The 70,694-nt window shown below is 37.1% G+C and overlaps 2 protein-coding genes across 10 annotated transcripts; one reads left to right on the top strand and one right to left on the bottom strand.

Moving 5' to 3' along the window:
- Positions 1–24,055: 24,055 nt before the first annotated feature.
- On the bottom strand, positions 24,056–28,926 carry SOWAHC (sosondowah ankyrin repeat domain family member C). The gene has a single exon (XM_034419329.3). It carries the CDS (start codon positions 28,924–28,926, stop codon positions 27,211–27,213), a length of 1,716 nt encoding a protein of 571 aa, XP_034275220.2. The 3' UTR covers positions 24,056–27,210.
- A 384-nt stretch (positions 28,927–29,310) lies between these two features.
- On the top strand, positions 29,311–70,486 carry SEPTIN10 (septin 10). Of its 9 annotated transcripts, none has more exons than XM_087895384.1 (12): positions 29,311–29,604; positions 40,493–40,561; positions 43,525–43,636; positions 45,455–45,650; positions 47,464–47,650; positions 51,040–51,201; positions 53,448–53,544; positions 55,706–55,874; positions 60,112–60,147; positions 63,604–63,736; positions 67,116–67,306; positions 67,447–67,650. In XM_087895384.1, the coding sequence occupies exons 1-12, from the start codon at positions 29,575–29,577 to the stop codon at positions 67,574–67,576; spliced, it is 1,512 nt and encodes a 503-aa protein (XP_087751510.1). In that variant the 5' UTR covers positions 29,311–29,574; the 3' UTR covers positions 67,577–67,650. The 9 variants fall into 9 exon arrangements, with proteins under 9 accessions (XP_087751510.1, XP_034275251.1, XP_087751514.1 ...); XM_034419360.3 differs by lacking the exon at positions 67,447–67,650 and adding an exon at positions 69,196–70,486 and having other exon boundaries at positions 29,362–29,604; XM_087895385.1 differs by lacking the exon at positions 29,311–29,604 and adding an exon at positions 29,607–29,693 and having other exon boundaries at positions 67,447–67,651.
- Positions 70,487–70,694: the final 208 nt, after the last annotated feature.

Raw genomic sequence — 70,694 nt, 5'->3', positions numbered from 1 at the left:
CTAAATGTTAAAGCCTAAAGATTATGTAAGAGCTCTACTTGCACCTAGAGATACTTAGGTAACAGCATCACTATGCTTTGAACAATAATTGGATTAAAAAAAATGCAGAAGTAATCTTAGCTTTTATAGCATTACCATATTTGTTCCCATGATTTTTGCCTAGAACTTGCAAATATTTTAAACTAAAAACCATTTCAGTAATCTGTCATGTTTCACTGAGTTAAGATATGAAAGAAATTGGATTTAGGATTTACACAATGAGAATAAAGTAATGTGTACCAATTCTCAATGTCTAAAACATGTCTTAAAAAGCCATTGATTGGCTTTTAAGAATTATATTTGTGAAGGAGTTTGGCTCAGACCCACTACATCAGATGGACAGCAAAAAAAATTAATAAATTATATATATGAATTATATAAAAAGTGATAATTTACTTGTAATGCTTGCTACAATTATCTTTAATTTATTCTGCTAGAGATCCATGATATATAGTTTCTGGCTTGCACCACAGCTAAGTGGTTTGTTTCCTAATTAGTACAAAATAGAAAAATACTTAAAATACCTAAATTTTAAAATATTTAAAAATACTTAGATATCTGACACACTGACTAAATAATGTCATTTGTTTGGTTTTGATTTAGTGTATTGTGGAACTTTACCACTGCAATTTGTAAACCACATGCAGTGTATTAGCTGTTGTATGTAACTGATTTACTTTGACTCTTCCAATAACAATTATCGTTTGTTCTGTTAATAGTGTTTTGTATTTAACAGTTGGGTGGATCCACATTGTACTATTTTATAAATAGTTTACAAATCACAATAGCTGAATTAATATAATAAACAAGCCCAAACTAACTACACTATGGCTTATTACCAATACAACCAATTAATCATGATTTATTGCAATGAGTGAAACTATTTATAACGACCAGAAAATAGAGCAAGCCAGCTACACAAAATAATGGCTGCACTGTGGTTATTTAATTGTTTTCCCAAGAAAAAAGGTTTCCCATGTAATGTTTGCTGTTGTAGTAATTCTGTAATAACAATTTAGGAATACAATGAAACATTCAGATATCTGAATCTTAACACACTTGCTAAAAACTTATTTACAATATTAAGAACATTCAACCAGAGGGTATGACCAAGTCAAAACTTCTTTCAACATAGAAGGCCAATCCTTTTAAATATTTGCTGAGGAGTCCAATGTCACCCCAAATTAGTTTCATCTTAAGATAATACGAAACATTTTTAAAAGTCTGAGGCTGTTGACTTAGAATCAGGTATCCTAAGTATTCCAAATTTCATGTACATTATTAACTTATAAAAGCCTTCATTTGTTAAAATTAAATTGTTAATTTAGCTTCTAAAAACCTTTAACAGAATCCGGAATTTCTGTGACCACCAACAGAGCATACGTATGTTAAAATAGCATAGAATTCTTTATTGACCAAGTGTGATTGGACACACAAGGAATTTGTCTTTGGTGCTTATGCTCTCAGGTACATAAAAGGAAAAAGAAAGAAAATACATTAATCAAGAATCATAAGATAGAACACTTAGTGATAGTCATAGGTTACTAATAAGCAATCAAATCATATTTGGAAACAAGCAGAACAATATAAATCGTAAAAATACAAGCAACATGGTTATAGTCATAAGTAGGAGGAGATAGGTAATATGAAGGAAGAGAAGAATAATAGTAATAGTCTTAGTAAATAGTTTGACAGTGTTGTGGGAATTGTCTCAGTTCAAAAAGGGCCTAACGATTTCATAAAAACTCTCAATAGCTTGTTAAGTTTGTCTAAAATATCTAAATTCAAATTGCATAACTGAAAAAAATATACCAACTGTGAAGCTATATTTGTTTTCTCATTTATTCTCCATAAGCTCATGAATATTTTCAGTCATCAGTTAATAGGCTTTATATACACTACAGTAGTTTAAAATTTATTACCAATTATTTTAGAAAATCTAAACAATTAGAATTTTTTATATTTATACACACAGTGCATAGGCACCAAGCATTTTATACACACACACACAAAATTCTTGGAATCTGTTGGAATCTACAAAAACTTAACAGAAGCCTTTGACATCTAACATACTGCTATAAAATCACCTTGGTTGAATAAATAAGTTTTAGTGCTACAATTCATATATAGCACATCAGTTCTCTATTTGGCATTTAATAGTTTTATCTGTGAACAGAATCCAAAAGACTTATCAGAATGTCGAATTTTGTTGCAAAGGAATGCGTAGGCAGGCAATGCCAGAACACTTAAGAATGTTCACTACTGGCCACTTCTGTTTGTAGAAGTATTCTCAAAAGCACTCAGAGATCCTTTATTCTAAATAAGATTGGCTTCAATTTTGTGGAACAGTAAGTGCTTCTAAACAATGAATATAAATGGAATGTTTTAATATTTAGCTACTGAGCAAGCTATGTAACTTTTACTTTCAGCCCATATGTTGTTTGCAATGGAGCATTAATTCAGATGTAATGATGTTTCTTCCTATGACTGACTATATATAACACTACTACTCATTTTTTACTATGACTAAACATGTGGCTTTAGGAAAAGATTGGAGTTTGCCAAACAGAAGGAGTGGATGGCCTTAGTCTCTTGTATATCTCCTATTTTTATCGGCAGATTAAACCTGGATTTCAGGACATTGTGGGGAAAGCAAAATATTTCTTGATACCAAATTACTCAAAAGCACCGATTGGCACCTGCCTATGCAGAGTGTTTTAATGGAAAGGTCTGCTACAGTGGTGGATTCCTCCCGGTTCAGCCCAGTTCGGCTGAGCCGGTAGCGGTGACAATATGACATCACCGAACCAGTTCTCTTTGTCTGGGAGTTGGCCCTCCCGCCTGCCCCCGCGTTATTCCTACCTTATATTTTTTTATTTTTAGCCCAGCTGATAGGTGCGGCAGAGTGGATTGCCGCACCTCAGCTGGGAATATTGCTAACGCGCTTGCCCAAAGCATGCGCACAAAGAGAACTGGTAGTAAAGCCAGTTAGAACCCACCACTGGTCTGCTACATTTTTAATAGCTATACAATAAGCAAGTTCTCTGCCTATTACAGGTAGTTCTCAACTTACAAGTGAGATCAGAATTTCTTTTTGTTAAGCAAGATGGTTGTTAAGTGAGTTGCACCCAATTTTGTGACCTTTTTGCCATGGTTGTTAAGTGAATCACTGCATTTGTTAAGTGTGCCCTGCGGTCTTCAAGCAAATCCCGCTTTCACAATTAATTTTGCTTGCAAAAGGAGCTGATTGCAAAGGTTGTTAATAGCCGCATACCCCAGGATGCTACAGCCATTGTAAATACATACTGAATGCAAGCAACTAAATTTTGATCATGTGACTATTGCATTGGTTGTGTGAGGACTGGTTGTAAGTCACATTTTTCAGTGCCGTTGTAACATTGAATGGTCATTAAATAAATGGTTGTAAGTCAAGAACTACCTGTAACATACTTTAGAAGGTATATGGATAACCATATATAAAACACTTCTAGTTCTTTCAATGGCAGAATTATTTTAAGACTGTTCACATATTAAAATCTAAACATTTAAAATAAAAATAAGATACAAATTCATAGTAAAAATTTCAAAATTTGCTGAGAATTGGCAAGAAGATTGTAATCTTCCTTTAATAGCCACAGTCAATCTCAATTAAACTAAAAGCTATTCTAAAGAACCAATTTTAAGAATCTAATTTAGAAGAGTCATAGGTGTAGGCGTATTTCCAACAAGAGTGTTTTATAATACTGGGATCAACAAAGAAAAAGTCCTATTTCTTGCTCTTGACATAAGATGATTTTTTTCAAGACTCCAGGGGTTCATATAGTAGATCATTCTGTGAATGACCCTGTTTCAGGTATTACATGTTTACAAATAGTAATACTTTTCTTTCATAGAACTGCATCACTGGGAGATAGAGATTATGATGATTCCCCTCTGCCATAAATTTTCTCTTTCTTTCTTTCTTTCTTTCTTTCTTTCTTTCTTTCTTTCTTTCTTTCTTTCTTTCTTTCTTTCTTTCTTTCATTATATCTCATATTTAATCCTGCCTTTATTTTTTATAAATAACTCAAGCTGAGAAACGTACATAATATTTCCTATTTTCCCTACAAGAGCCCTGCAAAGTGAGGAGGGGGGGGGGGAGAGAGAGAGAAAATATTACCAATATTTTAAAGGACAAAAGTTCACCTACTATTGCATTGCTGGACAGTTATTTAAAATAATTTTTTAAATTGTTTTAAACTAAAATGTAGAATTCAAATACCTATTTTACAATTTTCAGCAAACCCTTGGAGCCTATTCATGATGTTATTTTCAGTTGTTTCTAAAGAGAATATATTAACACTTCCAAAACAATAGGCTTAGCTATCATCGAAAAATCTTGAGCGTTACTCATTCAAAAACTTAAAGAATTTTCTTTAAGATGGAAAATTATTATTTATTATTTATTTATTTATTTTGTCGCATTTCTATGCCGCCCAACTCCCAAGGGACTCTTTTATAAATAAATAAATTATAAATACATTCAGAAATTGTCATGCCAAAAATAATTGACAATAATGAGTATGAAGGTCCATTGGAAATAATGAATAGGTGACTTTTGAATACAAAATCTGTAATGGAAAGTGGTGCACATGTATTCACCTATTTTTGTCTTTGGCCAATTATTACTATTCATAGAACACAGCAGTTGTAGCTCAGTGTATTGGTCATATATTTTTATACTGAGATTGCTGGTACTAGCTTTTGAAGTGAGCAAGATTAAATATACTAGTTACTTATGCCATAAGCATCTATATTATGGAAAGCTTGCAGACATTTAACAATAACTCCCTACTTAGGAACTGGGGTTAGTCAGTTTAAAGAAACCAGGGCAAATGAAAAAGAAATTTCATTCCATGCCCCAATATTTTTCTATTAATTTATCCCAAAAAATTTACCTCAGATATTTTACTGAAATCCTTTCTATCTCCACACTTTAATTCTCAGATTGCTATTATAGAGTGCCTTTCTTCTTGCATTTATCACAAATCTTCCACAGTTTCATTTGCACCCAGTGTTTAAAAGCATGCTGTGCAAGAGAATCATACCTAAAGGACCAACAACAGCTTATGAAGATCATAATACAGCTATAATCATGCTATGCTTTCTGGCTAGTTTAAAGCTTATTGTGGCTATTATTCTTTTATTATTTCAATTAAAAAATAGCAACAGCAACAGCAGTTAGACTTATATACCACTTCATATAGTCTACTACCGTGATGGCAAACCTATGGCACGCCTGCCACAGGTGGCACGCGGAACCATATGGGTGGGCACCCGAGCTCAGCTCCACTTGATTTTCGGGCCTTCTGAGCCCACCAGAAGTAGGGAAACAGGCTGTTTCCTGCCTCCAGAGAGCCTGGGAGGGGGGGAGGCCGTTTTCACCCTCCCCAGGCTCCTAGAGAGGCTCTGGAGTCTGAGGACAGCAAAAAAACGGGCCTTCCGGTCCCACTGGAAGTTGGTAAACGGGCAGTTTCCGGCCTCCAGAGGGCTTCCGGGGGGGTGAGGAAGGCCATTTTTGCCCTCCCCAGGCTCCTAGAGAGGCTCTAGGGAGAGCAAAAAACGGAAGTGTGGGAGGAGCAGGGGATGAGTGTGCACATGTGCGGGGGCGGGGCGCATATAATTATGGGTGTTGGCATGCTCACGCGCGACCTCCCACACATCCCCCCCGCACTCCCCCCGCTTTTGGCACACAATGGCAAAAAGGTTAGCCATCACTGGTCTACTATATGCTGCGCCTTGGTGGCGCAGCAGACTAAAGCACTGTTAAGTAACACCAGCCTGCCTGCAATTACTGCAAGTTCAAATCTCACCAGACTCAGGGTTGACTCAGCCTTCCATCTTTTCGAGGTAGGTAAAATGAGGACCCAGTTTATGGGGGCAATAAGCTGATTTTGTATAAAAAAGAACACCGCTTGGGGGCGGGCTGAAAGCCCTACTAAGCAGGTATATACAAAAGTATGAAGGCTATTGCTTAACGCATTGTAAACCGCCCTGAGTCTCCGGAAAAGGGCGGCATATAAATCGAACCAATAAATAAATAAATAAATAGAGCTTTACAGCCCTCTCTAGGTGGTTTTCACTTTACACATCCAGCATATTGCCCCAACAATCTGGGTCACATTTTCGGTGCACAGCAAACCAGTAGTAAAATTATGTGAAAAACACCTCTGTTTGGTAAGTTTTGATTATATCTCCTTTTTTATTGTGGCATTGCACTTGGATTGGATTCAAACTGTTCTGCTAGGATAATTAGAACTGCAGAAAAAAACAATTGCTACCAACCTGCCTTCCATTGAGGACCTGTATACTTCACGAGTCAAAAAAAGGGCTGCGAAAATATTTACAGACCCCTCATATCCTGGACATAAACTGTTTCAACTCCTACCCTCAAAATGACGCTATAGAGCACTGCACACTAGAACAACTAGACACAAGAACAGTTTTTTCCCAAACGCCATCACTCTGCTGAACAAATAATTCCCTCAACACTGCCAAACTAGTTACTAAGTCGGCATTACTATTAATCTTCTCATCGTTCCTGTCACCTATCTCCTCCCACTTATGACTGTATGACCTATAACCTTGTTGCTGGTATCCTTACAATTTATATTGACTGTTTCCTAATATGATTTGATTGCCTATTTGTTCCCTATGACTATCATTAAGTGTTGTACCTTATGATTCTTGATGAATGTATCTTTTCTTTTATGTACACTGAGAGTGTATGCACCAAGACAAATTCCTTGTGTGTCCAATCACACTTGGCCAATAAAGAATTCTATTCTATTCTATTCTATTCTATTCTATTCTATTCTATTCTATTCTATTCTATTCTATTCTATTCTATTCTATTCTATTCTATTCTATTCTACGCGATTCAATTTGATTCAATTCAATTTGATTCTATTCTATTCTATTCTATTCTATTCTATTCTATTCCTATGAACATCTGAGCAGAGTTGTGCTGTGCCTCTCTGCGAGCCCTCCCTTGTGTTCCCAAATGCCCGCTCCAAAGAGTTAGCAAAGCAGGTGGCCAGAACAGTGGAAGAACTTCAAGAAGAATGACAAATCGGCAAAAATGACATTCTTCTGCCAGTGGAATCCCTTCTTTTTTTTTTTTTTAAGTTTTATTAACATAAACAAACATAAAACACAAATACATGTAAACACTTATACATTAACAAAGAGTCAATCAACTAACTTCTAGAAAACCTTCGCATCGGTGATTAATGTCCATTTAACCAATTTTCCTTAATCATACTATTTACAAACTCACTTGCTTATACCTTGATATATTCATTGAAGTTCAGCAGTATCTTTCTACAAACATATTAACCATTTATTTATACAATCCTACGGCTCATCTCATGTATCTATTTCTACAATTCTTGAGTTATGTTCTCCTAATGTCCTATGTTGTTGGCCCTATCCTTCTTTCTAACCATGTGTACCATTTTTGCCAAACTAAATAAAAGTCAGTGTTCTCTTTATCTTGGAGCTCTTTTGTGAGCTTATCCATCTCTGCGCATTCATTTATTTTTGTTATTATTTTTTCTTCTGTTGGTATTATCTCGGATTTCCAATTCTGAGCGTACACTATACGTGCCGCTGTCAATATGTGGATGGTAAGATATTTTATCTCCTTGGTACACTGTGGTGTAGTCATTCCAAATAGAAAGAATTCTGGTTTCATTTCTACACTTTGCCTCGTTGTTTCTTCGATTATTCTCTTAATCTCTTGCCAGTAGCGTTGTGCCTTCCTGCAAGACCACCAGAGATGGTAATATGTCCCCATTTGTGTCTTGCACTTCCAACAAATTGGTGATGTGTTTGGAAACATTTTAGCCAAACGTGCCGGCCAGTGGAATCCCTTCAATGAACAGGAGAAACCCCATTTGCAATAAGTCCAAGTTCAGATTCATCCTATAATAATTGATTGTATTTTTATTATTTTTTTGGGTGGGTTTTAAAGTTACTTTTAACCTGTGAATTACCCCAGAACTTTATTTTGATGGATAAACTATAAACAAACAAAATGAAACGAATCAACGAAATAAATTAAAAAATGGTAGCAAGTGGGACTGGAAGGGGAGTATAGGCCTTTATTCAAAATGGTTGATGTACAGTTGTATAATGTAGGTGTCATGTAGATCTTTTCTCAGCTTCAGTGATATGACAATTTCTTGTGTTGAAATGCTGGCTTGGAAGTTGCAATGAAAGAGGCAAAAGGATTTCAAAAGAGGGGATTGTATTTGATTCAGCGCAGGGATTTAACCAGGCTTTCTCCCATGGCAACTGAGCTAAGAATAATCAGTACTCTGTAAACAGAGCAGCTCTAATTTCTGGGCCTTAGAACAGAGAATTCAGATTGTTAACTGGCTCCAGATCAAAATATTCAAGTTATTGAAAAAATGTAAATGATGTTTTAAAGTAAACACTGAATTTTCAGATGTACAATTTCGAAATTAGAACATAAGCAATTAATCTGATTGCTCAGCAAGTCTTCATATTATTTTAGATTATTTTTTAGATTTATATAATCACATCTTTATGTATTGCTTTTTTCTTTTAGCTTGCTACAAATAAAAATAAAATTTGTATTGTGTATATAAACACACGTACACAAACCCTTTCTAATCTAGCAGAGCTGGGAGTGGCTAACAAAGTTAGCTGATTAGAATACTATGAATTCTTACCTAAAATGTATTTCAATTTTTATATGTTTATAGACTGCCTGACTCCATCATGGAGCTGGGGGTATACAATTTGAACCAGTTTAAATACAGAACCAAACATCAGGGAAAATAATACCAATATTATAAACGCAAACATCCGACAGGTGTGTATCACCCATGCTAGCCTGAAATCTGGGGGAGCAGCAAGAGTTGTAAGAGCTTGTGTGAAGAGGTGGAAACCATCTGAATCTCTGGGGGTACATCATTCCAGAAGACAGTAATGTGACAGAGAAGGCCTGCTGATGGGTCCCATAGGGGGACTTTAATTCTTTTATATTATTACTGTTGCTGTTAATTCACTCTGATTCAAGCTAAATAGCCCTCCTGGATGATGGCTGCCAGCTGTGTTTGCTCAGATCAAAATTGCAGTCTTAGAGATCTAATATAAGCCATGAGAATGTCATGTGTGTAATGATGTTGCAACACAAATTATGCAATTTATGAACTCACTTATCGTTCCATGGACTCCCTCGATTAGTAAATTGCCTGTTGCAAGAGGATGACATTGAAAAAAAAAGTTTTGGCTGTCCTGCCTTTTTATGGGTTTTGCATTTGGGTGAGCAAAGAAACAGATGGAATATAAAACAATAAACCAAATGAATGAATACAAGTAAACGGGCACTCTATTTTTATGGGCATTTAGTGGACCATTATAAAGGATGATTATATTGCTTTTAATTAAAATTTCTTAGATTTTAGTCCTGTATGGACTCAGTTTTTATCCTGTCCTGACTCCTTTTTAGAGAATCCTCATATCTTAGAGCCTGAATAAAGTTATACTCATTCCAGCATATTTAAAGGATCAAGTTATTGGCCTCATTTCAATGTAAACAAGCTAAAATTCTGTTTGCAGGAAAACAGGAACAAGGAGCAAAACAAGTAGTGTATTGTGTTAACCAGTTCAAATTATCCCTTGTATGTATAGACTGCCTTGGACTGGATTCTAACAATTATATTAATTCATAAATTCTTGATAGCCTTTTCAGAGATAGAAAAATCTCACCTCTGCACTGTCCCTATAGTATAAACCTTGGTACAGTAGGGAGTTTCAAATCAGAAACCATTAACAATACATCAGTGGGGATCTCTTACAAAAGAATAAGCCAAAGAGGCAGATTTTGTAGTAATCCAAGGAACTACCTAAAATTGGTCTTTAAATTAATTATTTATTCCATATTCTTTGTGGGCCTTCAAAAGACGTCAGATTAACAAAGGATTAAAAAGACAGCAGTTAAACAAAGTTGGGTTTAAAAGCTGAATTAATATTTGAATCTGTAACTGAGTAAAATGAAATTATAACTAAAATATATTTTCTATTTTGAGAAAGATAAAATTAAGCAGCGCTTAATATTAAATCCCACTCACATACCAGTAGAATCTTTGAGCTGTCTATGAACTTTTCTATTTATGCATTTGGCCAATATATGGAAGCAGCACAAAACCGAATGAGGAAATGTGTCAGTTAGAAATGCAATCTCTAGAGCAAGAACATTATTAACTATTAGTGCACACTTCTTGCAATAAATGGGACATTCATTTTTTTTAGTACATAATGTCAAGATAATCATTTCAGATCATAAAGGTAACAACCAACGCTGGTGGACATCTCTTTTGAGCGCTTTCCAAAATTCTGTATAATACCATTCAATTGTTTTTATTCAGCTTCTTAAGAAGCAATCTGTAAATACACTTACCTAAGCTGCATGGAATTTTGGACCTTATGTAAAGTTGAGTGGCAGAGTGAACCACCCCCTTGAATAATGCTAAGATTATAATAAAGCCTCTGGAAATGGGTACATAGAAAACTCATTGTATGACAGACCCTCTAATGAGAATTGGCTTCATTAACTGGTAGAGAGCTTTCAGTTTCAGGTAGGAGGGAGGTCTCAGTCCTGCTATGGATACCAGGATTGAACATGGGACATTTGGCATGCAGAATAAATCTTCTGTCTTCTGGGTTGTATTTTTCCAATTTATCAGATTTATTAATAGAGGATTTTTCTACAATAATAGCAGTTGAATTGTACTATACATTTTCATGCACCTGAGCAATAAAACAACTTTAAGACACATTATAAATACCTGAATCAAAACAAGTATCTTGTTTCAGTGAACTGGAATCCCTGAGCTTTCAATGAAGAAATATTAGCCAAGAATTAACAATGGACTATTTGTGGGAACCGTTTTTATTTCCCTCCACAGAAATAACTACAATGTGCTTTCTTTGGCTTGGGTTTATTGAGTTATACAAGATTGATTTTGTATATAAGGTTTTTTTTTTCTTAACAAGAGTCATAACAGGTGAAGTGACAAACAAGAGGAACCTGGAAAACTGCTGCAGAAAACTAGGGATACTTAACTTTCCCTTGCATGGAAATGTAAGAAATGCAAACATTGCAAACATACAAATATTGCAAACATCCCTTTCCCAAGAAAGAAAACTCAAAATCGATGAGTGTTAGGAGACGCAAAGCCTTTTTCACTGAATAGGAAATTGATGCAGCCCAGAGTAATTGGGGAGTTCTAAATTATGTGTATAGGGGAATAAGTTGCTAAACTAAATAGAATTCAATTCATAGGGATTAATTCAATTTAAGAAATACATTAAAGATCAAAGAGAGTGAACTCATTTGCTCTTGCCTTTTAAATATGCCATTCTTCACTTTATTTACAAATGAAGATAAATATTAATACTGTGTGTTATTTTATTTATTTGCTGGCATGGCAGCTGGTTATTATGTGCTTCAATTTCAATATATTCTCCCAGAATGGAATTTCTACCATGACGGCTTCCATCTGCTATGCAAAAACAAGCAGAGCCTTGCTTTCTTGGGTAGGGCTTCATATTAGGCTGCAGGCAGGAAAATTGAGGCCAACTCTGAAAAAAATATCACATGAGTTTTTCTCAGTACAAATATAAAAACCAAGGAAAGTTGTTTTCAAATATAATTCTCTGTACATTTTATAAAGAATTGAGGTTAACGTATTTTTCATTTTACTCTGTAGCAAGACTTAGATGCTGATACAGTGTGTTTTATAAATTATTATACTTACAAATTCAAATGCAGTTCTAAGTATATCAACTTTGAATAAATTACCTAGGGTGCCCGGACATAATTTATGTATGTATTTCATCAATTTATATAGTCATCAATCTTATATTTGCAACTCTGGGTGGGGCACAGCACGAGATTAAAGCCAAAAACCAGAATACAATAAAACATTTCACTGATCAAAGTCTAAGAGTTACAATTTCATTGTTCCTCAATCATTGTAAAAGTAGGGTTGGCAGTAGCTGAATGCCTGCATTAATTTCACTGAAAAAATTAGATTTTAGAAATTATGGAAAAGAGATTCCTTAGTGTTACAGCTACAATTGTTCATATATGCGAACAATCATACATGCTGCATCTTTCAAGTTATTCACTAGTAACAAAGAGATTAAATCAAATGTTTGTTTGATTAGTTAGATCAGGTTAGTTAGGTTAGATCAGGGGTCAGCAATCCACAGCTCCAGAGCCGCATGTGGCTCTTTTAACCCTCTGCTGTGGCTCCCTCCTTTCATCCCTCCGCTGCGGAGAGAAGCGGCTGCTGCTGCTGCTGTTGCCGCCTCTGTGGCCTGCCCGCTGCTCTTGCAGAGCCTTGCACAGCACAATGAAATTTAACACACTTCATAATGGGGGAGATGGGGACTCCTCCTCCTCCTCCTAGAGCCCATTACGACATGGAGCCACAATGCAACACTGCCCCACTCGCGCCTGGCAACAGCAGAGGCATTGGCTGTGGCGTGGGCCAGGCCAGTGTCTCAGAGCGGAGAGCAGGTCACGCGTCTCCCTGAGCGACTGAGATGCATCCAGCACCAACAAAGGCCTGTAGTAGCCACCCACTGATTCCTGCTGCAGTCTGTCGGGGAGAGAGAGAGAGAGAGACAGACAGACAGACATAGAGACAGAGACAGAGAGACAGAGAAAGACAGAAACAGAGAGAGAGAGACAGAGACACAGAGACAGAGACAGAGAGAAAAAGGTGAACAACTCACCCGAGGCCGGGTGTGGCAAGAGGTGGCTGGGAAGGGAGGGGTGAGGTGGAGCCAGGTGGGGCAAATAATTTAACAACCGGTTCTCTGCCCTAGTGACCGGCTGAATAGGCATGGGTGTGTGTGTGTGTCATGTGATTGGGTGGGAGTGAGTGACATCGAGTTAGCCATGCCCACCCAGTCACACTGGTTATTAAATTATTGGCTTCCGGTGTTTTATTTTCTGTGGGAAACGGGTCCAAATGGCTCTTTGAGTGTTGCAGACCCCTGGGTTAGATCAACAATCTTCCCAATTTCCAAGATACTGTATTCTGTTTGATGTAGTCTGAATACATACTGTACAATAAGAAACAGGCTGGAAAAGACCAGAACAACTGAAAAGCAGCAATATAGGAATCCAAATACTTTTAGGAAACTGTATTTCAGAGAGCCCAGCAATGACTCAGCAAAGCAAAATTAAGCTGAACAAGCTTTCCTGAAAACTTGCTGTCTCCTCCCATGATTCCCTGTCTAAGCATTGCAGGAAAATGGCATTGGATAAGCTCTGGTTATCCTGTGACTTAATGTTTTACCAGGCAATTCAGTATAACTTTGTAAACCAGCATATCTCAACCTGACATCTTCCACTCATGTTGGCACTATAAGTACCAAAAATCCTGATCTGTTAACCAGAAATTGTCAGGATTTTAGTTCCAACATAGCTGAAGAAACCAGATTGGGCAAGGCTTATGAAGATGAAAGACACCTCCACTGTTTCCATTCCCCAACCTATCAAAAGTAGTTTGAAGCTGATCTATCTTCAGTGCAGCTAATAACCTTTCCTAGAACAAGGAACAAAGAATCACTATGCTGGGGAAGCCAAATTCCGCCATTCCAATTCCATGAAAAAGAGAAGTAAAATATATTGTTTGATCTTGCCCATCAACCCTCACTCTACCCACAACCTTACTTCATGTTGTGCATATTTGCCTGAGTACATTCAAACAAAACCAAGCAGTTCCTATATAGTGGAACAGCAGCTGCAAAGCTTTCAGGACATATTTTCTCTTGAAGGACTTATTGAAACCAGGGGGGCAAGGCAAGGCATTCTAGAAAACAGGGAAATGGATTATCTGCAGGGCAGATAATGTTTCAAATATTAAGTGCCAAACTTTGGAAGGACACCTGTTCCTAAATATAGCATTAAGCAACTTACCATATTCTGCAGTGCTCAGTTCCATTCCCTCTTTCTAAACGGTATTTTTGGCATCAAACATCAAGCCAATGAAACCACTCCTCAATGGCCTCTCTTGAGTTTCCCCCTTCATTTTTCCCCAGTTTCCCAAACTGCTAGGTATGCCTTCCCTGGGCAGGTGCAGGTAGGATCCAGGGAAGAAGGGAAGAACCTTAGTTATATTGTTACAATTAATCCATATTTCCCAAAATTTCATTGTATTATTTCTATTGTTTGTTTCTGTTCGTTTTGGTGTTTAGATTTTTAAGGGAGTGTTCTATATTAAAAGTATACTAAAGGATGTTTAATGGCAAAGGTGTTGAACTTCTCCTAAGCAGTAGGATAGGAAATATGATACTCATTCCACTCCATTAATGAGCTTGCACTTTGATAATATTCACATACATGATATACTTAAATATAATGAAATAGTGATCAAAGAAAACATTTATCAGGATTTGAGATACAAAGTGGAATATTTTTTCACCATTCGCTATGCAATAAAAGAACCTTCCATTCAGAGATGAATACACAAAGAGGAGGAATGCACAGCCTTTACAAAGCAATGCAGACTGCAAAAAGGGACTTTTCTTGCCCTTTAAACCACTATGAACTAGTTCGGTTTCTGAAATTGCTTCATTGTTTGCACAACTAAGAGTGATAAAGAAAGCTGGGGATTTTACTATGCAATCATTTGCTTTAAATTATTGAAATGCAAGGTGACACTACCCTGAAAATATCACTCTGTTGCATTAAATAAAGTTCTACATAGGATTGTAACATGTATATAATTTAAATGTGTACTTCCATTTTCTACCGTTTCATCAGCAAACTCAAATACCTCATACATTTTTGAGTTTTAAGAATGTCTTCCCAGTGGCGTTTGACCAGCTGTTTCCCTTCAAAAGTACATGAGCTTCAGGAATGTGTTTCAAAAGCTAATTTATAATTTAAGTTGTCTCCCTAGATTGGTTATCTTTACTTTGAAAAAGATTATCTATAGTTTTAGCTTATCTTAAACCCTAAGGCAAAGGCCAGCAACCTTTCAGGGAACAAAAGGTGTACTTTCTTTTTTTATATATTTTTTATCCTCCAAGAAGCAGAAAAAGCAGGATTGAAATGAATATATTAAACCTAAGATCCCAATTCACTTCATTAATTTCTTTTGTCTTGGAAGAACAACAAGATGAAAAAACAACAACAACCAGCCGTCTTAATTTGTTGCTCCAATCTTTATTTGTTTTTGATGAAGATGATCTCTGACTTTCTCAGCCTTTCTTTACTGTATCAAAGGATACTGACAATTTAAATCTAGATCTGGGCAACGCAAGGCCCATCAGTCTTGATACAAGCATGATTCACCAATCCCAGCCAAGGTAAGTAAGAAGCTTATTAGATTATGATGGATTATCATACATGGCTGATGGCCTGCATTTGCCTTTGGGGATCACAAATTAGTTACTTCTGGCTTAATATAAACAGGATTTTTCCTGAATCAGGAGATAATGACAATTATGATATTATTATGATTGATTTAATTGATATACTGCTGTTCATTAGAAAATTATCCAGCGGGCTGCAAACACATCCTAAATTACAAGCCAGCTACCTTTAAAAGCAATAACAAAAACCCAGATATTCTGTATCAATGGCATTAAAATGTATCGAATATATTCAGTGATTCCCTAATTCCTAAAATGAAAGAGGAGTATGCTTTTGTTTGCCAAGCAGCCATAGATGCTAACAAGGTTACAAATCCTTTCTTTCTTCTAGAAATAACATTCAGTACTAGTCAGTTTTCTTGGGACTGAGATCTTTAAAACAAAACAGGATTCTTAAAAATCAACTCTATCTCTACCTATCAGATCAGCAGCTAATATCTATCATATTGTGTGACAAAATGTGAGTCTGTATTATTGAAAGATAAAGATGGATCCTTTTCCTCAATAAATCAATGAAGTGTAAAGTTTTTCAGATTTGTTTAATTGAGTTCTCTTTATCTAGTTTTAGGATTCGGGTGGCCAAAAATACTGAAAATCCAAACGGGTTCACAAACCTTTGAGCACTACAATAGAGACAAACCTGTTATAAATATAGCAGAGACAAATTTCTCACATCCATCTGAATGAAGCAGATGGTGACTTAGCTTTTTAGATAAAACATAGGAAGAGCCCATGAATTCAGTGGGTAAACATTGGGATCTCAGCAGCCCTTTCCATTTTCAGCAAGAATTTGATATAGCCCAGAAAATATGCTTGCTTGATGGAGGATGTCTGAAACGGAATGGAAAATAAAACAGAGGGAAAAGCAGAACTGATACAAATGGAATCAGTTGAATTAATGGCTTATTTTCTGCGTTGTTCAATGTAATCCTATAAAGACTACAAACGCTTGTGCCTTTTCTGTCTTGAAACTGAATTATTCCTGCTTTTATGGCCAACCTGCAATGCAAAAATCTTGGGGACCACTAGATGTCAGTAGAGAGATTTATGCAAAGCCCTGAGTATTTGCTGCCATTTAGCATTTATCTGGAATTTTCAGCTCAGCTCTGGTAAATCTAACCAAATTTGGCCAGTCAGCTATGTAAGTTGGGCTATCCTATATATTTTTAGCTAATTGTTTTTAAAATGTGAGTTGGTGGTGAGACCACATTAATGATTTCACAGAAAGAATATATCTCTAAATATATTAACACATATAATAAAAGGGTGCTGGTTGCTAAATATTTAGTATTGAACTCTTTAAAGCCTTGTTCTCTTGTTGCCAAAACACATTCCACTCCTTTCTATGCCCATAACCATCAACATGTTTCTTTCTACAGACAATAGATATGTTCATATGTTCCTGAAAGTAGATAAGAATGACTGAATTTAATAAAGTTCTCTTTCATTGTTTATAGACTTTGTAGTGAGTCCTTCCTTTAATGATATGCATTGGCACTTTCAGATACAAATCGGAGCTATAGGAAGAAAGCATGTTTTCCAAACACTACTGTACTAGGGAATAGCCAAAAATCCCAATATTGTCTGATTTTTCTGTACGTTCAGAAGTTGTTTTTTTTTCTTACTTTCAAATGTAGGAAGCCAAGTTTGCTTTTGAAAGACACATGTTTTGGTGCAGTACAGATTTTTTCTGCTTTGAAAGTTCACTAACAATGCAGTTTCCAAATTGATACAGAGATAATCTCCTGCTGCTGTATTCTTTCATTTTAACTACGCAATGTTTTGAAATAGCAGTAATGACCTCATAATGGGAGAGATAGTTATTCTATGTGCGCATTTAACCCCATGCATTTATCTTCACAAGACAGGTGTTTTATTTATACTGGAAATTTGGAAAGATATGTGAGTCACACAAATTGTCTAATTTGTCTTGCTTAACAAGGAAGCTATTCTGTTCTTCGCTAAAGAGATGAGCAAGAAAGTAGAAACTGAGAAAGATTTAATGTAAGATTTTTCTCTCTTTGTAAATATAAAAATAACAAGGTTATTCTAATACATTATTTAAATTGCACATTCAAAATCACTATGTATTTTTAACATTTCCCCATGTATAAATTGTTCATATTCTAAGAACGGTATTTCATATTTTGTGCATGTTCAATGTATTTTTTTTCAGAAAAAAAAATGGAGTTAAACACAAGGAGCAGGATTTTAGAAGCATTGAGCTTTCTTATGTGACAAATAGAATCACCTTTAATATATAAACCAAATAATTTATCCCTTAAATAATTAGCATGAAAATTCATTTAGAGAACATCTTCTCCATGGTTCAGATCATGTGATTCCTCTTTAGAAACTTTTACAAAGTTAAAAAAGTAATCACAACCAGTTAATATACTGCAGTAAGTCTAGGAGTTGCAATACAAAACATCTGCAACAACAAAAAGCTGTTTTTGGATACCCAATGAGCTTCATAATCTTTACTAATGAGCAAATGTATGTGTACTGCTCACAAATTCTGCTGATACTATAAAAACATAAAGTGAATTGCTTAATTAAAATATTAGTAACTATTATAAATCAGGAGTCAGTAGCTCCTTTTCTGACTAATACATTTTATGAAAAGGCGTGTGTTTTCATAAGCTGAAGCTGACTTCCTAGGAAGCAAAGAATGGCATAAGGTATATGATACTTTAGTATCTGTGCAATCTCTGTTATAGGTAAATATCAGGAAACACAGTTTCCAAGGCAGTGTGACCTGGTGTAACAATTCCTTTATTGTGCATGTGTGGGCAAGCAGATATTGCGGGTGTGGTGTTTATTGGCAGGGGTGAGCATTAAGTGACAATCAGACGTTCTTACCTAATTTAAAAGCTATTGGGAGTAGGTTAGAAACCCTCGGGATGGTTTCTAGACTGATGATTCTGAACATCAGCTTACATCAGTCCTTTTTTTCCACGCTGGCAATCATATTTTGATTTTTCATTTGATATTGAAGCTTGTGTGCACATGTTAACAACAGACATAGTAATAATGAACCTTACTTTTTCCATTTACTGAAATCCTATTGTTCAATGCTTCTATGTTTCAGGTGTGGCGCCTTCAAAAGTTGGCCTTGATTTCCATATAGCCTATTTTTTAAAAAAAATAAGCTGATATATAGCTGTTTGCTGTCATTTCTTAAGGTAAAACAAGGACAGACTTATTTTAATTGCAGGTACACAACACACTTCCTGAACCATTTATGTATAAAAGTGTATGGTGAATTTGCAAAACCTATGAGTCACCTAGGAAACATTTATATAAATATCTCAAAGAATCTGAGAACCTCACCCTAGCCAGTCCCTCAGGTATGCATCACAAGAGAGTCTGAGCAATGCTTTATCTTGTACCACAAAAAATGGAGGGACAGTTGCATTTATCAACTTGAGCTCTTAGAGGAGCTAAATAATCCATCTCATCCCCATACTTCAACAAGCAGTTGCCCTTAACAGTCTGGGAATGATTGGTTAATTTTTTATACCAACCTTCTTGAATATTGCGTACAATTCAGAGATGGACTACAATTACCAGTAATCAGCATACCTATAAGCATCTCTGTTAAAAGAGATGCTTACATTTTTTTAAAAGATTTGAGATTGTCAAAAGTGTGAAGAGCAAAGAATTTTGAAAGGCAAATTTCAAGCTAAGAACCGAATTTTGTTCTGTTCTATCGATACAAAGCAATCTATAGTCTTAACATTGCAATCAATCAATGAAATGGCAAAGATACTTCTAAGGGTAGTATTCTTTCTATGATATAATTGTGGTAAGCTCCTTAATTGTCATCTGGTTGGTTTTTTTTTAAAATTCTGTCTTCAAGGAACTACTCCTATGACCTTCTCTAAACAAACATATTATGTATTCTATATTATGGCAGCAAAATGCAGATGACATTAGCAGAAGCTGCGAACAGGGCCTGGAATAAAAACTGGATGGAAGGATGCACACCCTGTTAAAATGCCAGGTTTTGGAGATATGAAAAAATCAGACCCAAATAAATCACTTCAGAATTTTTTCTACCTTTAATGCAACATATAAACTATACAATTCAATTGACAGGCAGACTTAAATCTTTTAGGGGGGAAATAACACTAAAAATGTACAATAACTTGGTTGCATAACTGTGCACATCCTTAAACTAATACTTTGTTAAAGCACCTTTTGATTTTATGATAGCATTCAGTCTTTTGGGATAGTAGCATGGCACATCTTGCCTTCAGAATCTTCGCCTAGTCTTCCTTGCAAAAATGATCCAAAATCTGTCAGATTGTGAGGATGTCTCCTGAGCACAGACCTCTGGAATTATTGCCAAAAAGTTCAATCTTGGTGTCATCATTTTCCCACATGGTTTTGTCAGACTTGATGTAGTCTTTTGCAAAATGTAGTCAGGCTTGGATGTTTTTCTTTGTAAGGAAAGGCTTCAGTCTTGCTACCCTTCCCCACAGCCCAGACATATGAAGAATACAGGATATTGTGGTCACATGTAGTACACAACCACTATTTGCCAAAAATTTCTAGGGCTCCTTTAATGTTGCTGTAGGCCTCTTGGCAGCCTCTTGGACCAGTTTTCTTCTTGTTTTTTTCATCAATTTTGGAGGGCTATCCAATTCTTGGCAATGTCATTGTGCCATACAAGTATTCCTCAATTTATGACCACAATTGAACCCAAAATTTCTGGGGTTGAAACATTTAAATGAAATTTGTCCCATTTTATGACCTTTCTTACCACATTGTTAATTTTTTTTAATTTTTTTAATTTTTATTTATTTTTATATGCCGCCCTTCTCCGGAGACTCAGGGCGGCTTACAATGCTTTAAGCAATAGCCTTCATACTTTTGTATATTTTATACAAAGTCAGCTTATTGCCCCCACAAACCGGGTCCTCAAGTGAATCACTGTGGTTGTTAAGTTAGTAACACAGTTGTTAAGTGAATGTGGCTTTCCCCTTGACATTGTTAGGTTTCAAAAGGTGATCACATGACCTTGGGACACAGCAAGTCAGATGTATTATAATAATCAGTTGCCAAGCACCTGAATTTGGATCACATGCTCATGGGGGTGCTAGAAAGGTCATAAGTGTGAAAAATGGTCATAAATCACTTTTTTCAGTGCCATTGTAACTTTGAATGGTCACTAAATGAACTGTTGTAAGTTGAGAACTACCTGGTATTTTCTCCACTTTTGGTGACTGCCTTCACTGTGCTCCATGATATAACCAATGCCTTGGAATTCTTTTGGTCCCATTTTGTACTCTTCTCCTGATTGATATCTTCCAACAATGAGATCCCTATGATGCAGTGGTGAAATCTAAAATTTGTTACTACCGGTTTTGTGGGCGTGGCTTGGTGGGGGGGGGTAATGTGACTGGGTGGGCATGGCCAATTTTTTTTTTTACTTTTAAAACCATTTTTTACATGTATAACCATGTAAAAAAATGCTTTCAAAAGGCTCTGATGATCCCAGCTGAGTTGCCTGATGGTCAGAGGATTTTTAAAAAACCCTCTGCTGATCAGGCAACTCAGCTGGGATCGTCAGAGCTTGGATCGTCAGAGGCATTTAAAAGAAAAAAAGCCTCTGATGATCGCGCGGCTCAGCTGGACATGGGGAGCGGGGGCAGGGATTTTTGCTACCGGTTCTCCGAACTGCCCGCCATCGCTATCTACTCGCCTGAGCCGGCCTGAACCAGGAGCATTTCACCCCTGCTATGATGCATTATAAACTCTTTGCAGACCAGGCCTTTTGCTTTAAGAGGCAACTGAATAAATGTCAGGAAAATCTACTAGAACAGCTAAACTTTATATGGACTTGATCAGTCACTTTAATTGAAAGAACATCAGTTAGACATACTGTATGTACTGACCATTTGCCATCAGTTTGAATGTGATTGGTTAATTCTGAACACAGATACATCCCTGTTTACAAGAGGGTGTGTATTCTTATGCAACCAAGTCTTTGTATATTTTTTATTATTTTCCTCACTAAAAGATTTGTTTCTCAACTGAAAATTGATGTCTAGACTTTTTATATCCACTGTAGATGAAAGAATGTGCCATATTCTGGCCATCTGTGAACTCAGCTATTAAATTTGCAATTTTTTAATGATTAATTTCATTAGATGCTTGAAGTGCTATATTGGATAACACTTGATATCAGCATTACGTCTGTAGTTGTACATATGAATATTTCACATATCAATTATGTTTGATTGATGGTACCCCTTCAGAGGTTAACTGAAAGTGTGATCAATGCAGTTTTGGTACTGTACTCAAGTATATCCTGAATCTTGACTGAAGTGGTTCCAGGTAATTTCATCCAGGGCCCTATTGAAGTTGTAGCCTGACTACCTTCTACCTTTTGACATTTCCTAAAAAAAGTTGGTTGAAAACTGGACAAAAATTATTCAGTATCTGCAGATAAGACCTTGATTAGCTTAGTAATCATAACGGAATACAAATAGGTTTTGGAGAATAGGGTTTGAGAAATAAGGAGTACAAAAAAGAAATAACAAAATGAGATGTGCATTCAGAAAGCTCAGGGATTGAAGCATTGGAGAAAATTGTCAGATTAGAGAGAAAAACTGCCCATGCTTACGATAAATTCAAAATAATTTTGACCCACTTGGGTTCGAGTTTTAATATTTCCAGAAACAGATTATATTCAAACATGCCTCCAACAAGTAATTTATAGGTTTACAGTGATGACCTGATATTTTTTCCAGACCACATTTAACCCTCTCCCCCCTCCTGACTGGAATTCCCCTTCTTCTTTGTTTCTCCTAAACCGATAAGAAAACATCAACTCATCACTTGGACCAGAAGGGGACAGTTGGTGATTCCATCAGTTTATTTTTAAAAACAGGTTTGATTGAAGTAAAACTAGTGTTACAGGATAGGATAATGAGAGGCAATTTTGCAGAGACTGAATTAACCTCGAGTCTGTTTTGGAGTAGTTAAAACAATTCTGGACGCCCTGGCAGAAAAAGAGGATAATTGGGTCTGCATTCCAAAGTTTTTCTAACTCTGATAATAAGAGCTTGGAAACTGGATGTAGGAGACGTTGATGAAAAATGCATGAACAAAACTGATGTATAATATAAAAGACATGCTGCAAGAAATGAGCAGTTCTAACAGGCAACAACTTTTGTGATTGATTTCCTGTTACCATTCTGCTCTGGTTTATGGGGAGGGGGAACACTTCAGAATTAAATGGACCAATTTGTACATGGGATAGTGAGTTGTGTGTTACTCTGGGTATATTTCGATGAAATAATAGTTCTGTAAAGTAACTCAATTTAAATGTTTCAATTTAGATCAATAAGTCTGTAGTATTATTCTTAACAAGTAAAAACTGCAGCTCAATTACTGTTAAAACAAAACTGATTTGAGTCTTGAAAGTAATGTATTTTAAGTTTCAAAGTGCTCCATATGGTTTGTTTTGAAACAATCCTGTAAAATTTCTCAGTATTTTGATACTGTAGATAAAATAGCAAATGTTAAGAAAGAAAAGCTTGTGTAAGGTCACCTCATTAAGGAAAAAGGTCACAATGAACTAATGATTTTCTTATATGTCACATTGGTTTAATCAAGACTTACTGCATAAAAACAATTGACTCCATTCACGCGTTAGCCTCAAAATTGAATCACAGTGTTTGGGTTCACTGTTATGTATAAACCCATGCTCTGACTCATTCTTTGCTGGTTGATATGCACCAGCTCTTTATGAAGGAAGAATTTAATTTTGTCTGAAATATTTTTTTAAAGAACTGGCAACCAATCAGTAAATGTAGATTTAAGAAATATTTCTTAAATTTCTAAGCACTTTTGGAACTTTCATTTTTGGTTTAGTGCAAACTTCTCATAAGACTGATAAAATGTCAGGCATTGTGGTGGCCTAGTGGTGAAAATGCTCACCTCCCATTCAGAAGGTTAAGAGTTCAATCTTGAACAGTGACTAGGATTGAATTTCTCTCAAGGCACAGAGAAAATATCTGCTGCAAACTCCAAATAGGCATCAGGAAGGGCATCTGACCAGTAAACACTCAGTTCCAGTCACCCTGACTCTACCCTGAATTAAGGGATTACAGGGTTGTAAAAAAAACCAAACATTATTCCTAGATATTCAATACAATAATGTAATGATGATAAGCAAATAATGTGCAAAGTTTTGCACTTGAAGAATTTCAAATCAAATCTTCCAACATAGTGCAATAACAATCCCTTTTGGTTTTAGAGTATTAAAAGTATACATGTTCTGGATGGATATGTTCCGTATCCAAAGATAGGAAATATTTCTAGACCCAATGCTATCCATCAAGATCCAGGCAGCCTCCACAATAAAGTATGTTAATGCAACTTCAGTTGGTATGTCACAAAGATTAAAACAAAACATTTCTATTAGTGGGAAGTAGACTTACCCGTTTGTGCTTGGGAAATATGAACTGTGGTTTGAACAAAAAACTGCTAGTGTTCTCCATGTTATGCAATGTACATATTAAATCAAACTGAATTTTGTATTATCAAAATTTATTCTTCATATATTTCTACAATTTGCAGACCTTAATTTCTCATGTACATCTACCTGTAGTTGTGAAAATGCAACCTATACACAAGACACTGGTTTTTAATATTTAGAATCAAAGAATTACACCTCCTGTAATTACACCTCCTGTAAGTTTTCAAAATTTTACATTGTGCTCCAATGTCAAATAATATTTACAAATTCTTGTATTTCTATTACTAGTTTGTGACACAGAAAATAGTGCCTAAAATTTCTGAAATTGCTGCAGTGATAAGAAGTTTGAGGACTACATTCAAAATATTTTCTGTGATTCTCAGATGAATTGTGTAGGCCTAAGTTTCAGATGAACATTTAAATACACATCTACAAAAATACAACCTCAGCTATAAATATGACAGAGAACAATTTAAATATGTTACAGGGCAAACACTTTAGAAAAGATGAAGGGGGTAGAGTATCATGGTCTTTGAGATATCATACAATAAAGTTGAAATTATTTCATATTCTTTTAGTAAGATTGGTAATAATACTGGACTTCAGACACTATTCTGCACCACAAAATTTTGAACCTTTACATAATCTTTGCTAAAATTATAAAACCTTTAGTTCTAGAATGCAGAATGTCACTTTGGAATATTTATTTTGCTACAAGTAGTATGTTGGTAAGACACCAGTGGCCTTCAACCTACTGAAATAAGAGAAATCCTCAAATAAACTCTTTTCTTTGTAGTTTGCAATGGTTAACAAAGGCACCTGTAATTATAGCTTATAAACTAAAATTGAAAACACATTTGCATGTTTTTCTTGTGTGCATAAAAAGTACCAAAGTAGTAGAACAGTTGTATAGTAACCAGTTCCTTGCAATTTAAGTTTTTTTTCAGCAAAGTTTTTAGACCCTGTTATATATCTCAATAAGGATATTGTTACAACTTTTGTCAAACTCCTCATGTTTCTGACAAAAAGAATAAAAAAACATTAACACTACAAATGTTTCCATTTTCCAAATAGAAATTATACTTTAGACATTAGTTGGGTATAATTAGCTGCCTACAATGCTGAAAAAAATAAAAACAATTAAAGTTGAATTACCAATACATGATTATTAGATGACGATTAACATTCATAAAGATAGTTGTAATGACAGAAGGGACAGCTATATACTTTTATTTTTAATACCATTTTTCAATTTATGGTAATTGTGATATTATTGTAATATCTTTAAAAAACAGTAGTATAACTATTGTTTTAGAATTGCAATCTGCCTTTAAATCAGTATAAAACTATCATTTCCAAAATTTAGAAAACTAATTTGGAAACATTCTTTTTAGCTAGTTCTGTGTTTATTTGGCAGCGTTGAATTGTTAATAGTTATATAAGCAGCATCTGAGGACCAGCCCAGATATTCTTTGAAGAAAAAGTGCTAGTATACATTTAATAAAAATCACTACATTTGGAACAAATATTTTTAAAAATATTACTAACTTCCCAGACACTATTACGATTAAAGTAAAAAAAGTGTTTAATTTTCACACTATAAAGAATTCTGTGCTTTTTAAAAATCACAGGTTTGTTCACTTTTTAAAAAAAAGAATTGTAAAGCAAAATGTAAGTAATGAAAGATTCTCTAACATTCTGTAACATGCATCATCAAATAATCATGTGCTTTTTGATTTCTGTATCTTATATATCAGATTGGATAAGCGTTCCCACATAATTTACATTTCACTTCCAGTATATAAATATGGATTCTTGTGGAACTGTTTGATTTTATCTGTAGAAATATTTATGTACATATTTATAAGCTAAGCACTATATTAGTGCTTATTTCACTACACTAGACAGTCTTCCACTGTCTCCCTATCTCTGAATCAGCAATGTTCCAGAATGCTAAGAGATCTACTTAAGGTTTTAAGATTTTTCTTAAATTCTAAATTCCTATTTCATATTGAACAAATTAATGGCTAAACACTAGAACTAATATTCAAGACAGCTTATCCAAATGACTATATTGTTTACAGAAATGGCCACACAAAAAGAAAGTTGTGCTACATGCTCATTACCATTGCTCTACTGCAACCATTCAAGTGGAATGTTTAAATTATTTTTCAAATTAAATAGTTTTTAGGTGTAGGACAAAAGTTGATCAATGTCTTGTCTCACAACAAAACCAAGTTAATTTTATCTGTTAGTACCACATTCCCAAAGGCATTGCACTCAGTAAATAAATCATAGTCAAAGGTCAGAGCTCAAAAGTACCATTAGAAAACTTTACAAATTAGGCGCAATGGGTATTCTGTAAGTCAATGGCACAATTCCTGTCAAGTTTACAGATTCTGGATAGCTAATACAGCCTATACCACAGTTGTCACATAACATTTTATATGAATTTCCCGATATATGCGTCTTAATTCATGTCTATCCTGGCAAAAAAGGCATGGCAGCACATTGCCTTGCCATGCTAATGTGCATGAGAGGTGACGAGAACACTTGGAAAGGACAGTAAGTATGGTTAACTGTCCCCAAGTGCCATTTCTTCCTGCACATATACTCCCTAAGCAGTTTTAATCACCTGGTTCATCTGACTAGGGTAATTGGCAATCGGCAAGACAATCACACTTGCCTGATCATCAATTGCAAATCCTAAATTCCTTCTCTGCAAATGTGTAGACAATATTTCATTTGGCTTTTTAAAAAATAAGTATGTTGAATACTTTGACAAAAGTAAAAAATCATGAAGAAATGTTAAAGTGTTATCTTCTCCCCAACATAGATTTCTATGTGTGATGAATTTTAATAAGTAAATGGACTGGTTTTCTACCTTGCAAACCTCTATCATATGAGAGTTTAATTTGATGGAACCCACACATATAATGTTTCAATAGATATTGTCTACACTGGAGAAACAGATCTTACTATGTAGCCAATATAAAACTTGATCATTGCTTTCAAAAAAAGCCAAGTTTATTTTTTTTTAAAAAAGTTTTGGTTCCATTAATCACTGAATTATGAAGCTCTAAAATATATCTAACCTAAAAACTTCCAAGCCAAAATACTTAATTCTGTTTAATCCTGCTTGGAAACTAAAAGTATTTACCTTTAGGGTTGATTTTAAAACCATCATAACAAAGGACACATTTGTCCTTTTAACCAAAAATGTTGGATTTAGGTCTGAGCTTGAAGGAGGCTTTCAAGGACTTTCCTTCCTCCTCCTCCTCTTCTGCATCCCCCCTGAAAGAAGGGGTAGTATGGATGATTTGAGTATGGAACCGGATTTTGTTGAGTCGGGGTTTTATCCTACCACTGCCGGAGGTTTTCCTACTGAGCTCTTTGCTCTTGTTGGGTGCCACAGACCCGTCTCCCGATTCCCTTTCATCCCCATGATGATGGTGGTGGTGGTGGTGGGAAAGCTTGTAAGTAATGAGGTTAGAGGGGAGCACCCTGGAGAGTCTCCAGCGGCTGCTGCCATTCGATGCCCCGCCGTCGACCTCATCCTGCAGAGCCCCGACCAGGCTGCGTACCTCTTCGGCGGTGCCCCGGCTCAGGTAGTGCGAGGCCTTGCGGCCGCTGTAATCCCGAATGTCAACATCGGCGTCGTAGGCGCCCACCAGCAGCTTCACCACTTCCAAGTGGCCGTGCATGGCGGCCAGGTGCAGCGCGGTGTAGCCGCCGCTGGTGCGCGCGTTAATGTTGATGGGCAGGCACTGCCGGTGGGCGAAGTTGACCAGCCTGGCCAGCAGTTCGGGATGGCCCAGCTTGGCCGCCCAGTGCAGGCACGTGAAGCCCGTGATGAAATCGCGCTTGGGCAACAGCGCCGGCTCGCAGCTCAGCAAACTCTCCAGGCTTTCCCAGCGGCCGTCCGAAGCGCACAGCATCCACTCGTGCTCCAGCGGATCCAAGGCCACCGAGCCCCCGCCGTTGCCACTCTCGTCCTCGGCTGACGAAGACGCCAGGGAGCCGCTATCCGAATCCCCGCCGCGGCTCCCTCCGCTGCCGCCGCGGTGCAGGAGCCCCCCGCGCTTCTGCTGAGGGGAACTGCCCACCATCCGCTCCCGGAAGATCTTGTGCCCACACCTGGGTGTGTTGGCGCCGGTAGAGGCTCCGCCCGCCGGGGCGCCCACAGCCGGGCTCGTGGAGGGCGGCGAGTCTTCTTCCAGCAGGGCCTCAACGGCTTCCCGGCCGGGCTTCTCCTCAGGCTCGGCATCGCCCGAGGGCATCGGCACCGCCTCCAGGCGCCGCGGGCTGCTCTGCTGTTCCACCCGACTGGCGGCGTCGCCTCCTTCTCCTGGGCTCTCTGGGCTGGCCAGAGGTGCCTGGGGGATTCGGGGTGAAAGCTCCTCCGGCGGCACTTCCGAGGCTGCGGCGTCGCTCTCCTCGGGGGGCAGCTCTCCACAAGCGGCAGAGGGATCCCCTCTCGACACCTTCTCTCCCTTCAGCGGTTCGGCGCCGGCTTCCTCTTCGCGGGCCGCTCCTCCATCCTGGCTGTCCCCGCCGTCCCCTTCGCCGCGAGGAGCGCCAGGGGGAGGCGGCGTGTCCTCGGGGTGCCCGGCAGCTCCGGAGCCGCTCTCGGCTGGAGGGGCCGCCGCCGCCGCCGCCGCTTCGGATTTCCGACCGCCTGCAGTGCCGCGATATTTCTTGCGCAACTGCACATACTTGGTGCCGGAGCCGGGCTCCTGCCGCACAGTGGCCACGCCGTTGACCAGCTCCTTAAAGTGCTCGCGGGCCCGGGCGCGACTCTCGGAGTCCGGCGAGGCGAGGAAGCCACGGAAATGGTCCAACAGGTCGGCGTTGCGAGCCCGGCCTCCGCGCTCTGCCAAGAACCGGAGCACCGTGTCCTGGTCCAGCTCCCCCGGCGCAGCCATAGGCGCCCGCAGACCGTTGGCGGCGGAGGCGGCGCCCGTCTTCTTGTCGATTCCGACCGCTAGCCTTCAGCGCGGGATCCCCTCCCGACTGCTTCGCTTGGCCCGCCATGGCATCGTCGCCGCCACGAGACGCCCGACGGCATCGCCTGAGTCCGGCTTCTCCCTCTCCGCCCTCCCTCGGTTGCCGGACCCCACCAAGCGCGCGTCCCCCTCCTTGCTCACGTGACGTCCGCGAGGGAAACAGGGAGGCGGCCTATTTGCCGTTTTCAAACTCCCTTTTAATGAATCTCGGCGCTGGGGAGGCTCTTAAAGAAGCTCTCCGCTGAGAAGGAAAGGTGGGGGCGCTCGTCCGAAACCACGCCCTCGCGAAGCTCCTCCCATATTAAGAGACTAGGTTCCCTACTCCCCCGTAGGAGATAGTGCCGCTTCTCCTCCCCCCCCCACTCTCTACGTTCGTTTGCGGTTTGGGCAGCATCTTCAGCCGTCGGGACGGGATTGGCTGGGCCTTGGTCCCGCCCTCCTTTCCGCGCGGCCTCTCATCACCACCAGTTACATTCCAGCTGTTGGGATTGGAGTTGGAAGTTCGACACTGGCTCCCACCCTCCCTCTCCATTGTCTTTGGCGCGCGGTGACCCCTCCCCTCATGTCATGGCTTCTTCCGATGTGGCTCGGCAGCTGGTAAGTCCGGGGTGTGGGCAGAGGGAGAGCCGGCCTTGAACGGGCGACAACGGTCCCTCTCAGGCTGCGGCCACATGCCTGCTTTGCGGGTAGGAAAATCCCATTGGATTCGCGGGCTTACTTTTGGTAAAAGGGAAGTTGCAATCCACGGGAGCTGTTTCGCACCATTGATTTCGATGGGCACGGGACCCGGGCCTAAATTATCCAAAAAGGGCAGCTCTGTGGAACCCAGATTGTTTTCATTCATCCCATAGAAACGCTTCCCGCTTTCCCCATCACTTACAGCTTTGTGTAAATCCGAAAGCACCAGCCCCTTGTCATGACTGCAGACAAACAAAAATAGGAAAGTTTGCTGCCCCAAAATCAGTGAGTGCTTGCTTAGATATATATTTTTTAAATAGACATAGTTAGACATAGTTAGAGTTATACTTCTTTCCTCTGGGAATTTGAGGTATTGTACCTTGTAAAGTAGGCTGACCTGAGGAATAGTGACTGGCACAGAGTCACTTCCCTGATTTCCCATGTCTGACTATGGAGTTGAACTTGACTTCCCCTCATTCTAATCCAGGGTCCCTGATTGGGATATTTCAGGAGATTTACTTTTCAAAGTAAATTTCCTGAAATATAGACAAAGTTCTCAGTTGGTGGTGGCATATTGTCAATATTTCAAATATAGACAAAGTTCTCAGTTGGTGGTGGCATATGGCTAGTTGTGCCTAGGATAGAAACTAAGTAGGATTTGGGTTGGTTAGGACTTGGATCTGTCTGTCTGTCTGTCTGTCTGTCTGTCTGTCTGTCTGCCTGCCTGCCTGCCTGCCTGCCTGCCTATCTATCTATCTATCTATCTATCTATCTATCTATCTATCTATCTATCTATCTATCTATCTATCTATCACTGCTTGTTTTCTAAAGAATATACATGAATGTCAGTATTGCTGCAGCATTTCTCAAATGACTCAGGTAAGACATTAAAGGCTGCCAACAGGTTTATTGTGATACCAGTTTATTGGATTAAACCTGGTGTACTTCACAAGGCCTGTGGCCCTGTTAAATACTTCAAAGGTTTCTCCTATATTTTTATTATTTCCACACAGTATTCCATTGCTACAAATTCCTAGGCACCCCATCTATTATTAATGCTTCACCTTGTTTATTTTTCCTTATTTTCCTTTTCTGCTTGAGAAACTGTCTGAATATTCATCTTTTAATTTTTCTATAAACCTTTTGCTTTTTTTCTGGAGCCTCTTCTTTGAATTGTATCACTTCAACTTGAACATTTCTATATTCAGACTCTACATATAGGAAATTGGGAATTAGGAAAGAAAAGTATAGAAGTTGTCTCCCTCACACACGTATACATCTAAGTCTTTTGAGTGTTGGAAAATTACCTCTTTGTGTATAACAGCATTAGGTCATGTTTTTGCATATCTTCAGTCTAAAGTATTACAACTACAGTATAAAAAGAGTCCTTCTTTCAATAGTTACTTGGCAGTTCAGTTCAGTGTGCAAATGGTCAACTTTTACACTCACATTTAATTTAAAATTAAATTGACATATTCACTAACAAAATTGTTGCTGCTTCCCAATGATAATATTCTTGGAAGACAGTTTCATTGAATGCAATAAAATTTATTTTTGAGTCAATTTGAACAGCATTGCATTGCCAGTAGCTTTATGCTGCCAATGTAATTCAGCTATTTGTATCTATATGAATGTAAACTTATGTTATAGAGGCAATTCAGATAGGTGTATGGGTTTGTTTGTGTGTGTATGTATATTTATATACACATACATATATACAACTTAATTACTTCTGAAGCATAAACCAGTTTACATTCACAATGTATTAATTTGTCAGGTTGCTTGTCATTAAATATAGCCTTTGAATTATTTTCCGTGCCTTTGTAAGCTTTTATCATGTCAAGATTTTCCTCCACACCCAGCACTATTCTATAATCAAGTATCCTTTATGCTGGTAACTCAGCATTCTACCCTTACACTAAAGCAACACCCATATTTTCATCATTACTCTTTTTGAATCTACTTAGCCCAGTCTTTTTTTTTCTCATAAAAGCTGGAATTCCTGGTTATGTTAACATCTAGGGATTAAAATTTTCTCTGTTGTTTATATTTAACTTTTTGTATTGTGTTTGTAATTTGATTTTAATTGATTTTATTATTGTTTGCTACCCAGAGTATCACTTATTTGAGATGGGTGGCCATATAAATAAATTATTTAAAATAACTTCAGATTATGTTTTAAATATTTAAAAAACTTTCCTGATGTTGAAAAGTGAATTGCATACTAATGAGGTAAAAACGTATCCATAGGCTGCTGCTATCATGGAATAATGAGGGGAAAAAGCAGCAGTGTTTTAAATAATTGCATATTTTAGTGTAATATTCAGCTGTTGTCTGGATAGGTCGCGCGTGTGTGTGTGTTTCTTTGTGTGTGTATATATATATATACACACACACACATGCACATTTCTTACCCTATTTATAAGAGGAGTGTAAGGTAGCTTGCACGTTTAAAAATATATTAAAAGCTGTGGCAATTTCCCCCCAATTATGAGCAGTCCTAAAACTGCAATATGAATGCAATAAGCAAATACCATTAATACCTCCTAGGGAAATATTAGAAATATATACAAGTAATATTTTACTATCTTTTACTGTGGAAACCCCCCCCCCCCAATATAATCTATTATTAGTACTATATCAAAATTTAGGTTGTTTATGTTTGGAGGAGTGTTAAGAGATTTTCTAAAATTTATACACTGATTTCCTTTCCATAGATTTATATCTGATTCATTTGCTATCCCCATTCTACTATGAAATAATTAGATTGAAAAGAACAATAGTCAGTGATATACCTTCTATGATCTATAGCAGGGCTGTCAAACTCCTGGCCCCGGGCTGGATGCATCATGCACTGGCAACGCCCGGTTTAGCAAACGGAAAAAAGTCCTGATATGTCACATGACGCCTCCGTGATGACGTGAGTTTGACACCCCTGATCTATAGACTTTTATTTTTCTAAGTTTGACTCCAAACTGTACTTTGGCAATATACAGTAGTTGTGAGTGTACTTGTTGCATAAGAAACGAGTATATTTTGACTACTGTAGAGCACACTAGATGATAAAGCATTAGCCTTGGTTATTGTTGTCCACAGTGTATGGCTAATTTTTGAAGTGCATGTGATAGATAAATAATGCATTCTGTAAAGATAGTGGCTTCTTCAGGTAAGGATTTGTGAAGATTCTAGAGAAAAAAGCAATTAAAAAGATGACTACTATTTAAATTCATAGTACCAATATAAATGATTTATAGCAAAGTTATTTAAATGTTCAAGCCCTTCAAAAGATTTCCGTATCATAGACACTTGAGTCACTTAACTTCCTGATTAAAACTTGCATCTACAAGTATGTTCTTTGGCAAAGGTTCAGGGACACAGAGAAATAATTGGCTTGGTATTTCTGATACGCTGTTTGCAGCAGTGTAGGAGAGACTTTACATCCTGTTTAAAAATGCAGATTCAATTATATTTTCATTCTAGAGATTTACTCTTGTTAAATGTACTTTTTTGAAGCTAAGATTTTGCTTTCTTTTTTAAAAAAAGATGCCATTTGGCAAAAAATTTGCCAAATGGCCAATTGCATTATTCTACAAGAGGTAAAACAAAATTGCTGCTTCCACTAAGTTTTTATTATTTAACTTTTGCTTTTATCAATCATTTTAATAAAAAAAAGTAAACAGGGAATTTTCAAGCATCATGAATTAAGTTAAAAATGCAATATTCCATACTATATACTACCGTGTTTCCCCAAAAATAAGACCCTGTCTTATATTTTTTTTAACCCTGAAATAAGCGCTTGGCCTTATTGCTATGTACTCAAAAGCCCGATTGGTCTTATTATCAGGGGATGTCTTATTTTGGGGAAAACAGGCAATGGTGAAATCCAATTTTTTTTACTACCGGTTCTGGCTTGGGCATGGTGGCTTGGGCATGGTGTGGCTTGGTGGGTGTGGCTTGGTGGACGTGACAGGGAGAGGATACTGCAAAATCCCCATTCCCTCCCCACTCCTGGAGAAAAGATATTGCAAAATCTCCATTCCCACCCCACTCTGGGGCCAGCCAGAGATGGTATTTGCTGGTTCTCCAAATTGCTCAAAATTTCTGCTACCAGTTTCCAGAAATTGCTGGATTTCACCCCTGAAAACAGGGTATATAATTTTAAAACTACAAATCACTGTTAAGATCCAAGTAATATATGAATATCAACAACAATGACCTTCCCAGTGCAAATTAATATAAGCACTGATATTAAGAATTGCAACTTCCACCTAAGTAATTTCTGTTAAGAAAACCCCAAATTTCAGGTGTGGTTCCAGCCCCTAAACAGAGGTATAATATAAAAATGGTTTTCCAACTGGATTGATTTCTTTCAATTCTTTTGAAATATAAGCTGCTTTTGACATTGATCATATTTCCAGAGTTTAATAAGCTATTCTTCAGCAAAGAGAACTGTCCCTACTTTTCAATAGGAAACGTAGAGCAGCGGCCCCCAATTTTGACCTTGATCAGTTGACCTGCGGAGGTGGCAGTGGGCATGGGGATAGGGGATGGTTTTGAGTGTATGTACGCCTGGCTTTCATAGTTTCACATGGGTGTACACGCACACTCACACTCACCCATCACTTCCGTGGACTGGTTCCAAACACTAGTTCCCTGGTGTAGAGTATCCTGGCAGCAGATACCATGTACAAAGTTAATCTAGTACAGTAGCTAAAATGGATGATCAGTAATGGTGAAGGGTGAGTTACAGATCAGAATACAATGGACCGTGAAAGTGAAGAAGTGATTGAATACTTGATAGAAAGAGTCTGCTACTAGTTTCCCCCATTATTTGTAGGATAATGGAGTACTGAAGTGATTGCTATCTTTATCTTCTACCTGTACAGGTAGTCCTTATTGTGACCTAGGCTTCCTGAGCCTGATAGTACAGTGGACTAAAGCACTGTTATTAACATCTGCTGCTTGCAATTACTGCAAGTTCAAATCTCACCAGGCTCAAGGTTGACTCAGCCTTCCATCCTTTCAAAGGTAGGTAAAATGAGGACCCAGATTGTGGGGGCAATAAGCTGACTTTTTATAAATATACAAAAGTATGAAGGCTATTGCTTAACGCATTGTAAGCCGCCCTGAGTCTCCGGAGAAGGGCGGCATATAAATTAAAGCAAAAAAACAAAACAAAACACACGAGTAGTCCCAAAAACCTCTTTTATTGCAACAGCTGTGAATTACATTCATTCACAGCTGAGTCCCAGTTAGTTGCAAAAACTCCTTCGGAATAATCACCAACCTTTATCTCCCTTGAAAACTCTGCCAAAGGCCTACTTGGCAAAGCCACACGGATTCCAGAATCAAACAGAGATGCCGACTGGGAACAGAATTAACAACGTTGCTTTCCTGCAAAGTGCCCACGTGCCTTTGCTCCTCTTTTAAGCCTTATGGAGGGGCCAATCATCTCCAGGCCTTACTCCTGAGTCGTCCCTTTTGTTTTAACTGTTCGTGCCTTCTGGCAGCTCTGCGCATGCACACACTAGGAACAGGCTCCTCCTGTTCCTCTGCCTCTCTGCTGTCCGACTCTGGAGGCTCCGGAGTCTGTGCATCACTCCCAGATGGCCCTGGCCCCATCTCTGCCTACGACACAGAGCCCTCATCCCCAGACTCCAGGACTGGCCCATGTTCCTTCCCAGACTCCTCATTGTCTGAGTCCACTGCCAGCTCCACAGGCTGCTGGCGGACCACAATAGTCCTCAACCTACGAATATAATTGAACCAAAAATTTATTTTGTTAATTGAGATAGTTTTTAAGTGAATTTTGTCCCGTTTAACAACCTTTTTGTTGCCCAAGTTGTTAAGGCATCGCTGTGGTTATTAAGTTAGTGACACAGTTGTTAAAGTGAATCTGCCTTCCCCGTTGACTTTACTTCTCAGAAGGTGATAAAAGGTGATCACACTGCAACCATCATAAATATGATTCAGTTGTCAAGCATCTGAATTTTGATCACCTGACATGGGGATGCTGCAATGGTGGGTAGTAAGCAGGGGTGAAATGCTCCCGGTTCGGACCGGATCGCCCGATCCAGTAGCGATGGCGGGTGGTTCGGAGAACCGGTAGCAAACATCCCTGCCACCACCCCCCCCATGCCCAGCTGAGCCGCATGATCATCAGAGGCTTTTTTTTTAATTTTTAAAAGCATTTTTTCTACAACCTCTTCCGATGAAAAAAATGCTTTTAAAAGTAAAAAAAAAGCCTCTGATGATCGCACGGCTCAGCTGGGATCATCAGAGGGTTTTCAAAGCATTTTTTTTTGCAACCTCTTGGCTGAAGAGGTGGTAAAAAGAATGCTTTGAAAAGTCTCTGATGATCCCAGCTGAGTTGCCTAATCGTCAGAGAGGCTTTTCAAAGCATTTTTAAAAAAACCTCTCTGATGATCCCAGTTGAGTTGCCTGATCGGCAGGGGCTTTTCAAAGCATTAGAAAAAATGCTTTGAAAAGTTAAAAAAAAAAAAAAGTTGGCCACGCCCACCCAGTCACATTACCCCCCCAAGCCATGCCCACAGAACCGGTAGTAACAAATTTTACATTTCACTCCTGGTGGTAAGTGTGAAAAATAGTTGCGTGTCACTAAATGAACTGTTGTAAGTTGAAGACTACCTATATACTTGGTGGCAATGTAAGATCTGTTAACATTTTTAGAAAAGGGTTGGAAGGAAATTCAGCTTTTATAATGGGCTTCAAACTATTTAAATCACTTTCCATAACAATTGAGATATACAACATTTCTACAAAATACAGAAAAATTTTCTAAACTGGTTATATTTGAACAATTTTTAGACAATGAACTGACCTGCAAACTGCGGTAATATTCTAGCAGTAAAGCATCTTATATACCAATTTTCTTTAAATACAACATTCTGTGCATTTCTTTTTGTGTATCAATGATTGTATCTAAATCTTGTCTCCCATCTATTTACTTGTAGAGATTCTGAGCTATAGCTCATGATTTATTAGTAAATTAGGCCTAGCAAATGTTTATTTGAAGAAATTAAACTGATCAAGGTGTGTTGATTCAATTAAAAAACCCATTCATTCTCTTTTTTAGTATTTCAGTAAAACCTTTGCAGTCTACATTCAATACAGAAATAGGCTGGGTGATTTCTTTTCTTGCAGATCAAAGAGATGAAGCTTCTTTCCATGATGGAAGAGTTCTTTGTGTTGTCCCATCAATTAAGTAGTGGTTTGACTAAAATTTCTTGAAAAGTTTTATAGTATATTATAGATATGTGATCAGAATCAATCTTTTATTATGGTCACAGGCAAAGAAAACAGAATAAAAATAAAACAAAACAGGACAAGACATAATAAAGTACTACAAATAATGGTGAGATCATCAGTAGGTAGCCAAAGTCATTTTTACAGGTAATATAGCAGAATTTAGCTGTTTACTGATTTGATAGTAACAGCTGTCCATAAAACAGATCCAAAGTTTCCAGATATTTTTTCAGATAAAGAGTTATAAAATGAGTCCTTATAGAGAGTGCAATATAACAGGACTGTGGTCCACAGGGGCACAATCTCGACTATTATGGGACTTTTTTGTATTGCCCCTCCAGAACTGCTGTGGAAAGGGCATTACAATTTCCTAGAGTTAGTACTCTCCGAAATTTGGAGACAGTTATAGGCTCTACGTCCGTGATGGCAAACCTATGGCACATGTGCCAGAGGTGGCCATAGAGCCCTCTATATGGACATGAGCGCCATCGCCAGCTGCTCTTTTGGTTTCCGTCCAGCTGGTCTTTGCAGGCACCGGAGCACCGGAAAATGGCCTAAAAACGGCCCCCAAAATGACCTGAAAAACAGCCTGAAAACAGCCAAAAAACAGACATGTCCACGCTGGCCAGCTGGTCTTTGGGTGTCTAGCGCTCCGGCGCATGCACACGCACACACATTCCGGCTTGGGCACTTGGTGCCGAAAAGGTTTGCCATCACTGCTCTAAGTATCAAGTCCTAAATTCTTAGTTTCAGTTTTTAAAAAATTAATTCTTTTGTTTCATCATTTGTAATGGGTTTATTAAGAATCATCTTTTGTTGATCTGCACTGGAGGCAAAATTTGTTCAATCACCACATCATTCACTTAACAACTGCAGTGATTCCTTTAACAACCATGGCAAAAAGTTCATAAAATGAGGCGCAACTCACTTAACTGCCTCACTTAGCAATGGACATTTTGAACTCAATTGTCGTAAGTTGAGGGGTACTCAACTTACTTGTATTAATTTATATTATTTGTATTAATATTTTAACATTAATATTATATATTAAAAATATTAAATTTGTATTATTACAATTTGTATTACTTGTATTAATTTGTATACTAAAAGTCCAAGCGTATTCTGCACTCTGAATGTCTTAAGTTTTATTACAATGGTTAAAATTTAGAGTAGACTTTCTTTATGTCAGAGCTCCCTCTTGTGGCTATAAAAATCTTACAAATTCTATAGAAAATAGAAAAATAGAAAAGATTAACCTTATAAAATGCAGATAAAGCTGATTACAGGACAATAAACCCCAGTAAGGCAAATAAAACAATAATCAAAATAAATTATTTCCAGATTGGCAAAATCCTTATTGTATCATTGTATCAAATAGGCAGTTTTTAAAATTGATCTGAGTTCTCTGGATTTGTCACACAATGGAAAAACCGTAATGAGCTGTCATCTGAAATCCATTGTCTTAATACCTAGAATATTAATACCGAGTATTTAGGTATTAACATTATGTTATGAAATCACGAGGTTCCTACTGCAGTGGTTGTGACTGTTTTTTCTTGATGGCTACACATACAGAATAACATTTAATGATTTGTTTAGATTCATAATCTTTCTGATCAAGAATAAGGCAGATCCCAGTCTTATTGCTAACCTTAGGCAGGAAAATGCAACTAGTAGGTTTAAATAGAATTTGAAAGAACCCATCTCAGCAATCAGTTTCAGACTTGTAGAGGAAGAGAAAGAGTGTGCCATCTCTGTTTGACTTTGACACTGCCTATTGCCAGAGGAAAGCTTCTAACAGAGGAACTTCAAAGTGGGGGAAATCATCTATTGTGATCAAGGATAGGAGTGGATAACCAATGATTTTTCCCATTGTTGAATTATCACTGGTGGGATTTTTTGCTTTAGAACACGCTGGCTAGAGCTGCAAGGAGTTATTATTTTAGCAATAGGTCTCAAGTCTCCACTTTTATAACTGTTCAGGACCTGTTTCTTCTTTTTCTTTTGGTACATATGTTGTGTAATGTGCAAACAGTTTTTCCTCTTGTTCTTGATTGTGTAGTGACAGATTTAAGTAATGGAACCTACATCACTAAATTAGCCGAGTCTTAAGGTGAATTCATAAAATTCCAGTCGCCTCTGCTTAAATCTTGGTCTTTGCCTTTTAAGATAATGTCAGTGGCATTAATTATTTTGATATGTTATCACATCATAAAATATATAAGTAATTTATGTTGCAACTATTGAAACATAGGATTAGGGTATTAGAAATGTAAAGCTAATCAAAGTCAAATGCTGGCACTACATAGAAGAAACTTACGCTGTAGTATATTTCTGTAGAACAATAAATGAACTCGTCTTCATGCTGAATATCGTTTCAGAAAGGATTGTGGAGCAATCTTAGAATGTCTATCCAGAAATGAAGCAAGTTTGTTTATTCCCAGGGAAGTTGATATAAGGAAGGTTTTTTTTTTTTACTGTTGTTGTTTTTATGGAAGTGTATATAATCTTGAACAGGAAGATTGGTAGGAACACTGAAATTTTAAGGATATGTTGGAGGTAGTTTCAAAAACCATTACTCTGAGGGACATGACTATTCACAAATCACATACCGATGAGGTTGTTTCCTAAAATATTATTTCCAGTTCAGCCTACGTTTGCTTTTTTTCCCAAATATGTTGCTGAACTATAGCCATTTACCAGTTTTATTTAATAACAGTGACTAGGTAGTCTCAGATGCATTCATGGAAAGAGACACTGGAGGCTGGTCCTTTAAGTGCAATTTTATTTATTTTCTTATAATTAGATAAGCAATAGGTAAGATCTATTTAAGTGGCAGGGAAATGTCTGCTTGCAGGCTGAGTTGCCCTATAGCAATAGCAATAGCACTTAAACTTAAATACCACTCTATAGTGCTTTACAGCACTGTCTGAGCTGCTTACAATGTCAGCATATTGTCCCCAACAATCTGGGTCCTCATTTTACCAACCTCGGAAGGATGGAAGGCTGAATCAACCTTGAGCTGGTCAGGATCTAACTCCTGGAGTGAGTAGTGAGTTAGCCTGCAGTACTGCATTCTAACCACTGGGCACTGCGGCTCCATATAATGTTTTCTACAATGCTGCTTAATTAATCAGTGTATTTAATTGAAATACTTGTAATTAACCAAAAAGTTAACCCCTTTAAATGTATTTATATCAGCCCTTTGATGTTGGCCAGATTAAGAAGCCAACTAATTACTGAAATGATTAGAACTAAACCTTATTAAGATTGGCTATAATAACAGTATCTTGAGCAACTCTGATTGTGTTGATCTCTCCTCCCTCTCATATTCCTGTGTATCATGGAGGAGCTTGCCTATCTATTTTCCAAATACTGACTTAGTTCCCAAGACTTAAGGAATATTTCAGTCCTCATTTTTTATGTAATGGTTTTCCCCATCTCCCTTATTCTGTATAGCTTTCCCATTATGACCAGAATTATTTTTCTTTCAAATTTCTTTAATTTGACTGTCACAAAATTATTTTATTGACTGTTTCAGTACTATCAACCTGATATTGGAATGAGAGGACCCTTTACTTCACCAGCAGATAATCATGATGCAGGAAAAGTGAGTTATTCTGTTCTGTTCTGTTCTGTTCTGTTCTGTTCTGTTCTGTTCTGTTCCGTTCCGTTCCGTTCCGTTCCGTTCCGTTCCGTTCCGTTCTGTTCCATTCCATTTATCTGTATCTCACCTTTATTATTTTTACAAATAACTCAAGGTGGAGAAAATATCCAACACATCTTCCTCCTATTTTTCCTACAATGATGATCTTGTGGGATGGGGTGGGCTGAAAGAGAGTGACTGGCCCAAGGACACTCAGCTGGCTTTCAAGGCTAAGACAGGACTAGAATCCCTTCCCTTCCCTTCCCTTCCCTTCCCTTCCCTTCCCTTCCCTTCCCTTCCCTTCCCGTCCCGTCCCGTCCCGTCCCATCCCGTCCCTTCCCGTCCAGTCCCATTCTGTCCCAGGGCATCTAAAATGACTGCAAATTTATCATAGCATTATATAAGTTCCTCCCCCACACCATCTACATTATCAGAGCATTCTTTGCATTCTTTGGACAATTACTTGCTTATTCTGGCTCCAAAAAAGACATTTCTCTAAGTGGGAGTAGTGGCTATTCGGAGAGGATATCAGTTGATAAATCTCTTGCTGCCAAGCGCTGTTTAAAGCCATTTAACCAGAGCAGTTCCAATTTCTATGACTGTGTTTCATAGGACTGCACTTTTCAAAGTGTGCAAGGTTATGTTGTACTCTGATGTGGCTGACATATACTTGCATGGCATTATTTATAGACGTTTGGGTCTAGAAATATGCTTCCTTTGGGAGAGCACTGCTGTCATCAGTTCTCTCTTACTTGGGCATTTGTCTGCTGCCCTAAAGTAAGCTTGCTACTTAACCTGTAGTGAGTTGCAATGAAACCTCCACAAAGAGTAGGAAGCTTACTTGTAACTAGGATTCCTAGAACACTCATATGTACATTCACATAGCCCCATTCTCTTTCCCCTTTCATGTGCTTTCTTTACTAAGTATCCTATTAATAGTGACTGTCAGTCCTTTAGAATGCAAGAAAAAGAGGGAGCATTATTTTAGGCATCCACGGTAAGATGGAGTTCTTGCTCCAAATTTCCTCAGTTGTGGAATATTCCCAATAAGGCTTTTGCACAGGTGCAGTATCTATATGTAGGAATGGACTGTTTACCACTTGAAGATACACAGTTGCAGAAAAAATAAACCTGTTCTCAAGGGATATACATACCTTGGATTTATTATGTAAGGAAACATTGGTATGGGTGGCTTAATAAAGATATCTCATTATTTTAAATATTAAAGATCAAAATAAATATCATAATAATTGTGATGTTATTGAGTAGCTTTGGCTATGCTAAGGAATGACCAGAAACCTATTCAAGAGTATATTTTGGAATTTGGATTTAAGCTGTCAAGGGTATCTTCTTATGACATTAATATTGCAAGCTGCTCAGCGTCTCCAGAACGGGAGCAACATAAAAGTTGTATGAATAAATAAAAATGTCTCAAAACTAAGAACTCAACAGTGCTGATCATGGGAAAGAAAACATAAGAAGTCCCTAAAGGTGTCTATATCTATAGATTCTCCAGGGCAGGAGTCTCCAACCTTGGCAACTTTAAGACTTATGGACTTCAACTCCCAGAATTCCTCAGCCAGCAAAGCTAGGAGTTGAAGTCCACAAGTCTTAAAGTTGCCAAGGTTGGAGACCCCTGCTCCAGGGAATGAAATGCCTCAATAACTCTGTTATAACTAAACGTTAGAGAAGCTGCAAACAGTATTCACAAACAAGGCTTCTTGTCTTTTCTAAGTCCAGCAGAAGAGTTCTTGGCTCTCTCTGAAATTCTCAGTATATACACATGACTAAGAAATAGAAAATGAGACTTTTTTTCAGCTTATCCTCAGTTTCAAGGCAAATTGAAGTAGTGCTAGACTTTATGCCTCTTCTGTTTCTCCAAAATCTTTTGTAGAGTTTCAGAACACTTTAAATAACTCGGGTCTGTGACAATCAGAATTAGCAATAGTACTTAGATTTATATACCATTTTACAGTGCTTTACAGCCCTCTCTAAGCAGTTTAGAGAGTCAGCATATTGCCCCCAACAATCTGGGTCCTCATTTTATCCACCTCAGAAGGATTAGTTGTCAATCAATATTGGGGACCCTTGTAAACAAACATTTAATAGCTAGACGTCATCATAGGTTTGTATGGATGCCTATAAATGTGGTGCTTATGTTGTGGGGGAAAAAATAAGCCAGTTTATTCTTCCAGATGTTTGTTGAATTTTAAAGATGTGTACATATGTTGTCATATATTAAGTTTCCGGAGAGAATCAGTACTGCATTCCATAGGGAATACGTGCAGGGTAACCCAATTTTTTTTTTTTGGGGGGGGGGGGGGAAGGGCATTTCTTTTTTTAATTTGCTGTTCCCTGCAGCAAATTAAAGCTTTGCAAATGAAAGGCCAGGTGATTTGGTAATAGAAGCACCAAAAAAGATGCACAATATTACTGGAAGGAAGGAATAGGAAACAGAAAGAAGCAGAAAACTTCTGAAGGGATTAATAAAAAGAAGTGGTTTAAGCAAAAAGGATGGCATTAATGAAAGGGTTGAGGAGAAGAAATGACATACAAAAAGGAGGGAATAGAATGATAGGAACCTAAACATGCATTTTCTTTGGTGTTAAGCTTATTGGTATGCACTAATATTTATTCAAGAACTAGAAATGATTACTCTTTAGTAAATACCTTAGAGGTATTGTAATAACGAAAGAATAACTTGTGGTTGTGCAACAGATTAGTAACTGTCATGTAGGCTTTTAAATTCTGTTTGCAGATTAACTGCCCACAGTAATTTTTATTTGGTTGAAAAAATTAAACCAAATGTCACCTAGTGAAAACTTTTAATATGTAAAATATCATGTTTAGATTTGTCAAAATTTACTAGTATCATAGATGTTACATTGCAATCTTATGCCCTAATATTTTTTACTGTTTCACTTCAGCAAAATTGTCGATCCTTATTCTTGTCTGGCCATGTTGGTTTTGATAGTTTACCAGATCAATTGGTTAACAAATCTATCCATCAGGGATTTTGCTTCAACATTCTAAGTATTGGTAAGTAATTTAATTTTCAAAAGTGTAAACTAATTTAAATTGGTCTTGTTGAAAAGTCTGAAGTAATGAAAATGACAAAGATATTAATGTTGACCTCGGATACTGGTTCAAAGGTGTCAACTAAGTTTATTTACCTTTTTACAGTAAATTCCTTAATTTGCTTAAATAAATATATTTAATTCCTTAAGTACTTTATATTCCTTAACTGTTTTCACTCTTTAAGCTTCACAAACATTATAAAATCTATTGATAGCTTAGTGCTTCTTTATGGTTAGCAGTAATTCCGCATTGGTTTATTTTGATAGTAAAAAATAGCATTTAGAGCCTTTGTAGACGCTGAGCTTGTCAATCAAAAGGTCGGCAGTTCAGCGGTTTGAATCCCTAGTGCCGCGTAATGGGGTGAGCTCCCATTACTTGTCCCAGCTTCTGCCAACCTAGCAGTTCAAAAGCACGCAAATAGAAAAATAGGGACCACCTTTGGTGGGAAGGTAACAGCATTCGTGTGCCTTTGGCGTTTAGTAATGCAGGCCACATGACCATGGAGGCGTCTTCGGATTGTGCTGGCTCTTCGGCTTTGAAACGGAGATAAGCACCACCCCCTAGAGTCAGAAATGACTAGCACATATGTGCGAGGAGAACCTTTACCTATTTATTTAATGAAAATGCTATTCCATTTTTCCTACAGAGCATTTCTAAACATTTTTCTAACTATTTTCAGGAATATTTATCAGGGTTAAAAGAACTTAGTGAGTAATTTGCAAATAAAACCTTTAATAAATATTATTGTTCCTTTTTAAATTCAACCTCATCCAAAGCAGAATAGGCTATAAGTCTAATTATGATAAAAAGTATTCTTCGTTAAAGTATTCGTTAAACAGTATAATTTAGTAATATATAGTTTAAACAGTCCTCAACTTATGACTGTTTAACAATGGTCTGAAGTTACCACTTGGCACTTATGACCGCTGTATCACTGCCATGGTCACACAATTGCAATTTGTGCACTTGACAACTTATTTACAACTGGTTGCAGCAATCTGCAGTTACATAACCATGATTTTCGTCTTTTTGCTGGTTTCTGACCAAATTTGAATTTGCTTAGAAACCACCATTAAAATTTTGTAAAATTAGGTTCAACCTGACTTATGGCCACAATGACATACACAGTGATAATTCTTGTCTCAGTTATCATCATACGTCAAGGACTACCTGTACATATGACTGATTAAAAATGGATATTTCATCCCATATCAGTCATTACAAGCTTATTTTTCAGTTCAATTATTGTGTCTCAGCTTACTGTATTTTAGAGGATTGATGTGAGAGTAACCGAGAATAGAAAGCCATGTATGCTAGTAACTTATGAAGACAGTGTCTGAAGACAGTTGAATGAGATGGAATTTAAAAAAAAACAATAGCATGTTAGAGGCTGTCTTCTGAAAATTCAGCACTTTGGTTTCAGTTTCTTGGACATGGTTCCCATAGAGCAAAAGAAAAAAAAGTGAAATGAAATCAGTGATACAGAAATGACAGGGAAAGACAGAAAGAAATGAAGAGTTGATGAGAAGCAACTGTTCTTGCAGGTTGCAGAGTGAAGTAATGGGCACCTGATGTCTTTTTGAGAAATGCTTTTGCATGTTGTTCAGATGTTACCATAAAAATTACAAAAGGAAAGTCATTTCTAATGGTATCCATAATGAAGTTATAACAAAACTTACTGCATTATTTTTAAATGGTAGAAATGAAGTTTTTCTTTTTGTGTTTCAGTGACATTTATGAAAGTGCATTTGTGATATAACTGTACTTTTAAAATTTCAGGAGAGACAGGGATTGGAAAATCAACTTTGATTGATACCTTGTTCAATACCTCTTTTGATGATCATGTGTCAACACACTTTCAGCCAAATGTGAGGCTTAAAGCTCAGACTTATGAGCTTCAGGAAAGCAATGTCCGATTGAAGCTGACAATTGTAAATACAGTTGGATTTGGGGACCAGATAAACAAAGATGATAGGTGAGTATCTCTTAATTCAAATGAGCTGCCCGTTGCTGCTGATCTAGATTCTTGGCATTTATTTTATGTAATAGAACAAATGTAATCATGGATATCAATAAAGCATAACATCTAATAAAGCCACTAGTAATCCTTTCCAAATGGTTGCCTATAGTTGGCAACTATGTTCCTTCTTACATGTTGAATGGAAGACATTTTGTTTTCTTCATTAGTTTATCAACAGCATATTAGTCAGGCTCAACAATCTATATTTGACTAATGGCTTGCATGTGACAACTTCCATTTTTTCATTGAGCAGCTGTAAGGAACTCTAGGTTTTCATCTGTTGTAAAATAACTTCAGAGAAAAATAAGATCTTCTAAACTTGCAAATGAATGATTGTTTGGATTCTGGCTTACACCAAAGACAGTATACTAAATAGCATATTGCCCCCAACAATCTGGGTCCTCATTTTACCCACCTTGGAAGGATGGAAGGCGGAGTCAACCTTGAGCTGGTGAGATTTGATCCGCTGATTTGCTGAACTAGCAGTCAGCTGAAGTAGCTGCAGTAATGCACTCTAACCACTGCGCCACTTGGCGCAATGTGGGTCCACATTGAGACTTTGCCAGTCCACCGACTGCCTTGGAATGCTTCTCCCACAATATTTAATTGAGCCTTTAAATCAACCCTCCATTAAAATTTCTATCAAGTCTGGCTCCACAATATCACAGTAATACCTTACCGGTTTGGCCCCTCATATCGTCTATTTGCATGGGTATCTCTACCAAACGTGACCTTAGATTATCATTTTGGCCCCTACCAATTTGGCCCCTAAGATATTTTCTCTGTCTCTACTTTATATGCTTCTCTATGCAGAACAAATTTATATTCAAGCAAAACAAGAATCAGTTATTGTGACATGATATAATTCATTATTTATATCACTGGTTAGTTTCTAAGAAGTATTTGGCAGAAAACAGAGTATCTGGATGGAATTTTAGTTACTAGAATTTTTGTGAATTTCATAATTCCAGGAACTTCTCCACATGGATAGATAAGTCATCCTTCATCTCTCAAGTTTGAAATGTCCTTGAACCCTAATTTAACCCCGGTTCTTGTTATCTTTTCCATCTTTCTTTCTCTCTCTCTGTCCCTTGCAACTAACAACCAATAAAAACTGGTGTTAAGTATGTTTTCTCCTTAGGTTTCTCAATGCTAAGGAATAGTGTTTGGATAAGTATTATTGTGTCCTACCCTTCCATTGTAAACTGAGTGGAAAAAGTTATGCAGTTTGCATAATGGACAATAATAGGAAAAAGTAACATCCATAAGATAAAAGTTGAGTCTGCTCTAGGGCTTCACAGTTTAGTTTGTTCTAAATTACATTTTAAAAAATTTGCGGTCATCTGCTTGGTTTTTTCTAGCATACATAGGGAATGGCTCTATTGCTTTGATTTTATAACACAATAGGATGAGTTTTGCTGGAATCTGAAAAAAATAAAGACCGCTGAATTATTTTAAAAAACTGTTTTAGATATAGATTTGTTGCAGTAGTTAGAAAATATTTTCTGTCCTTGGATAGCTTGCGTGCATTTTTTTTCTTCCGTTCAATTATGAGTCTCAGAGACTGTTTTACAAGACGTTGAACTCTACAGGTTGTTTCAAAAAGACAATTGATATAGCTGACAATATTCTGAATTATTAATATGTAGTAAAGTTTTATAAAAATAGAACTGAATTGTTAAAGTTATTGTTATTCTTTCCAGTTTGTGCAGGCATATTGGAATTGAATTTAACTCCTTGTTCTAAAATGAATTCTTTTTCTTTCTAGTTATCAGCCAATTGTCGATTATATCGATGCACAATTTGAGTCCTACCTCCAGGAAGAGCTGAAAATTAAGCGTTCCTTATATAATTATCACGATACTCGCATCCATGTGTGCCTGTATTTCATTTCACCCACGGGGCATTCCCTTAAAACTCTTGATTTGTTAACAATGAAAAATCTTGACAGCAAGGTAAGATTTTAAAACCATTTTTAGGAAAAAAATAAAAATACCTGATCTTTTAAAATAATGTACAGGTAGTCCTCCATTTACAACTATAGTTGGGACCAGAACTCCCATTGCTAGTTAAGTGAATCATGCTCAGTTTTATGATCTTTTTTATCATGGTATATCACCATGGTCATTAAATGAATTTGGCTTCCTTCATTGACTTTGGTTGTTGGAAGCCCCTTGGGATGGTTGTAAATGGTGATCATGTGACCTCAGGATGCTGCAGCCATTTATTTATTTTATTTATTTATTTATTAAATAAATGATAAATACATGCGAGGTACCAAGCACCTGAATTTTGATCAAATGACCATGATACCACATAGGATCAGTGGTAACTTTGAACAGTAGTAGAACAAGTGATGGTAAGTTGAGGACTATCTGTAATAGTGTTAGGTATGAATAACTAGAGCCACACAAGGATTCAATTAGCTGCTTTAGTGCTCAAATCCATGTACAGGAATCTTGTCAGACTAGCAGCTTGCACTTGAGTAAAATTGGCACTCAAGTTCAAGTTCAGTGGCACTCAAGGGGTCAGATTTCTCCATCTTGTGCCCACATACGGATTCCAGACTGTTGCCCCATTTAACTCCTCCACCTGGCTCAGCCATTCTCTGTCCAACATAGATATTCAATGTAATATTTTAAAATTGCTGTAATCATTTTTTATTGTTATAGCCTTAAAAAGATTTTAATAAAAATAAAAATTGTCTCAATTGGTGAATAGGTCAGTGTAACTGAGTAAGTGATTTCAATTATTTTGGGAAAAAATTGAGAGTAAAGTTATTTTGTTACGGAATAAGAAAAGGATGATCTTGTACTTTATACAAGGCATTGGTTGTTTGTGGCAAAATCTAGTCAAAAGTCTGTATGTTCCCAGTGGTGTAAGTTACTTGCTAAATAAATTGGCAATCTAAGATTGCTATTAGGAAATATAGGATGATTTTTTTTTTCCTGTTTGGAAAATAATTTTTCAAATATCAGATTTATTTTTGGGGATTGATTTGGTCTGTAGTGCCCATCAGAACCCATAAGCTAATTAATACTAATGTCATGGCAGCTACTCAACATTAACTTCTGTTTAAATATTGATATATTTGTGTAAGGATAGTCTCTGCGGTGAAACACACCTAAACTTCAAGTAAAAAAATTAAACCATGTATTGATATAAGGTATGAGCTGCTTCTAAAAGTAACAATGTGCAGAGCTGAGTGCATTTTGATATACTGCAAAGTTGAATGGTAGAAAACAAAAGCAAACTTTAATCAGGCTGTGCAGGGAGAGAAAAATGTATAAAATAAATAGGAACCATTGTTATCAAGTAGCTACACTATCATAATTAGAGGTGCGTGCTGATATTGTATTCTAATTAAAAATCTCGTCTATAATTGTAATTAGGACTGTTTTAAAGTAATGATAATGACTGAAGGAAGATATGATCGTGGTCTATATAAATCTGGAAGTTAGTCATGTTTAAGAGGGAATGGGTCTATTTTGTTTTGAAGCTGAAGTTAAGATTGAAATTGAAAGAAAAGACATTCAGGTTGAATATTAAAAGGAATTTTCTGACAGTAAAAGCTCACTAACAGTAGAATGATCTGCCTAATACAGTATTAAATTCCCTGTTTTACGTTGGATCTCAACAGCTATCAAGAATGGGTTACTGTAGATGATCATGAAGTCCCTTCCAATTAGAGTCTAGTTTCCTATGAAATGAATACCTGCCTGTATAATATTTCAAGTTTATATTGATTTGATATGGATCTATTTAAATATTACAGCTTTGGACTAGGCTTTCTCTAAGTGCCTTCAGCAGTGAAATAATCTTTGTGCTGCCATTCTATTAAGTAAAATGTTCCATGCTATTTAAAGCAATTGCGCATTATCATTTTAAGGCTAACTAACATTAATAGAAGTACACCTCAGAGGGAATGAAAAAAATGAGTTCTATATATATTTAAATACTAATTTGTACTGCTTCAGCAATTTTTTTTACAGTTGCTATTTACAGTATTATCATAAGTTGCTGAACTGTATAAGCAAGTTAACTAAAACTCTAGGGTAGTCATCATGTTAGTCCTGTCTGGATTCATCTCTTGTATGTTTAATATGGACTAAGTCTAATGAAGATGTCACGAGAATAGACACATATCTGAAAGATAGTGTGAAAGAGTTGATAGAGAAATTATGTATTTGACATATGTCTCTCAAGCTTCCAAACATATTTTTTTAAAAATAATTCTTTTTATAAATGTAATGCAAAAATAATTTAATTTTAAGACATTTGTTTATTTTTTTTATTTTGAAGATATTATACAGGTTTGAGACTAAAAACTTTGTGTAGGAATCTGATTTTCTGCTAATTAAATGGCTGCAAAATGCTCATTGTTCGTGATCTATAGAGTGATAAAATGGGGTAGAATGGGATCTGGATTTAGCACTTTTAGGCTTAGATTATTTCCTCCATCTCCTTCCCATTTCTAGGCGTTTTTTTATATTTCTCTCCATTCCTTGCACTGATGTAGCAGTTCTTACCAAATATAAGTAAGGAAACTAGAGAAACTATTATGGCAGAGACAAGTTGTCATAAAATACTATTAATTAGCTGGAAAGTCAGGTTTTAAAAATGATGAAGACAGATCTGGTTTTTAACTTGTAGCTGAGTCTGGAGAAAACATCTACAAGCCTTGATACAGACACTACAAAAGGATCATTTTACCCCAAAGCAGCAATACTCATCTCTTTAACAAAATGGCAAGAAGACATGAAAGCAACCTTTCTGCATTATTCATACACATATCAAAGGTTTCACTTGGGATTGCCAGTGTTCCTTCAGACACTGCCTATGCTTGCCTAGCATTTAATTGAAGAAATCAAAAGAAAGATAAGAAATCTAATGCAGATTGTTGGGGCACATGTAAATACTTCTTTAAAAAACGTGTTTTACATGAAATCAGTCCCAAAATAATGTTATCTTTCCCTTTGAAAATGTAGGAAATACAAATTCATTCTGATAACTAACTTTTTCTTTGTTTAAAGGAAAAGTTCTTATATTATTTCTAATGAAACTGATAGCTCATATTTATTAAAGAACTTTCATGTAGTCATATTAAAATCTTCTGTGATATACCTATTCCAGTTTAATGATGGACCAAAGGCTAAATGGACTATACAGATGAGTGAAAATTGTTCAGGTTATTATCTTGTATCTCTAAAAAGACAATATATTGTGTAGTCTAGAAAACAACTTACCTGTTCAGTGATAGTAACTTGTAACTCAAAAGTTCAAATGATGTTCCAGGATTTTGATATCTTTTGCATATTTCATAGCAATCTGATTTCTTTAATAGGTGAACATTATTCCAGTTATAGCCAAAGCAGATACAATTTCAAAATCTGAACTGCAGAAGTTTAAGATCAAAATCATGAGTGAACTGGTCAGTAATGGAGTTCAAATATACCAGTTTCCAACAGATGATGAGAGCATTGCTAAAATTAATGCTACCATGAATGTAAGTATATTTCCATAGGTACTGTATTTAAACTAGAGACTCATTGTCTGCAATTACTGGTTTCTGTTTTGTATGGAGGATAGCATTTTAATGGGAACTGCTGCCGCCATGTTTCTTCAAAAATTCTGGACTTTCATTTTTGGACTGTTCATCAATTACATTTTACATTTTAGCAGAAAGCATTCCACCATAAGTGTGTTTTTCTTTCATAGAGCACAATGTTCATATATGAAATCTGAATTGAATTTGCATTAGCGGGACTTACAGCATACATTTAAAATTTTGCTAGAACCCATCTTTACATTCCAGATTTCAGTTTCTTTGAGTATTTATGCTGAAGAGAGTTCTTGAGTGGCTACCTTAACCACAAGCCGGAAATTCCTATGGACATTTTCTTCGTTATATTGTACTCAGGTGTTTAGTTTTTTGTTCTTAGCCACCATGCCTCTGCATCATGGTCTAGTGCAGTGGTTCTGAACCTGTGGGTCGCGACCCCTTTGGGGGTCGAATGATCCTTTCACAGGGGTCGCCTAAGACCATTGGAAAACACATATTTTCAATGGTTTTAGGAATAATTTTATGGTTGGGGGTCACCACAACATGAGGAACTGTATTAAAGGGTCGCGGCATTAGGAAGGTTGAGAACCACTGGTCCAGTGGTTAAGCCACCAGGCTAGATATCAGGAGACTGTAAGTTATAGTTCTGCTTTAGGGATGAAAGCCAGCAGCCAATGACTTTTAGGAAGTCAGTCTATCTCAGCCTATGATGTCAGGCTCTAGCATCATCTGACAAGTCAATCAGTCAAATCCTTTTGCAACCAATGGATCAACACTTGGATGATCTGAAAAAAGGAGATCCTGCATTTGCAGAATGGATGGATGAGTGGGTGGGTGGGTGGGTGGATGGATAGATAGATAGAATGAGAAAGAGAAAGATCTATTGTTAAGCACTTTAGAGCTAGGTCTTTTCAATCTTTCTGCTGAGCATAAGTCCTTTTTATAAATCTCTAAAATCTGTTCTAGAAAGTATGAGAAATTAAGTGTATTTTTACTGATGTAATAAATTTTTAAAATATTAATTCATGTCTTCTAATGTCTGCATTCCCTATTGGATGTGTCATATTCTAGTGTGAGGCCTTAATGCAATACAAAACCTAATATAGAAGTTAACCCTTGCCCACCCTTCTGCCACAATTGTCTTCTTTTACTATAGTGGCAGTGCGAACGTCCTACCACCTTATATTAAAAGTTATTTGACAAGGGACTGTCATCTATATGGGAGGCAGTTCCTTCTTGAGAAAAAAATTACCAGGCCAATGTTTAGAGGCACAATGAATCTTGACCAATTCAAAATTTGGACAAAGATTTGGCAGAATAGCTTCATGATTGAAAGAGTGACGCTAACATAGGAAGCCTACCCTGCAGCTATTACAGTTTTACTTTTTCCAGGCATTAAGACTGCTTTTCAGACATATTCTTCTCAGTTATCAGAAGTCAGTTGACATCCTGGAATAGTTATATTAGTGTTTCTGGAGTTGCTGCTTGAATAACCCAGATTGTTCCACTAAACTCTCGACAGTTCATAATTTTTCAACTCATTGGTTGACAGCTTCAGTTATTTATATCTGCTAAAGTTGAAATGAGATTTGTGAAAAAAAATCCTGTCAAAGTTTCAGCCTGAGAAGGTGAGGAACTGGTTTCTTAGTATAGTTAGATCTCTTTTTTTATGACCAGGAAATAGCCTAAACAGAAATATTGCCTTCTAGAAATAGGAATTTTTTGGTCTTCCCTTTTAGAATGGAGATTTTAATAAATCTAAATAATTTATAAAATAGATCCTTGCTTTTCACTAGTGCTTATATTAATCTAGCGTTAGAAAATGAGACAGAACTTTGGTGACATTGCTTCAGCAGCCAGAGGATGAGATGGATAACTGAAGATCAGCCTATGTGGTCCCTAGAAACTTCCCAAGTTCATAAACAAGGTTTCACATCCCACTCTTCTGATAGCTAAAAGAGTTCCCAGGTAAATATAGCCCTCCCCGTCCTGAGGTTGCAGCTGATGCCAAACTTGAAACTCAAATGGCCACATTTCCCGGAGGAAGCCGTTCCCATTCAGGGTTTGGATAACACGTGCAACAGCAGCCCTCTCATCCATGATAAAATATATACAAATTTGTCAATATGCCAATGTTTTATTTTGTTCTAGTTTCATCTCTGCCATTTAATGTATTATCTGTTTCTCAGGGACACTTGCCATTTGCTGTAGTGGGGAGTACAGAAGAATTAAAGATCGGTAACAAAGTTGTAAAGGCTCGCCAGTATCCTTGGGGCATTGTGCAAGGTAAACGAGTTTTAGACTCTTCTTCATCCAGAATTAAATTTTTGGTTAACAGTCTGCTTTTAATTAAATAAGTGTGCATTTTGCAACACTTTAAGGGATCTATTTCCGCTAAAAAATTTTTTAACAGATTCCAGAATAGAGTCAACATTTTTTCATATTCTGGAACCAGATATATTTCTTAAGTTTTGTTAAGTAAAGTTGTTCATTTCAGAAACTGTTACAATAATATAAGCCAACTGTTAAATAAAATCCTCATCTTGGCCATAATTCTAAGCATATGATTTTGAGAAGTAGTTATTTTGTAAGCATGATGTGTGAACTGTAGAAGTTTGTATTAGATCCAGGTTTAGATTTCCCACTCAGTCACTATGTGATGTTCAACCTTCATTCTCTTTATCCATCTTGCTTTATATGAGGATAAAATGTGAAGAAGCATAAAATGAACTATATATAGTCTTCTGAAGAAATAAATAATTAAAGATAATAAAAAATGTCAATATGTATGAAACCAGTTTTGAAAAACTCTGGGATAAGTAAGATCTCTTTTTTAAAACAAATGTAAGATCAGGTTTTAGAAGTACCAAGATGAACTACAGTATATGGATAACAACTTCTGCCTCACTGTTATGTCTTTTCAATCTACAACTTATACATTAATTTACGAGTTAGTAAATTACTATTGGTTAGATCTTTTTATAAGGCATCATGAAAGAATGCTACTTATTTAGAGCTGTGGTGGTTCAGTGGTTAGAATGCAGTATTGCAGGCTAATTCTGCTGACTGCCAATTGCCAGCAGTTCGATTCTCACCGGCTCAAGGTTGACTCAGCTTTCCATCCTTCCGAGGTCAATAAAATGAGGACCCAGATTGTTGGGGGCAATATGCTGACTCTGTAAACCACTTAGGGCTGTAAAGCACTCTGAAGTGGTATGTAGGTCTAAGTGACGTTGCTATTGCTATTTAAAAACGATATTAAAAAATGTAGAAAGCCTTCACTTCAGTCTTGACTGTAGATGACAACATGGACAAGTCCCTGTAGTTTTTCGTGGCAGAATTTTCGAAAGTAATTTCCATTGCTACCTTTTTCCTAGGGCTGAGAGAAAGGAATTGGTCCAAAGCCCCCCCATGCCTAGTCAGAAGCACAGTGTCCTCTGTTTCTATCCAGCACCTTTAACCACTCTACCAAATGGGTTGTCTACTTGTAGATCTAAACTATTTATTTTTGACATCTGTTTAAACATGTGTTAGACAGAAGCTGATCACTTTTAATATTTATATTTAAATATTAATGACTTATTATCAGCCAAAGAAATAAGTATCAGTATTATTTTTGCCTTAAGGTTTTACATAATTTTAAAAGGAGTGTAACATTTGCAAGACTTGCTCATTTACATAAATTTTAAGGAAGTGTGGAGCAGCACTGGATGCTCCCTGCGGTTAAATAATTTTTCCATCCTTTTTCCCATTTCTGTTCCATCTAAAATTTTCTCCCTAAAAATGTGAACATCCTTGAAATATCTGGCATAGGAGAGAGGAAAAAAAATCAGGGAACAGTTGACTGGAGGAGGCTTGTAGATCTGTTTACTCAGTTTGCTGTCATTAGCTTTTTTTCTTTCCAGTTGTGCTGCTTATTCAGTTCAGTTTAAAGTTTATTTTGGTCAAAAATCTGTATAGACCATAACAATGAAAAACTGTTTAAAAGTAAAAGGGTATATATAAAACACATGTTAAAGTATAGTATAGAATATTGTTACCACTATTGGTGCCAGTATAAACTTTGTAAAACTAAGAAATAGAATGTTATTTATTTAAAATTATCTTAGTTTATCTAAGTATCTAAACTCCTTAAGCTAAATTTCGAATACAGAATAGGTTTTATTGGGGGAGGGGAGAGGGAGGGAGAGACAGAGAGATTTATATTTAGGGTTGTTCAGAGATTAGCCATAGTTGTATCATGTTAAGGAATGGGGATTAGTTCACCTGGATCTTATTTTGCTGACTGCATAACTTAATTTGACAATGTCCAGGGAGGTAGAGTCCATTTGACATGGTATGATGCTTATTTGCATAAACAGCTTTTTAGAAAGCTGTTCTTCTGCTATATGTACTGTTTTGAATATATTCTAAGAAAGTGCTACTTGTACTATATTCCCTTCCTTAGTGGAGAACGAGAACCACTGTGATTTTGTGAAACTTCGGGAAATGTTGATTTGTACAAATATGGAAGATCTCAGGGAACAGACTCATATGCGCCACTATGAATTGTATCGGCGATGCAAACTGGAAGAAATGGGTTTCCGAGACACTGGTCCAGAAAACAAGCCTGTTAGGTAAGTACATTAAAAATAATTCTATATTTAAGCAATATAAGAATGTATTCACTCTCTTTATTCTTATAACTCCTTATTTGTAACAGCAGGGAAGGAAAGGGAGTTTTCAAATTGCTAAACTGTCAATAGGAGTCAAGCATTTAAAATAATTGTGTAACTGAAATCTGAAACTCGTTGCTGAAAAAAATTTCTGACACTGGTTGGGCCACCACCTGTGCCTCAGTGGCTAGTTAGCCAGCATTCAAGATACATGGCAACTACAGCTTCAGCATTTGCAACAGAGCAAGTATTAGGAAGCATTTGTTTGGGAGTACTTGCTGGTCACTCGATTGGATTTAAACAAGCAAAGCTGCAATCATTCTGAAGGGTGCCCCATTTGGACTGTAAGAATAGTTAGTGCTGTGCCTCACTTGGAATTGAGTATTGTTGCTTTCTATGATTCTGTAGGAGTATTGGGTTCCTCTAGATTGGGGATGATACTTTAGGATCAGTGCTATCTTCTAGTCAAAAATGGCTTGAGGAATATTTTGTGAAAATGGGTCAATCATATTCACATTTTAGGGAGGATATAACTAAAATGTTTCATAATTTCGAGGGGAAATTATTCATTTTTGTGATATGTCACTTATGCATTCCTCCTTTTTGCATATATTTTTAAGGATTTTGATTACAATAGTGAAAACGAATACAAACTAAAAGAAAGAAAAAAAGAATATCAAGAAAGAAAGAAGTGCAACAAAAAAGAAAAAAGAGAAAAGAAGGAATATGATAAAAATTCTGGGTTTCCAGAATAATTGTAACTTTAACCGGTCATAAAATGGCCAGTCATTAAGCAAGGACTATCTATATTCCCTTTTCATTGCTTTTCTCCTATTAATACCTAAAACAGAAGTTATTCTGATGATAGCCTTCAGAATCTGAACAAGCTGAAGCAGTCACTGAATAGACTGGAAATCTCTGGTATTAATTTTAACAGTCTGGAATTTTCCCATTACTGGTGCTGATGGGTGTCTCTGATAAATCAAGACAAATCTATTCAAGATATTATAGTGTTAAAATAAAATTTAAATTATTGTTGGGTAATCCAGCAGAAAATAATTTCTTAATTAGATATTTTATGGATTATTATTGAACTATCAGACTGATAAAATTACCAAAATGTTGCTGAGAGTCAGAATCCAGCCACTAAACTCCAAATACCTGGCCATTGCTTCTGCCATTGTTTTTCTTGTTGTTGCTCAATTTACAATGATGGTGGCAACCAGTTTCCTCCATTGGTCCCTGGTAAAGCATGCTGATAGAGCAGTTCATTTCTAGGATTGAGGTTTTCCTTGCAGTAACTCACAGTGGTAGTAGTACATTTATTTATCATGTGCTATACTAAGTACAGGTAGTCCTTGACTTTTGTAAGTTCATTTATTTACAATAGTATCATTTACCATTAAAAGTTTACAACGGTATTGAAAAAAGTGATTTATGAACGTTTTTCACACGACCATTGCAGCATCCTCATGGTCATGTGATCACATTCAGATGCTTGGCAACTGATTCATATTTATGATGATTGCAGTTTTCCAGGGTCACATGATCCCCTTTTGCGACTTTCTGATAAGCTAAATCAATGGGGAAGACAGATTCACTTAACAAGTGTGTTACTAACTAAACAACAGTGGTGATTCCCTTAACAACTGTGACAAGTAAGGTTATAACATGGGACAAAATTCACTTAACAATTGTCTTGCTTAGCAATATAAATTTTTGGCTCAGTTGTGGTCATAAGTTGAGGGCTATCTGTACAGGTAGAAGATAATGATAGCAATTACTGTAGTACTCTCTTATCCTGCAAAAAATTGGGGAAACTAGTAACAAACTCTATCAGGTAGTCCATCACTTCTTCACTTTTGCTGTTCATTGTCTTCCGATCTATAACTCATTCTTCACCATCAGTGATCATCCATTTTAGCTGCTCAATTATCACCGTTGTACCACTATTTTAATTTTTCTAACTTCTTCAGGCTATATTCAGTTCTAATTTATGCATTCATTTCCCCTTTCCAACTCACTTAACAAGCAACTATCCCCTAAAATAAAAATTGACATGAACCTTATTCATATGCATATTCATTGCATGTTTGTTGATTTAGAGAAAGTATATGATAAATTATGTAATGTTTACATAAACAGGCAATTAAAGTTTGTTGAGTGTGATAAGAGTAGCATATGATAGAAGTAAAGCATGTGTGAGAATAAATGGAATTCTTACTCAGATGGTTCAGCACTGAGCAAGGAGTAAGAAATGGATATATGACTTCCTTTTCGTTGTTTAATGCTTTTATGGATCAGTGTAAGTGACAGTAGAGGTGTTGAATGTGAATGTATATGCACTTTTGTATGCAGATAATGCTGTGTTTATTGGCTGAGAATATGAATTATTTGCAGGGAGCATAGAAAGATTATAGGACATAGTGAGGAAGATGATTTGAAAATCAATTCTTCAAAAGACTAAGGTAGTTGTGTTTGACGGGAAATGGAGTGAGTGATTACAAATTATACTTGAATAGTGAGCAAATAGACATATTAGTTGGTAGAATGTTTTCTAAAAATGAGAAGAAGGATAGAGTAATTTTTCGATGTGTAGATGCTACTAGGTACTATGGGGGTCTTTTGCTAAGCAAGTTAATTTAAATAAATTAAAGCATAAGTTAGGTATAGAACATTTCCTTGACCATTATCTCTTGCCCGTTGTTATTATTTGTTGCTTAATATTTCCTACACTTTCTATGCTTATGTGTGATGGGCTTTTATATGCCATACAGTATATAAAACAGAAGTTCTGTAAATATGTTGGGGAAAATAATCAAAATCAGCCCTGCAGACTGCATTTTTGTCATGTGCAATAATCACACATATGTAATGCATGACGCCTTCAGTTTCCATGGAAGGAGAAATATAGGTATTATTTTACAAGTTCCACTAATACCACAGGTGTACTGAAAAGTATCGGTAGCTTACGCTTTTTTTTCTGAATAGCCCTCAAAGTAAAAAGGGATTACGTGCTGAAATATTTCTAGCTGGGGAAGGCATTGTGAATTTTATTCCAGCCTCTTAATAATAACTGACTGGCAGGGAGGGAGTTTAAAATCCAGCAGTTGGCAGCATTCTGAGCTGCTGCCCTTAGATAGTTTTTCCTGATTTTTTTTCTCTCTGCCTCCCTGGCCTTATCCAGCCCATGTAATTATATATATATATGTTTGCTTTCTTTCATTATACCAAATTAGTCTAGGTTCTGTTCACTGGTAAAGGAATAACCTTGCTGATGGGAAGTAGAGGTCCAAGCCCCTTTATAGAATTTCTTTCCAAGGAACATCTATTTTTAGGTAGCTGTAAAGCTTTATTTGCATTCATTTTGCGAATGCCTGCAAGATGTTAAGTATATGTTAAGTATCAGTATGATGGACACGACACAGTGTGTTGGCTACACATTGGGGGTTGATTCTGCTAACAGTTTCTTAGTTTGGTTTTAGTGCAAGGCAGTGTCCAGCCTGAAATGTACATATCCAACTTCAGTACTTAATGGAGAGTAAGTGCTTACTCAGGGCAATTTGTGGACAAAATAACGCATTCATTCCTGCTAATAAAGAGGCAAAATGTTATCTAAGGTTCCAGATTTGAAACTCAAGTTCCTATGGCATGAGTTTTACCCTCCCTCTTCCTGACACGAAAAGATTCTGAATGTTTCTTATGTCAGCCCTCTTTAGTTCAGCCCTCCCCAAATTTATTTAGATGACCCTACAATCTCTACAAACACATGTGCCAGGTTTTTTTTTTCCCTTCCAGGATAATAAATAATCCATGAAATCTTCCAAAGTGCCACAAAGCTCTTTGGTTTTGCTGAGCAGGTTAAAATAGCTATAAACTATACTGGTTGGGTCTTTATTAATAACGTTTTGTTGTTAAGTGTTAAACAGAAACTTAAATATCATAAAAGCGAGTTATATTTTTGTAGGAAAAATGAATTCATTTAACTTTTAAAAAAATGCTACAGCTTTTATGGCACCAAATGCTCAATATTGTTTTGTAAAAATAAGGTAAATTAGATTACAGTCTCACATCCACTCCCTTGAAACAAATTTATTTAAATTTGGTAGGGTTTACTTTTGAATAAACTTATATAGGGTTTGAAAAGGTTATTTGGACAGTAACATGCCTTGATGAACCTGTATACCTTTGTTTTTAGGGTGCCAGATAACAGGAAGACCAGTTATAGAGAAAGGTATATTGTTTTGTAGTATAGAATGATTAAAACATAGTTTTAGATATACTGCTGTTTTAATACATTGCTGTTTTAATATATTGCGGTTTTATTTAACTTTATAGAAAGTGATCTTACATGAACCGATAATGCCTTAATAGCAATATTGATTATAAGCTTTTGATTCTAATGAATTAACTTATATCCAACAAACTCAGCACCCTTTAAATATAACACAGAAACCATAATGTAATAATAGATCAATATGTTCCCAATTCAAAAGACTCAATAATAAGCAAGGAGAAACGAATCGTTTTCTTCTGTCCAAGAACCCAGAAAGCTACTTGTTTCTGGAGTGCGGAGACTTATACCGGATGGACAAATAGAGTGACTTAATGCAAGAAAATTTCCTGTGTTCTTAGATACCCATTTTCTCTATATTCTTAATATTCAGTAAAGATTTCCAAGATGCTTGCTGCCATAAGATTTAAGCTCTTATACTGCAATTCCAACCATTAACTGAAATAAAGCATGGTTGGTAAGGATAAAACATTAACAGTGGAGAAGTGTACAGTTAGAGTATCCTAACTGTGAAAAAGAATTGTTTTAACATAGAGTTCAAGAAGGTGATACCTGTGTTCTGCTGTCCCTCAATCAATGTGATTATTTTATTTATTGGCTATAATTGAAAAGAAGCTATCCTCCCTGATTATACGGATGCATCCTTTCACACTGCAACTAATAAGACTTTTTTCAGCAATGGTATTACTTTAGTATTATTTTGCCTGCATTTTTAGGCACATTTGCTACTTTCAATTCAGTAAACTTTCTCTAGAAGTTTAAACAGGCTTCCTCCCCCAAAAAAGTTAAACATGCCAGAGCATAACATTAATCCAGCCACTGTGTAACTTCTGATCAAGTTCCCTATGAAGGAGGCCAAATTGTTTTTGACCTTCTTTCAGGAAGGCCAGAAAAAAATGATTAATAAATTAATGTTTAATTTATATAACCTTCCATGCAAGATGTATGGATAGTGAAAAAGTGAGATCTGATTCTATAACCCAGCATACAAGGAGGGAAGGAAACAAGTTGCCAGATATAGTCACTAAGTTTTCAGTAAAGAATGTTGCCCAGTGAAGTAAAAAAAACCTTAAACTGTGCTCATATCTCAAGTGAATTAGTCATACTATAAATGAAACCTATGAAATTTAATGATGAAAATAGCACCGTTGCTCTTTAATAGATCCCAAGAATGGCAAGTTAGGAGAAACCCTGGCAGCTGCTGTTATACATTAGAGAAAATTCTATTTTATTTAAAATATAAATATCTAAAGATCATCTGATAGGTGTGACTACTTCAGTCGACTAATCTGAATCTATTTAGTAACATTATGGGCATATAACAGTGAGATGGGAACCACTTTTCAAATAGCTTACTTTTGCTTGCCTACTTTGCAACAGCATGTTTACTGGGACATGACTTTGTTGAAAGAGCATCTAAGAGGCCATTATAATGGCAATGTATCAAAAGGGAAGCATGTTTTTAACAGTCATTCAGGAAATTTAGAAATGTTGCTTTTAAAATTAAGAAGTGATTCTTAATAGGCAAATAAAGAAGAGAAAAATAAGCCAGACAATAAGAAGAAATGAATACACAAAGGCATCTTTTTAGAGTTTTTACATGAAACTATAATTTTAGTAAATACATTAGTCAGCTAATGTAGCTAGATATGTTGAATGATCTTTAGAAGTTATATTTTAAATAGAATTTCTTGTAATGTACACCATATGCTACCACATATTACTACAAGTAAACTTTGTTGCTAAAAGTAATCTTTTAAACCCCCTTTGGAATTTCAAATCCTTTTTAAAGCTTTCGCTAAATTAACCTCACTATTTTAGCAGAGTTAAATCTCATTTCACTCCATAGACCATATGTCCAACCCAAATGCATTTAGGATCAAGGCTTAAGAATGCAGTAAGCACATTCAAATCATGCAAATAATTCTTATTCATACTGTTGCTGCCTATCTCTTTCTAACAGATTTCTTATTGCATCCTGTTTGTACAAGACAATATTTTATTGTGGAAATATATTCTGTCACATATATTTCACATACAACAAATACAGTGTTGCATTTGAAGTTGTATATATGTGAATATATCTATACCCTATTTTCTATTTCAAAATGAAACTGAGGCAATAGAACACTGAATATGTAACTACAATATGCCTTGTTAATATTAATTATCAAATATGTATAGGGTAATTTCTTCTTTGTGTCACCTAGGGACTTCATAATGATTCTACCTGGTGATTTTTGTAATTTTCTTGGCTACTACACTAAAAGAGTTTGCCATTGCTTTCCTCCAGGATTAAAAAAAAATATTGACTAGTCTAGGATACAGCTATTGCATTCTGTGGTGGCAATGTCCTATCCATGTAGTAAACAGGTTCAACACTGCTTAATTTGTTGAGATCAACCAAAATCAGTTAAATGTTCCCTGTTGACCTCCATGTCATATATGTATGCCTACTGCTAATCAAAAATATTATTAGACCCATAGAACCAGATATTAGATTCTGTGTTACAGTTGTATTCTTGTAACAATATTTTTATAAGAGGATGTATAGCAGGTGTGTCAAACTCACATTGTCATGGTGGTGTCACGTGGCATATTGGGACTTTCCCCCCCTTCGCTAAACAGGGCATGGGCATAGCCAGCTTGTGACGCATCCGGGCCGTGAATTTGATAGCCCTGATCTATAGGGCAGTACTTTGAATTGTTACTGGGAAGTGAGTGAAGTAGTTTTACAGCTGAAGATGAATATTCCCAATGATTATCTCATTATTATATTTGCAGAATTCATGTAGTCTGCTTCTCCCTGATAGTCCTTGCTCCTGCCTTTAACAATCACTTTCAGACAGGACAGAAAAATCAATATATAATCAATCAAAATAAGCATGTAAAAGTAACTTCAAACTAAAAACTGAATTACACACGATTTTGCATTTTTTAATTTTTATTTTTGGAAAAGTGGAATGTCCTTGATGTAAGCAATTCTGTATTTGTTTCCAATCTATCAGATTGCTGAAATCTGTGTTCTTTGGTTGCTTTTGTGACTGATGCTTTTCCTCTGAAAGGCCAATATAGAATCAAATTTTGAGGAAAATAGTTGTCTCTAAATTCTAAGGAAATTCTGAATTTTAGATAGAATTTGAAATTTGGAAAATGCTATGGATTCCTACAAGTAGAATATTCTGAGCATGGAGCCTTATTTTTAATGTAAAATAAGTATCAGCCCAAGGCATTTGTTCCACATTTTTGGGATCTCCAAGAGAGCATTAACTTTCTGCAAGAAGGAAAGGTACCAGAGGTACTCTGGTATTTTTTGTTGAGCAAAATTCTGAAATCTTTAAGCATTGTTGCCTGTCACTTAAATGAGGAAAGCTATTTACATTTTATGGCTCCCAGTCTACAGGAGACGTATGAAGCTAAAAGACATGAATTTCTTGGAGAATTAGAACGGAAACAAGAAGAAATGAGACAAATGTTTGTGCAAAGAGTCAAAGAGAAAGAAGCACTTCTAAAAGAAGCAGAGCGAGAAGTAAGTATATTTTGACTCTGCTTAGGTGAGTTTGGGTGGATGTAGGAACTTGGAACGGATTTAATCAGGTTCTCAAATTTGGGAGTGCCTTGTCCTCCTAAAACAGTGATTTCTAAATGAAACTATCAGATCATGTTTTGTCAGTCATGCCACTGTACCTGGACAACTTGGATGCTGATTTGTACTTGCAGAATGGGGACATGACCTGGCAGAGTTCCAGCTGTGTACATGGAAGCTAGACGTGCACATCCCCAGCTGGATCACTGTCAGAATTCTTCCCTGCTGAGACTGTTCTTGAATAGGGGGCTGTGTTTAATCTTAACTTCTCCTTATCCAACAGCAATTCTTCCTCCTGGGGGTGGGCAGGACCTTGAGTCCTATGGGTCTGCTCCAGACATCTTGACTGGTACTGTAGGACTTGTTGCTGTGACTACAAAAGCTGTTAAATGAAGAGTTTCAGGAAACTGAAACCCACTCGGACCAGCAGCTCAAAGAAGGCCATCATTTCCCAAGCAAATAGCGTATCTGCTCATTACATCCCCTCCTCTCCCACCCCACCCTGAAGATTCCTTAAGTACATAGATAAGGTCTTAACAATCTCATTTGCCTACAAAAAATGGATCACTCAGATTCAGCAAGAGATACTTAGATGTGATTCACTGAACTCCCATTTGATTAATTACATGTGGCCATTGACTACTGAGCTTTCATAAATAATTGAAAAAATCTACTCAAATGTTTCTGAGTTTAGATCAGGAGTGTCAAACTCAATTTCATTGAGGGCCACATCAGGGTTGTGTTTGACCTGGGGGGCCGGGGTTGGTGTGGCCAGGGTGGGCATGGCTAGGTTGACGTCACTCATGTCAGGGGCGCCTTGCTGGCTACTATGGCCTCCTGGAACTCTCTGCCAGTGAAAACGGAATTCGCGAGGGCTGCATGCGGCTCTCCTTAGGTCCGTTTTCACTGGCAGAGGCACCTGGGCCAGTCCTTCACTGTTTCCAGGGCACCCACAGGCCAGGTCCAATCCAGTTACTTTAAATGGAACAAAGGTCTTAAAATTTTGGCTTCACAATTCTTGACTTGGGATAAGAAAAATATATATATGAATAAATACGTGCCAAATAGAATACATGTTTCCAGACTTTCTTTCTTTCTTTCTTTCTTTCTTTCTTTCTTTCTTTCTTTCTTTCTTTCTTTCTTTCTTTCTTTCTTTCTTTCTTTCTTTCTTTCTTTCTTTCTTTCTTTCTTTCTTTCTTTCTTTCTTTCTTTCTTTCTTTCTTTCTTTCTTTCTTTCTTTCTATCTATCTATCAATCTATCTATCTATCTATCTATCTATCTATCTATCTATCTATCTATCTATCTATCTATCTATCTATCTATCTATTTATTTATTTATTATATTTATATACCGCCCTTCTCCCGAAGGACTCAGGGCGGTGAACAGCCAAGATCAAATACATAAATATAAAAATTAAAAACAATTAAATACTTTGGCCCATAATTAAAAACATCCCATTAAAATCCAATTTAAAATTTTAAACCGTTAAAATTAGGCTAGCCCGGCTTGCTGGAATAACAAAGTCTTCAGGGCACGGCGGAAGGTGCGCAAGTCCGGGATCCTCCATACCTCCGGGGGCAGCTCGTTTCAGAGGGCAGGAGCCCCCACTGAGAAGGCTCTCCCCCGGGGGGTTGCCAGTTGACATTGTCTGACCGATGGCACCCCGAGGAGCCCCGCCCTGTGGGAGCGTACTGGCTGGTGGGAGGCTGTCGGTAGCAGAAGGCGGTCCCATAAGTACCCAGGTCCTAAGCCATGGAGCGCTTTAAAGATGTTAATCAACACCTTGAATTGCACCCGGAAGACCACTGGGAGCCAATGCAGCTCGCGCAGGAGAGGAGTTACATGGGAGCGCCGCTCCCATAATCACCCGCGCGGCTGCATTTTGGACCAGCTGGAGTCTCCGGATGCTCTTCAAGGGGAGCCCCATGTAGAGAGCATTGCAGTAGTCCAGTCAGGAAGTGACGAGTACATGAGTGACCGTGCGCAGGGAGTCCCGATCCAGAAAGGGACGCAACTGGCAGATCAGGTGAACCTGATAAAAAGCCCCCTTGGCCACAGCCATCATATGCTCTTCTAAAGACAGCCGCGCATCCAGGAGGACACCCAAGTTGCGAGCCCTCTCCGTGGGGGCCAATGACTCGCCCCCAATAGCCAGCGATGGCACCAGCTGGCTATATCGGGACGCCGGAAGCCATAGCCACTCAGTCTTGGAGGGGTTGAGTCGGAGTCTGTTTCTCCCCATCCAGACCCGCACGGCGTCCAGGCACCGGGACATCACTTCAAGGGCATCATTGGGGTGGTCTGGGGTGGAGATGTACAGCTGAGTGTCATCAGCATACTGATGGAATTGCACCCCAAAACCACGGATGATCTCACCCAGCGGCTTCACATAAATGTTGAACAGAAGGGGCGAGAGGACCGACCTCTGCGGCACCCCCCCAATAAGGCGCCTCGAGGACGACCTCTGCCCCCCTGCCAACACAGACTGCGACCGGTCAGAGAGAAAGGAGGAGAACCACTGTAATACGGTGCCCCCAACCCCCAGCCCCTCCAGCCAGCACAGCATGATACCATGGTCGATGGTATCAAAAGCCGCTGAGAGATCTAATAGGACCAGGACAGAGGAACAACCCCTGTCTCGAGCCCTCCAGAGATCATCAACCAATGCGACCAATGCCGTTATCACTCCTCCCCCCACCCCACCAGATAATACTAACTGGTAGGTAGATGTTTCTCTTGTCTTTCTCTCCTCTTACCCTCATAAATTTCCTCTCCAGGATCTAATAAAGGGTTTTACCCTGTTAGGTTAAAAAAAAATCAATCAATTTTGTCACAGTTCTGTAGTTCTTGCAGGGCAATGAACATCTTCAGTTAACATTAGTTGGAGACTGGAGGCATCTAAGAAATGTGCAATGATTGCTGTGCATGGAATTATTTTTCTGAATATGTAGAACATATTATTTTATCTCTGTGACCTGGTTTTCTCACTGCAAAGGAGAAAAAAATGCAATGCTGCTATATATTTGATAGAAATTCTTCTTCAGTTTTCAACACATTAAAAAGAGACATTTGATGTCCTCAAAAGTTGATCTAGTGTATAGTTGTTCAACTTGGCTGTAATTCGTTACTCAGAAGTCAGTTTTTGCATTCTGAACTGCAAGCCAATTAAAGCAACATCCGTATTCAGAGTATTTTAAATCACACAAGTGAAACAATTATCTTAAAAATTGGCCTCTATTTTACAGTGTGATTATTGAGCGTAGATTTAAGATGATGTTAAACTCTTCTGGTAAAAACAATGCTTTTATGATTTATTTCAGCTTCAAATGAAGTTTGAACATTTGAAACGGCTACATCAGGAAGAGAGAATGAAAGTGGAAGAAAAAAGGAAGCTTCTGGAAGACGAAATTATTGCATTCAACAAGAGGAAAGCTGCCTCAGACATATTGCAAGGGAGGCCTCTGCCTCCTACACCTACAGCTGGCTTTAAAAAAGATAAAGATCGGAAAAAGTAAGCAGCCCATTTTGAAAGATTTGAGGAAGGGGAATCGGAGCTTCCAATGGTGAAAATAATGATTTTAAATTTTTATAGAAAAAAGTTTTGATTAGGCACCTTGATGAAAATACTTGTTTTTCTTTTTTTTCCTTAAGGGATCCAGGTTTTCGGCTTGAGCTCCTATGCTTTGATGTCAGAGATCAGGAAATTGTGAACGTAGATGACGAGAGAGCAAAAGAGAAGTTAGAAAGGGACAGATACCATCACAGGGAATACCAGCAATAGTCTTTGGCTGTAATCCACAAAGGTTTCAGTGGTTAGGGCCTGATAGTAAGTCACAGAAATAGAACCATATGTTGAATATTTTTAATACTTAGAGGAAGCTGTTTATCTAGTCCAAAAATTATTGGTACAACTCACATCAGATGTTATAGTTTCCTTGCTATGATTCAAAATATTAGTAGAATTTTTAAAATCCTAAAGGTTTATTGTGAAATGCAGTGCAGCAACTGTGGTGGTATTCAAAGTCTCAACTGCACATTGAACAATATTCATTATTTTTAGTCCTACAATTCTGAGGGGCAGAATAATCCAGAGTGAAACTGCAGGAAGTGAGAGAATCAAGACATCCAGGGCAGAAAAGAAAAGATGCCTTTTTGTAGATACTCTTTCCTTGCAGTCCAGTTTATTTTTCATTATCGCTTTTTGTACTTTTTAAGACTACTATCCTAACAGGAATATGTGTCCCAATGCTCGTCCTTAGATGACATGGAGGAGAAATCAAATTAGGTCCTTTCTGAGACTATAGGCAGTTCTCAACTTACAACCATTCATTTAGTGACCATTTGAAGTTACAACAGCACTGAAAAAACTGACTTTTGATTGTTTTTTACACTTACAACTTTTGCAGCATCCCTACGATTTACATGACCAGAATTTGGGTACTTGGCCATGGCATGTATTTATAACAGTTGCACATGGTGGTCCTGTGATCACCATGTGTAACTTTCCCAGCTGGCTTCTAACAAGCAATTCAATGGGGGAAGCCAGATTCGCTTAACAACTGCAGTGATTCACTTAACAACTGTGGCAAAAAGGTTATAAAATGGGGCAAGACTCACTTAACAACTGTCTTACTTAACATTGTAAACTTTGAGGTCAATTATGATTCTAAGTCAGAGGTCTTCAAACTTGGCAGCTTTAAGACTTGTGGACTTCAACTCCCAGCATAGCTGGCTGGAGAATTCTGGGAGTTGAAGTCCACAAATCTTAAAGCTGCCAAGTTTGAAGACCTCTGTTCTAAGTCAAAGACTACCTATATTACTTCTGTCGGCAACTAAACTGGTCATTCTGTCAAAAGAGATCGGCTTAATTAACATGACTTGGTCATCCTGGTTCCTTATAAATGTTCACGAACTGACTTCTTAATCATCTGCTGCAGAGCTTTGCTTTGTATTGATATCAAGTTGACTGTTTTCTCCTCATTTTTGAAGATGAAAACAACTTTCCCTTCTTTATTTCTAAATCTGTCTTTCATGATTCAAAGATCACAGAAGGGGTTCCAAGAAGATATCCACAAACTCCTTCAGGACTGTTGGCAGATCAGGGTTCTGCTCCTGGGGACCTCAATTTTGATACTCATAGATTTATTGTTTTATAACTCTCCTTTTCTTACCTTGGATTGCCACTCCCTCCCTTAGTTAACTGTTCCAGTTAGGTCTGTGGAAACATAGTTCCTACTATGGGGAAAAATAGAAATAAAATAGGAATTGTGAAGCTCTGCTCTATTTCCATTGTTTAGGCTATGGACCACCTCTTCCTGTTTTGCTTTTACTCCAGATAGATAGCTTTAAGATACTTTTTTTAAAGCGTTGTAAAACTGACAAATCTTTCTTTTCTTTCAGCCCCGGTTTTATGTGAATTGGAGAAGAAATAGTTCACAAATCTGAGAGGAAGAAAGATGGATTGATACCTCCTTTCTTTTTCTTAACGTGTGTTCATTGGAAAACTGACCGCTGCAACCGCATTAAAATATGTAATCAGTTCTGCATCCTGTACTATAGGTTGCTGTCAAATTAAGAATTCGCTCGAATGGACTTATTTTTTCAGCAGCTTGCACTTAAAACTTTTGCCAACAGAAATGCACATCAGCCTTCTGTACCAAAGACCACCGTCCTATGAACTAAGGCTCTTGTGCTTTGGATCTGAAGGCAAATGACAGCTTCAGAGTGCATTGGGGCATAAATCTAGCACAGGTCTGCAACTTGCTTTCCTGCCACTGCTCAGTGAGGGAGGAGAACAGCTGCTAGTTGCAAGGAGAGCTTTAAGGAAGAGCAGGGAAGTGCCACCTTCACGCCGTGCAGGCTCAGAAGCTCCTTTTGCCTTAGAATCTAAAGCACACCAAAGCCCCGATATAAACAACTTTCATTTAAGATATGAATACTGTAGTATAATAGTATTCATTGACTACACATTATAATTGTTTTAAAGAATTTGTGCCTTTTTTATCTCTCAGCTATATAACCTTTAAAGTGCCTTTTATTGAACTGTACAAAATATGTAAACCAATATATTTTAAAATGTGCACTTTGCAATTTTGTAATGATGACAAGCTTTAGAGTTAAAGTGGATCATGGTTGCCTTTACCATTGCAGTATTCATGCAAGCGCAGACATTACTTGAAAACCGATACTGAAAATTAACTTGGTTGCAAGGGTGTCTTCTCTTTAAGCCACCGTCTCTCATCTATGTCCAAATTACACAATATGAAGGCTGGGAACGGTCATGTTAAAAATTAGATCCCATTTTAATAAAAATTCTGACAACTTCATATTCATTTAAACATGTCTTAAGTGTTTCTTGACACAAAGCCTTCCATCAGTTTTAATTTTGATAATTTAACATTAAGTGGTAGAAGAAGAAGAAAATGAAAGTCAAACTGTATTTTTTTTTCCTGAAGTGAGCTTGCATAGGGTTGAATCCCATGCTTGCTTACCTGGACAAAAGTTCTGTTCTTCAAAGAAGCAATAATTTGATTTTGAAGTTATCCTTTACTTAGGCAACCAGTAATTCTGGTGCTTCCTGTTTTCTAATAAATATAACAGTTGCTTATGTAATCCTCATAGATTTCTGCTGATTATTTTATAAAACACTTACATGTAGCTTGACAAATAAAGTTATTTGGTGAAACAATTAGTAAGTATTCCACAGTGCAATAGTGCTTGGATTTATTGGACAATAGAACTGTTCAATCCAGTCTCACTGTTTTGCAAACTACCAGTCAGACACTGGGAGCCATCAATCATACTTTAGCACTACGAAGATGAGAGAAATTTATTCATAGGCACTGGAGAAAATATCAGTTGGATGGCAAAATTGTCAACACCTATCTAAAATCCTGTTC

Source organism: Pantherophis guttatus, chromosome 5 (assembly GCF_059756535.1).
Source record: "Pantherophis guttatus breed Tessera chromosome 5, ASM5975653v1, whole genome shotgun sequence".
NCBI classification, from domain to species: domain Eukaryota; kingdom Metazoa; phylum Chordata; class Lepidosauria; order Squamata; family Colubridae; genus Pantherophis; species Pantherophis guttatus.
Note: the sequence above shows the minus strand (reverse complement) of the source record. Positions and strands in the feature narration are given on the sequence as shown.

Excerpts from the sequence above, each read along its gene's own strand:
- SOWAHC (XM_034419329.3), bottom strand. The coding sequence starts at position 28,926 with ATGGCTGCGCCGGGGGAGCTGGACCAGGACACGGTGCTCCGGTTCTTG.
- SEPTIN10 (XM_087895384.1), top strand. The coding sequence starts at position 29,575 with ATGGCTTCTTCCGATGTGGCTCGGCAGCTG. Across the intron at positions 45,651-47,463 it reads CAGATAAACAAAGATGATAG|TTATCAGCCAATTGTCGATT; the intron begins GTGAGTATCTCT and ends TTTTCTTTCTAG. Across the intron at positions 63,737-67,115 it reads TAAAAGAAGCAGAGCGAGAA|CTTCAAATGAAGTTTGAACA; the intron begins GTAAGTATATTT and ends GATTTATTTCAG.